This window comes from Quercus lobata, chromosome 4 (genome assembly GCF_001633185.2).
Source record: "Quercus lobata isolate SW786 chromosome 4, ValleyOak3.0 Primary Assembly, whole genome shotgun sequence".
NCBI classification, from domain to species: Eukaryota; Viridiplantae; Streptophyta; class Magnoliopsida; order Fagales; family Fagaceae; genus Quercus; species Quercus lobata.
This window is the reverse complement of record NC_044907.1, coordinates 74,732,321-74,804,409: the sequence shown is the minus strand read 5'-3', so window position 1 is coordinate 74,804,409 and position 72,089 is coordinate 74,732,321. Positions and strand designations below refer to the sequence as shown.

Sequence of the window (72,089 nt, the reverse complement as noted above, 5' to 3'; positions counted from 1 at the left end):
TATTAACGGTTTACCAAAAAATTATTTATACATGAAACATATGTAATTAATAGTATTAGTAAATAATATATCAAATTAGAGAATTTGTAAAAATTACTTATCTAATCAATTAAAGTTTCCTTAGTGTTGGATTTTTTTATCTAAAAAGATTGTAAATTCTAATTAGTTTAAACAAACAAATCTCAAAAAAAGAGTTAACTATATAAAACAATAATTGGTTTACAAATAAATCATTTATTTTAGTCTATTTATAACATAATTTACAGAATTAACAATTTACATGTAATAATACTACAAGTGGTTAAGTGTCACACTCAAAATTTCAAAGATTTCATGTTTATAAAATCAACCATATGGGGTTTTTGTGTACTTTTTCCTCTTTTTTATTTGGTTTTTAGAGTTACAAATGGTGTTAAATTATGTTAGTTTAAACTAATTAGAATTTATAGTCTTCTACATGTATATAATAATAGGTAAAGCAGAGAGAAAATCTAATTAAATTTCAAATATGAATTCAATTAGAATTTAATTTTGTGTCATGTGTCTCATTTTTAGAAATTTGTGCCAACTGAGTTAATTTAGTGTAAAAATTAAATTTTAATTAAAGTTTAATTTTGTGTCATGTGTCTTATAGGGATAAAGGCCCAGAGTCATATATTGAGCCTTGGACTTTGTCCGAGGACGTTGAATAGTTCGAAGAGGAACAAGTGGTTATTAGGAATTCCAATTTAAAGTACCATGAGCAAGGAACGAATGGGAATAGGTCCAAGGAGGAACTCCTCCTTGGATGTGATGAATGCAGTTCAGGTCTGTACTTCAGCAATTAGAGTGACCCTCCAAGAAACTCCAATGATAAGGACGTATCTCATGAACGTACGAGAAAGAAGGAAATCCAAAAATATCTAAGGGAAAGTTGTTACCACCATATTAAATGCATTGCAGCTACTTTTCTAACCGCATTTATATGGAGAAGACCTCTGAACAGTGCCGTCTTAGTTACCGCAACTCACAGAAAGCCAAAGGGGGTGTCCAATGAGACAGGTACTCAAGTAAGGGCTTAGATTGTCAACAAGTATAGGATCAAGATTATTCAAAGGGAGCTACATAAGGTGAGAGATCCTCCATGAGAGGAGATCAGAAAAATAGAAAGAGAACACTGTAGCAATCTAAATTGTTCTTGTATTCAATTGTGACCAATTTATATAAGTGTGACCTCCTCGGACAGTAAAGTCATTCAGGTTTATTTTCTTTGTTCTTGCTTGATCATCTTCTAAACTTATACTAGCCATTATCAAATTTATTAAGGCCTAATTCTTCAACCTACTCTCTACAAATTTATTGTATTGGGCTTATTGGGCCAAGATCTCATACATTTTGGGCTTGGGCTGTAAACCGTGTCGCTACAACCTAAAAAACTCAAATTTATGAGTCATCTATATATATATATATATATATATATAAATAGGTAATGTGGATACCTAAGTCATGCTTGGCAACGTCCTAGGCATGCTTGCAACGTCCTCGGCCGTCCTCGGCATGCCTTGCAACGTCCTCGGCATGCTTTGCAACGTCCTTAGATGATTTAGTTCGCTCTACCTTGCTTGAAGTTAAAAGGGGTTTTGATTAGAATTAAAAAGTGACCTTAGGGTTCTTGATTAGCAAAACCTAAAATATTTAATAAACATATAGTTGACCTTCATCCAATTAACATGGTGTTATTTAATCATTTTCTTAATTTCTTATAATTGTTAATAATTTATTGAGGTGCCAGCATTGTTCTGTATCATATGATTAATAATTCTAATACTTCATAATTAATGTTTTTAAAATTTTATTAGAACACACATGAAAATAATAATAATAATGTTTTAAACCGGACTTATAATACATCATATAACTAGAGTACAATTATAAAAGGGCCAAATCTTTGTAGTTGTAAACTGGGGTTATAAACAGCGAATACTAGACACACACAACCAATATGGGATAAATATCCCTATTTACTCAATTATCCCTATTTACTCAATTTTTTTAAAAAAAAATTCTTAAGATAATTAATTATACTAACCTCCTGGCATGTTTGTCAAAAAAAAAAAAAAAAAAAAAAAACCTCCTGGCATGAACTCAAATGATACATCCTTAAAAACTCATTTCTTTTGTTTTTGTATGCAATCATAATTTTTTTTTTTTTTTTTTTTAGGGGTGGTTTTAAATTAAAACCTCACATTTTTAGATGTTTCAAATTAAACTCTACGCTTTCAAAAATACTTAAAATCAAGTCATACACATATTTATGATTATGTTTTTAATGGAAAATTCTTAAAACAAAATGATGTTATTTGATTATTTCCAGCACATATGTCTGTTATATGTGGAGATTATTTTACTCTAAATCATGTCACATCGTTTTGTTTAAACATTTTTCATTTACGAAATTACTTGTATTGGGATGAATTGAAATGTTTTTAAAAGTGTGTTTATAATTGGAAACTTTTGAAAATGTATGTTTAATTTGAAATCAACTCTAAACTATGAGATTCAGGGTAAAAAAAAGTCGTAAACTATGAGATTTAAAATGCAATTTTTATTTATTTATTTTACTTTAGTGTAAAAATAAAATCCTATTTAAAATCTACAAAGTGTTTGCGTACGCATAAATATACATCTACTAATTAAGTTTACACGCCAGATGAGCTTAGTCATTGTTCTAAGCTCCATTGTTACTGACATCATTGCAGACACAACTCCATTGTCAATTATAATACTATAGATCGAGGACTTATGTTGCATTGGACTTCCCAAGCCACCAACCCAAGTTTGACACACATACCTCAATTATGCAAAGATCTAATCATCTGTAGATATCATTCAAGAAGAAAAGGATTATATTTTTCCACAATACTATAAGTTTCAAATGTAGAATGACAGGTTGGAATTCTTAAGCTGACCCAAACATTTAACAAACTAAATTTGGGTTGTCTTAATGTTGACAGTGGCAATTTATTCAAGATCTATTAGTCCAAGTCAATTAGATAAGCTCGAAGTTTTTAGTAAACATGCATGCAGAAAAGTTTGATGAAGCTGCTTTTGGCTTTTTTTCCAATGGTGCTTAAGAAAAGCAAGGCCTAACATATATATATAAATTATAATCTCACAAGTCACAACTTGTTAATTGTCGATAACTAAACGATGTTTTAATCTTTTGTCTTTTTTTGTGAAGAGCCATAGACTATTTTGGTCGCTTTGAAAATGCTATAAACTGCATGCGGTAACTTTTTAAAAGTGGCTGAAGTTTCTCATCAAACATTGATGGTCTAATAGATCTTGGTCCTAATTAAGTACAAACAAATATGACAATCAGCAACAATGGAATTATTTGGCCAAAAACAAAATAGCTTTTACAGCTTCTTATAATTTAGGGTCGCTATCAATTCGATCCCTCATTTATTAAGAATTACAATTTATGCTATTAAAGATGACCATAGTGTCAATATGGTCCTCTTGTTAAGCTTCGCCATATTTTCGCCATTAATCTGCCCAAAAACAACATCATTATAAATAAATAAAATAAATTAAAATAAAAGAAATGCAAAGAAGAATCCAAAAGTAACAATTTTTTTTAGCCTTTTTCCATCTCAACAAATTATGAATCCCAAAAGGCTCGATGACTGTTAGGTTTTTTTGAGATGATTGTTAGGTGGTCGCGATGAATACTAATTTTTTGTCATATGTCAACTTCACTTGATCGGTCTTTGTTTTTGTTTTTGTTTTTGTTTTGTTTTGTTTTTTTTTTTTTTTTGTGTGTGTGTGTGTAAATCTCGTTATTTTATCACAATCACAATGTATAGTAACTTAAAAAATAAAAATAAAAATTAACATTTCAGTATACCAATCAATGTCATACGTGACTGTCAATCCTTAGAAGCCAATAATACTTCTCTCTCTTAACAATATTGTGGTCTATAATTTAATCTTTGCATTTGTGTGGATATGTCTTGATTCGGACTTTGGATGTTAAATTTTATGGGCTTGTGATCTTGTGTTCTTTTGTTTGTTTTCTACGTTTGTGTTCTTGTATTTAAAATTTTTTGGATTTGTGTTCTTGTAAGCTCAAATTTAAGATGAACTTTATTTGAATTCATGTGTTTTTTTTTTTTTTTTTTTAAATTTAGTTCTGTTTATTTTTGGGTTAAAATTGATAAAGTTTTTTATTAAAAAAATTAGATGTTAACCTAACATTTATTATTACTATTATTATTATATTATAATGATCACAAAGGCACTTTGTGTGCAAGGTCATGTAGGCACCTTCCGTGAGTGAAATGACGATAAGAACTAATTTGAAAAACATACATATATATATATATATATATATAAAAGCACCAAAATAGGAGTTTTAAAAAATATGGATCAAAATAAGAATTGGCCTAAAATATAAGGATGAAAAATATATTTTTACCTTTAGTGTGTGTTTGGCAAAAGTTAAAAAGCCAGCTTAGTGAGCATTTGGATACAGCATCTAGCGTTTGTAGTCTAGGACCCACGACTATAGTAGCATCCATTAAATGCTTAAGATTGAAGAATGCGTCTATCAATGGGTCCCATGCATTGTTTACGGAACCTACAAACCTCTTTGACCGGCAAAATTTTCATTAGAATGTGTCTGTCAGTGGGTTTCATATACTGTTCAGAAGACCCACAAGCCTCCTTTTTAGCAAAATTTTCATTAAAAATGAGTCCAACGATACTATTCACACATTTAAAAATTATTTTGCTATAGTATTTTCAATTTTCAACAATAAGCGATATCCAAACGAATCCTTAGTTTATTATTTAGCTTACTTCTGCTACTATTCATAGGCCTCACTACACTTTTTGGTATTATTCATGGATCTCACTATACTATTTTAGCTAACTTTTACCTTTATTTATAGTATTTTCAACAAAAAATTTTCAGTTTTAACAAAATAAGCAGATCCAAAATAGACCCTTAGGGTGTGTTTGGATACCACTTATTTTGTTGAAAACTGAACATACTGTATCAAAATAATTTTTAAATATGTGAATAGTGCCGTGAGACCCATTTTTAATAAAAGTTCTGGTGAAAAAAGAGGTTTGTTGGTCTCATAAACAGTGCACGGACTTACTGGAAAGCACTGAAACGCGTTTCTCAATGAAAAAAAAAAGCGTGAAACGCTAGATGTGGACTGCATTGTAGCCGTGGGTTCCACCTATGAAAACGTCAAACACCAAAATGCAAGAATAAAAACACTTTCGAAACGGGTATTTAGTATGCATTTGGATATTACTTATTTTTAAATATGTGAATAGTGCCGTGAAACCCATTTTTAATAAAAGTTCTGGTGAAAAAAGAGGTTTGTTGGTCCCATAAACAGTGCACGGACTTACTAGAAAGCACTGAAATGCGTTTCTCAATGAAAAAAAAAAGCGTGAAACGCTAGATGTGGATTGCATTGTAGCCGTGGGTTCCACCTATGAAAACGTCAAACACCAAAATGCAAGAATAAAAACACTTTCGAAACGGGTATTTAGTATGCATTTGGATATTACTTATTTTTCTGAAAACAGAAGATTGAAAACAATAAAAAATGTTTTTTCGATTACTGTTTATTAATGAATATATTGTTTATATGCTTGATTGCACTATTAATATTCTGTAAACAGTACACAAGACACTAAACTTAAAAAAATAAAAATAAAAAAAGGATCAGCCAAACCCAGACTTGGGAAGCGCGTTTTGCGCTTCCCAAACTCACCCTAAGGTTTGCGAATCAAAGTTTGAACATTAGATTTGTGAATTTATTTTTTCCTTTCCCATTGTCAAGGAATAAGCAATTACGTCAAAACAAAAGGTAGGAAAGCCAATGAGGTGACCTTTCTACTTTTTTTTTAAACGGGAGAATTAAGCTATCAACGCAATAAATTATTACTATATATATATATATAAAATAGTTGAGGTGTCAATTTTTCATAGATAAAAAAATAATAAAAAATTTATATAATAACCCATCAAAATTAAAATATTAGTGTTGTAAAAAAGTAGTAATATTTAATTATATTCAATAGAATTTCTCAAATTTACGAGCAATAAAAAAAAGACAGCCAAAATATTCTTATCTCATATTGTTCATCTCTACCTTTGTGAAATTTGTACGGCTTTGCACTGCGGACCACGCGGAAGAACGCAAATTAGACGTAGCAATGCGTGTTCATCTGCTGTAGCGTCTGGCACACGTCATGTGCGCGTAGGCATAGGACACTAGTCTGTACTATTAGAAGGTACACCACAAAATTATATCTTCCCTCTTTTTTTATTTATTTATTTTTTTCTTAGCATAAATTAAAGGTTGTTGGCATCACTTTATTAATCTTGTAGGTTTTGATCCTAACTTGAAAGAAGGTTTATGACCACGTACTTGTAGAAGGGAATTGGTATTCACTTGTGATAAGGGAGTAAATACCAACCTCCCTTTCCCAGTAAAGGCATAAGCCATTAAGGTCATTCATAGTTAGTTGAGTTAAAAATTTAGTTATTTGACATCACAAAAAATTACTTTATTTATTTTATCTATATATATGCTGCAGCAGTAGATATATTTTAGCTTTCAATAAAATAAAATAATATAAATACCCCAATAAAATAATATATCTTACTATCCAAAAAACATCTATAGCACCAACCACAGCCACCTTTACCATTAGCCACAGTCGCCACCACCACCACTAGTCCACAACAGGAAAAAAAAAAAAAAAATCCAAATCTCCAATCTTTTTCCTCAACGTAGACCAAACAAAATCACCAATCACAAACAAAATAAAAAATCACCAATCACAGAGCTAGGATTCGGTGAGGAGGACAGTGTCGGCATGGGTCTGATCAATGGAAGAGAAGTGGGCCTGAGGCGGATGGGCCTGATCGACGAAAGAGAAGTGGGTTTGATTGGCGGCTTGGGACAGCTGGTGGGTCGGTGATGTCGAGCTTTGGTGGCGGTGACGTTGAGGATGAGTCGGGTCGGTGGTGGTGAAAGAGTGAGCTTTAGAGAGTGACATTGAGAGAGTGAGCTTGAGGAGAGAGTTTTAAGAGAGAGCTTCAGATAGATGAGAGTGGCTGAAGAGAGAGGCACGGTGTGAGAACAAAAGAATTATTTTAATCCCGGGTTGAATAAATTTTTTTTTTTTTTTTTGTGTTTTGGTGGAGCTAAAATAGTTATTTAGCTCCACTAGTGCAAGTGCTCTAAGGGTTCGTTTGAGATTTGCTTATTTTGCTGAAACTGAATTTTTTTTTCTCCTGAAAGTACTATAGATAAAAGTAAAAGTTAGTTGAAATAGTACTGTGAGATTCATGAATAGTACCAACAGTTCTGGTTTTGGTGCTATTATACGCAATGAGAAAGGAGAGGCTATGGCAGCCATGGCAGCTAAGGGTCTGGATGTGTTTTGTAGTACAGAAGTTGAACTACTTACTTGTAGGAAAGCGATTGAGTTTGCAGTGGATGCGGATTTCTTAGAATTAGTTATTGAGGGAGATAATAGTTCGGCTATGACAGCTATTTCATCACTGAAGATTGATCAATCCTTGTTAGGGAATGTGGCTGGGGATATTCAACATTTGATTCGTAATTTGCAGTGGGTAAGGATTGATTGTGTTAGAAGAGGGGGAAATTGGGTCGCTCATGTATTAGCCCAATTTGCTAGGAATATTACTGAGGATATGTATTGGATGGAAGATGTTCCTCCAATAGCTAGAGAAGTTTTGTACCAAGATGCTAATTTTGTTGAGTAAATGAATGATATACTTCTGTTTCAAAAAAAAAAACTATTGATAGTCATTTTTATATTTTATTAACTTTTTAAAAAAATTTGTAAGAATATAATTAGGTATAAAATGTAAATTGTCCATGTTTATTTATTTATTATTGTAAAGAACTTTTTTTTTTACTATTCATTTATTATAGACTCTTTGGTTTTGACTTTTTTCCCAATGGTGCTTAATAAAAGCAAGGCCTAACATATATATAAATTATAATCTCACAAGTCACAATTTGTCGATAACTAATCGATGTTTTAATTTTTTGCCATTTTTTGTGAAGAGCCATAGACTATTTTGGTCGCTTTGAAAATGCTATAAACTGCATGTGGTAGCTTTTTAAAAGTGGCTGAAGTTTCTCATCGGACATTGATGGTCTTATAGATCTTGTGTTTAAATTTTTTTGGATTTGTGTTGTTGTAAGCTCAAATTTAAGATGAACTTTATTTGAATTCGTGTGTGTGTGTGTTTTTTTTTTAGTTCTATTTTTTTGGGTTAAAATTGATAAATTTTTTTATAAGGAAAAAAAAAAAAGATGTTTACCTAACATTTTTTTTTATTATTATTATAATGATCACAAAGGCACTTTGTGTGCTAGTTGTACACTCCATATGTCATGTAGGCACCTTCCACGAATGAGATGATGATAGGAACTAATTAAAAAAAATTAAAATATAAGAATCAAAATAAGAGCTTTAAAAAATATGGATCAAAATAAAAATCAGCTGAAAATATAAGGATAAAAAATGTATTTTTGCCTTTAATGTACTTCAAAGTGTGAACATAGATTTGTGAATTTGTTTTTCCTTTCCAATTGTAAAGGAATAAGCAATAAGGTTAGCTTCCGTCAAAACAAAAATTAAAAAAGCCAATGACTTGACTTTTCTATTTTTTTTTTTTTAAATGGGAGAATTAAGCTATCAACGCAATGAATTATATATATATATATATATATATATATAGTTGAAGTGTCAATTTCTCATAGATAAAAAATAAAAATTTATATCATGACCTGCCAAAATTAAAATATTAGTATTGTAAAAAAGTTGTATTATTTAATTATATCCAATAGCATTTCTCAAATTTATGAGCAATAAGAAAAGGACAGCCAAAATATTCTTATCTCCTAATATGGTTTATCTCTCCCTTTGTGAAATTTGTACGGCTTTGTACTGCGGACCCACGCGGAAGAACGCAAATTAGACGTAGCAATGCATGTTCATCTCCTGGAGCGTCTAGCACACGTCATGTGCGCGTAGGCGTGCATAGGACACTAATCTGTACCATTAGAAGGTACCCCACAAAATTATATTATCTTGCCTTCTTCTTCTTCTTACTCTTTTTTTTTTTTTTCCTTCCTCCTTAGCATAGCTGCATAAATTAAAGGTTGCTGGCATCACTCTATTAATCATGTGGGTTTTGACCCTAACTTGAAAGAAGGTTTATGAACATGCATGTTGACGAAAATTGTTAACCAATGTTTAACAATAATTGTTAATTTATGTTTAATGAACGTTGTCATCTTATGTTTTAACAAACGTCGTCAAATTATGTTTAACAAATATTGTCAAATTAGTCGAATTCATCAAACATAATTTTACCCATAAGCCTTTGGGAATATGGGTTTTATTGATGTGAGTTGTACCCATTCAAGATAATGTATCCTTAATTACAATCCCTTGTTTCAAGGGAAGACCTTTTGATTCCAATCATGTCATCTTTATTTATTTGTGTGTTCAAGAGGACATATGTCTTTATTTATTTGTGGCTGCACCTAATAATTTATTTAGGTTGCCTACGTACCCTTGGCGGGGATCAAGCCACTTCGTAGTTCTTAATTTGAGGTTTTAGCTTCAAAGTTTCAAATATGGTTTTGTTCCCATTTTAAATGATGGATCTTTAAGTCAATACTTTGGCTTTTAATTAAGTATTGGGTGAGATAATTGGTTTTAATCTCAAGGATAAGTCGATGACCATATTTTTATGGAAATTGATTCAAGGATAATATTTTGATTGAAGTTTCCAAATTTAATTAATGGAAAGAATGTTCCTTTGAAGCAATAATTATTTTTTATGAACATTAAGAATTACTAACTTTGATCTTGTTTAAAGAATTAATTTGGTAGAGTTAATGCCTTCATTAATTTGATGATGGAGTCAAGAACTTCATTAAAATGGTAGAGTCAAGGACTCCAATTATTTGGTAGAGTCAAGGATTCCAATTTTAAGGGTAGAGTCAAGGACTCCAATTTTGGAGTAGAGTCAAGGACTCCAATTTTAAGGGTAGAGTCAAGGACTCCAATTTTGGGGTAGAGTCAAAGACTCCAATTTTAAGGGTAGAGTCAAGGACTCCAATTTTGGGATAGAGTCAAGGACTCCAATTTTTGGGGTAGAGTCAAGGACTCCAATTTTGGGTAGAGTCAAGGACTCCAATAATGGGATAGAGTTAAGGACTCCAATTTTAATAGAAAAGACATTACAACACAAATTGAGAGAAATTTTATTTGGTAATTTTCAAATAGGATTTAAGAGTCAGGGACTCTTGTATAAAGCTTCACGTATGGAGTTAGGAACTCCTCATGAAACCCAACCCTATTTGTTTTCCCAAACAAAAATTATTTGAAGAAGGTTGAGAGAAAGATTTTGGTAATGAGAGAATTTTTATTTGGTAATGTACAAATAGGAGTTATGAGTCAAGGACTCATATTTAAAGCTTCATGTATAGAGTTAGGAACTCCCCATGAAACCCGATCCTGTTTGCATTACCAAGTAAAAATTCAAGTTTGAGAATGAGGGAGAAAGAGATTTAGAGAAGAAAGGGACTGATGTAAAATCCCATATACGAACCTATGCTGCGTATTTCTCCTCTGTTTGATGTTTCTCTCTCTGTCTATGCCTCTCTTTTTTGTCTTCTCTCTATGCCTTTGCCGTGTGTGTGTGCACTTCTCTCTTTTTGTATCTCAGCTTTCTTTCCTTTTTCTCCTGCCTTTCTTTCCTTTTTTTTTTTTTTTGCTTGCTGAAGGCTCTTTATTTATAGAGAAGTTTGAGAAACTGTTCCCTCTTTTTTTATTACTCAACTGACTGGTTAATGGGCAATTTCATGGACCATTATCTTTTTTACGTGCTCATGCCATCACTCACTTTTCAGCCTTTTGCTTTGTTTTGTTTCCAGAATTTTCTTTTCATAGGTACTAGGCAGTTCACGTGATCTCTTTTTTATTTTGTTTAATTCAATCTTTGCTCCTGTCGTGGCCTCCTTTTCAGCCCTTATCCCTTTTTTAATTGGATAATGGCAGACTAGCTTTCCTTTAGCTCCTTATTTTTCTCTTTTCAATCCTTTCTTATAGGTAATGGCAGGTTAGGTGGCTTTTTAAGCCTCACGTGGACTCCTTTTTTTTTTATGCATACATATATATATATATATATATAATACTTTTTGGTCTCATCATATTATTTAGTGCACATTGTGTAGGTGTATGTACCTATAACACTTTTTTTTTTGGCACACATTTTTTTTAGTTTCAACAATGCAATTGTAGAGGGGAATTGGTATTTGCTTGTGATAAGAGAGTAAATACCAACCTCCCTCTCTAGGCAAAGACAAAAGCTATTAAATGGGCTTTATGATTAGCGAAAAGTCTTGAAGCAACTTTTATGATTGTGGAAAGTGACTCTAAAGACTGTGTTGACTCATTAGCATCTTTTTGCAAAAACGTTCTTTGGAGAATTAGAGGGATTGGCAGTGAAATTTTTAATTTGATTTTGCTTGCCTCTTGCTGTCGTGTTATCTGGGTCTTTAGGGGGGCAAATAAAGCAACTCACTCTTTAGCTAATTGGTCCTTTTTTAACAATGTTTTTGGGTCTTTTGATGTAGGTTTTGGCCCTTCTTATTTTGAGCTTATCATTAAGGATGAGGCTCTTGAATCCTCTGTGTAATTTTGTCATTGTTTGCTGAATAAAATTTCATGTTCATCAAAAAATGAACATGTACCTGCAATCTTTCAAAATTACAGTCAACTCCATTTGGTCATGTAACATTTACCACTTCAATTTTTCTTTTTCTTTTTATCAAAATTTAATTATTTTTGTAAGGGAAAAAAAAAAGACTTTCCCTTATTTCAAATTCAATGTCATGTTAAACCAAATCCTTTATAAAGTATACACTATGAAAATCTACACCATTTGTTCATATTAGTTAAGAACCACTATGAAACAACTTATTTAGTGGGAGGAAAATTTTGATTGGCAACTTTTAAGTTAAATTGACATTATTTTACTATGGCCCCATGAGTGAATTGTCTTCTTCTCGACATTAAAAAAAGATAATAGCAAAATAATATACAGGGAGGAGAGAACGCTACAAAGAGGGAAATTTTTAACAATTCTCAAATTACCACGTCATACTACCAAGCCTATGTAGTACTTTTGAAACAATCAATTACAAGGTGCCATGTGTTACTTAGCGGACTTACTTTTATTCAAAGAATAAAAGAAATTTGCCAAACATCATTGAATATAAATTATAAATAATGTGTAAGAGCTAATAATGTGTTGACACATGTTGATATTTTAATTTTAAGAGATATAAGTAATCTAATTAAATATTGCTATATGTTACTTAAAATTAAGACACTCAAAAAATCATCACCGCACACTCTTATTGCGATAGTCACTCCACAAATATAAGTACTTGTAAGGTGTGGAAGGTAAGAGCCGGGGTTCAAGTCTCCAGGAGGAAGTATCACACACATATACACATAGATTAGGTTAGAGCAGAATTTCTATCTTGTATTAAAAAAAAAAAGACACTCAAAAAATCAAATGTGGTCATGTGTTTGTTGGAGAACAATAATTAAAATCATTCAATTTAAATTATGACATGTGTCGCCAATTAAACCAACCAAGTATCATCGAACCTCCTTAACACCCTGGTAAATAGAAGCACTTATTAGCAAAGTTTTGAATTCCGTGCTACTTTGGCTGGAATTTTTTGTTTTGGTGGGTAGACCGGTGCAACTAAGAGCATTCTCATTAGTTCTCTTATAAAAAATGTCATTTTGACACACCAAAAACCTACTTTATCATTTTAGCACATCATTTTACAATTCACCATTTATCACATCTTCTATTCTTCAATTCTATATATTAAAATAATATATTCCAATATTAAGATAATATTAAAAAAACCAACAATATATAAAAATACAAAATAAAAAAACCAACCACCTCCACTACAACCCACAGCCCACCCCCGCTGCCAGCAACCATCAACGCCCCACCCACATCCCACCCACCACCGTCTCGCACCAAAAATAACACAATAAAACACCAAAACCACCACCACAGAAAAACAAAAACAACAACAAAAAACACAACCCAACCACATCCCACACACCCACCCACTACTGTCGCTAACCCACCCACCCACCTATCACTCCCCACATCCCACCCCAACACTGTCTCACACTAGAACCACCACAGCAGAACACCAAAACCACCACCACAGAAAAACAAAAACAACAACAAAAAACACAAAGATCGGCATCAGGTGGCACGGCGAGGCTGAACGGAAGAGCAAAAAGCCATTCACTGCCGAACCCACCCATCAAATCACTACGAAAAAAAAAAAAAAAAACCCCACAGCAACAAAGATCGACATTAGGTGGTGCGGTGAGGCTGAACAGAAGAGAGAAAAGCCACCCATTGTCGAACCCACCTATCAAATCACTGCCAAAAAAAAAAAAACCCATAGCAACAGAGATCGACATCAGGTGGTCAAGGGTTGAATGGAAGAGAGAAAAGCCACCCCCTCCCAAACCCACCCATCAAATCACTGCCAAAAAAAAAAAAAACCCACAGCAACAGAGATCGCATCAGTGGCACGTGAGGCTGAATGGGAAGAGAGAAAAGCCACCCCTCCCAAACCCACCCATCAAATCACTGCAAAAAAAAAAAAAAAAAAAAAAAAAACCCACAGCAACAGAGATCAGCATCAGGTGGCACGGCGAGGCCAAACATATTAGAGAAAAGCAACAACAATGAGAAGAAAAAAGAGTGAAAGAAGAGATGGGTTGATAGGAATGTTTGAGAAAGAATGAGAGAGGAGAGAAAAAAAAAAAAGGAATAAAGTGATGAGAGAGGAGAGAGAAAGATGAATAAAAAAATAATAAACGGAAATGGCATTTTCATCCATACACTCTCAAAAATGAGAGCGTACTGTAGCATGTCTCATAATTTTGGCACATATAACACACCTAATGATGCTCTGTTTTTGGTGTTTGATGTGCCAAATGCTAAATATTATAGCATTTAACACATTTAGTACACCTGATGGTAATGCTCTAACCCTCTTATTTCATTTCACTTCAAATTCTAGCTTATGCCTAACTAAGCCGTTGTGCTGACCGAAATTTTGCCATTTTGTGTTGATTTAAAAAGCTAGCCTTAGAGTATTAGGGGCTGTTTGGTTTTTTTTTTTTTTTTGTCATCACTCATCACTCATCACTCCTCACTCAATTTCGTCACTCATTACTTAAAATACCCAAAATTTCCCAAATGGCACTCATCAACTCAGTTTTGCCATTACTTTTTGTTTCAAAAAAAAAAAAAAAAAGTCAAGATGTGCGGTTGGGCTTTGTTTAAAAAAAAAAAAAAAAAACCAAAAGTCAAACATTGCGGCTGAACAATGAGAGAGTTGTGAGTTTAATTACGAAAATACCATTGGGAACTGAGTTTTGGAAACTGAAAACACTTAAAATGTGTTTTTAGTTTCCATAACTCATCACTTAAAAATCAAAGAATTGAGTGATGGAAACAAAAACCAAACACACTTCTTGGTCGTGGGTCCCACTATTTTTGAGTTATGAGTGATGGAAACAACAAATCCAAACAGCCCCGTATTATGTGTAAAATTTTCCCTTTATTTTAGCATAAAAGTCTACTTTTTCTATTTTACACAACCAATTTACAAAAACACCCAAATCAAATTATTTATAATACACTCTCTTTAATTTAAACTAGCATGTAACTCCATACAAACACATGGATGCATTTAAAATTAAACAAAATTTTTATTATAAAAATATAAATAATTAGTCAAATTATTATTTAAAAAAAAAACATGTAAAACATGCAGTCATGCATACGTATAGATACATTTAAAATTAAACATAATTTTTATCATAAAATATAGCTAATTAGTCAAATTATTTTTTTAAAGTAAATATAATTAGTCACATATTAAAATTTTTACCTAAATTTAATACTATTTATGATATTTTTTCCTAATTTTTAATAAAATAGAATGTGTGGTGATTTTTATTTTATTTATTTATTGAGAAACATGTGATGATTTTTATTGAATATATGTATTTTTTTTTTAATTTTATAGTTCATTAATATTAGATTCTTAGTATTTTGCACTTATTAACTCACTTGACACAAAAATTAAAAAATTGAAGTAAACACATGGCACATGCTTAAGTGGATAATTATTGTGTAGTCCTCACATAAATTTAGACAGGTGCAAAATTGGATTATAATTTCAAATTCTAATTCAATTTTCTCTAAGTTTTACTTATTAATATATATATATATATATATAGATGACTTATAAATTTGAATTTTTTTTAGTTATATGATTATGTTTTTTTATGGTTTATTATATTAGACTCTTCATTTTCTACACTAAATTAACTAATTTGGTACAAAATTTAAAATTTTAGATTAGATGAGACACGAGACGCAAAATTTAACTCTAATTGAAATTCAATTTTTTCACTAAATTAACTCAATTAGCACAAAATTCTAAAATTTAGATTAGATGAGACACATGAACGCAAAATTATACTCTAGTTGAATTTCAATTTGAAATTTAATTAGATTTTCTTTCTGCTTTACCTATTATTATATATGTAGGGACACATTTTGTAACCCAAGTCCAAGATGTATGGAATCATGACCCAATGAGCCTAGTATAATAAATTTGTAGAGAGTGAGTCGAAGAATTAAGCCCTAATGAATTTAACAATGGCTAGTATGGATTTAAAAGATGATCAAGCAAGAACAAAAAAAATAGAGCTGAATGAATTCACTGCCCAAAGAGGTATTTTGTCATATAAATCAATAACAATTGGGTACAAGTATAATTTTAATTGTTACAGTATTCTTTCTCTACTTTTCTAATCCCTTCCTCAAGGAAGGTCCCTTACATTATATAGTTCCCTTTGGATCATCTTGATCCTACACTTATTGGTCATCTGAGTCTTTACTTGAGTATCTGTCTCATCAGACACCCTCTTTGGCTTTCTGTGAGTTGTGGTGGCCAAGATAGTACTGTTTAGAGGTCTTCTCCACATAAATGCGGCCAGAAAAGTAGCTGCAGTGCATTTAATGCAGTGGTAGTAACTTTCCTTTAGATATTTTTGGGTTTCCCTCATTTTCGTATATTCACAATGCACGTCCCTATCAATGGAGCTTTTTGGAAGGTCATCTTGATTGTTGGAATACATATTTGAGTTGTACTTATCGTATCCGAGGAGTTATTCCTCCTCGGACCGACTTCCCATTCGTATCTTACTCATTAAATCCTGAGCCTGAATCATTCATTACCATTTGTTCCTCCTCGGACTGCTCATGCTCTCGGCTAAGGCCCAAGACCCAATATATAATTTGGGACCTTAACCTTACAATATATATATAGATAATACATTCTAACCTAGTTTATTATTATTTCACACCTATCCATCCACGGCCCCACCACCTTACCACACACTCTAGTAATATTTCTGAACACTCTTTATCTCTCTTTATTTTTCTCCTTCTTCTTCTTTCTTCTTTTTTCTTTTCCTTCTCCTTCTTTCTTTTTTGCATTTTTTCCTTCTTCGACATCTTCTTCTTCTTCTTCTCATTCTCATTCTTCTTTTTCTATTTGAGTTTGATTATGGGCTGTGATTTTGGGTTAGCAATTTGGGTGTTGATTTTGGGCGGATTTTTCCACTACAATGGGCGGTGATATTAGGGCTCTCCACTAGACTATTGTTGCTTCTTCTTCTTCGGCACATTCTTGTTATCTTCTTCTTTTGCAATTTGGGTTTGATTATTTAGATGGGTTTTGATTTTTTTTTTTTTTTTTTTTTTTTTTTTTTTTTGAGGAGAGGGCTTGATGAATTTGGGATCTAGATTTAGATTAAGTTTGAAGAATTTGATAATTTGTTGTTGGATTTAAAGGAAGACATGAGGAGAAAGAGGGTAGAGGAAGAGAGAGATCGGATGAGAGAGGAGAGATAATCAAATGAGAGATGAGAGAGAAAAAAGAAAGAAAGATATAGTAACCATGTAAATATAAACAGTTACTGTAGTAATTTTGGAAATGAAAAGTGATATAGAAGGACTGATATGGGTAGATTTTGAGCAAAAATTTGTGAAATGATACACTTATGCAATTGCTCTTATTTGCTAATTTGCTCGACTCCGTGTATTTGATCTCAATTGATTATGAAGAATGAGTAGGTTCAAATGTTATGAGTTGCTCAATACTTGACTTGTGATGCAGCGAGAAGGTTAGAGAGGCTAAAGTCTAAACTAAAATAAGGTGAAAAAAGGTGAGAGGAGAGAGTTTGAAAATATTATGTGATAATGAAAAGGTAAAAATAAGAGAAAGAAGAGTAGTGTCAGAGGAAAGATGGGGCAGTGAGTCTCGTGGTTTTACGTTTGGAAATTACATTTGCTGTTTCTAATTTATTATTAAAAATGACAATACATTTGAGATTTTATACTAAAAGAAATTGCAATGGTTGCTTTAGATGATTGTTTTGTTTTATCATCTCATATTCATGGTGATTTTGGTGTTTTGTAGGGTGTCTTTAATAATTAGGTTATGTCATTATTTACATTACCTATTCATGGACTCACAATGAGACTTGCCATTTTACACTAGTATTATACAAGGGGACATTGATGTTGACTCACATTTTTTGGGTGTGTCTCAAAATAATCCAATGTCAGTTTCTAATTCTACACCTAAAGTTGAGATTGTCACTATTAATAGAACAAAACAGGGTAGCAACTTTGGTGTAGACGAAGATAATCTCCTAGTATCAACATGACTTAATCCTAGTATTGATGCTGTGCATGGTAATGAGTAAAAACAAGAAACATTTAATGAAAAAAATTTGTCAATACTTCTGTATGCATAGTACCTCTGGCACCACACGTATTCTTATCTCCCTAACAAGTCGATGGGGAGTGATTAATAAAACAAATAGATTTTGTGGGCTAAACTTGAAGCAACGCCTCAAAATGGTACAACCGTACAAACTAAGGTATAAATTATATTGCAATAGTGCCAAAATAGACATTTACCAATAGTTTGAAGATACTAATTATGTTCTATTTATTTTAATTTTTTGTTTAATTTGAAAATGCAAAGGCTATGTATAGAAACACATACAAAAAATATTTTCAATTTAAATATTGTTGGCTCATGTTGAAGAGCCAACTAAAGTGAAGTATGCCTAAAGAAAGATCGAGAATAGTGTTACCTCCAACTATGTATTCAGTACCTATTGCCAAGAGGAATGATGTGACCTTACTTGATGACACTACTGATTTTGAGAGACCAATAGGTAGGAAGGTTGAAAAGGCCAATTGAAAGAAAAAAAGTTAGTAAGAAAGATGTTGGGGAATATTTGGTCAAAACAATGAAATTTATTGAGGAATCACAAGAACAAAAAAAAAAAGTGCTCATATCAAAGCGAAAAAGGGCTCACCTGGAAGAGTTGAGGTATAAGGAGAGAATTTGATTGAAGGAGAAAAGAATTCTGGTGGACTATAAAAGAACTATTATTGAAAAAGAAAATCTTCATATCCAAAAATATGGTAGAGGATGAGAGAATTAAGAAGGTGAATATAAGTGGCTTGTTCAGAGTACAAAAACTTTTTTTTATGTACAACTCCAAGAGGGAATCCTTGCAAGACGGACTTCAATTAGGTTTGGCAGATGTAAATAATGTCTTGGATAGACCTTATTTTATTAGTAGCTTATTTATAAGCATTGATGTATTTTGTTAAGTTAGAAAAGGGTTGATATATTTTGTTATGATGGAAAAATGTTGACACATATAGATGATGTCTTGTTTCGATATTATTTTGGTAGTATCTTAAAGTCCTTAATGTATTTTGTTACTTTAGAAAAAAAGGTCTAGACTCTTATGCTTGATGTACTATCTTCTTGCTCTTTTCTTCTATAATGAAATTCTAAATGTTTCTAGGATTTTACTCTTATATTATATTTCATGCATTAATTACTTTCTTTCCCCTCACCCCCTCCAAAAATAAAACTATAGAATAAGTGTTGCTTATGTTTCTTCCATCTATAATGATAATTGCTTTTCAATGTTGTCTTGAAAGTTGTCTCCATGAGTTGCTCTTTGTTTCGCAAATTTCTTCTTGATAACTAATATAAGGATGAAATAATTAAACAAGTTGTCATGGATTTGATATCACGACATAAACGTCATCACTAATGTTAAGCGTGCGTTTGGAGTACTTTAAGCATGATTTGCAATGGTTTATGGACTGCATAATTTTTTCTATCTTGAAATGTTCTAAGAGATCATGAAAGCGTGCATAATTTTCCATAACTCATAGTTATTAGTAATGTACAATACGTGATAAGTATTGTATCGTATGTAAAAAGTGTTATATTAAAGATACGTATTGTAGGTGCTTATGAATCGCATAGTACGATTGTGTGTATCGTATGTATTGCACGTATCATACAAATCAATTGAATTGGATGACGCATAAAATTTTAACTTTTTAACTAAAATTTTAGCCCAAAAGTTTTTCTAGTTTAGTCCAAAACGTTTTTCCACTTGTTTTTAAACAAATTGGGCTACTTTGGCCCAATACAAAAGCCTTATGATATTTTTTTAATTTATCTTCTTTAATCCTAAAAACTTTGAACCAAAATTAACCCACATGACCACACTTTTTTATTTAGATCTTTTCCTCTGTCTTTCAAGTCTTAACTTTCCCAAAACCTTTTGCCTCTCTCTCTCTCTCTCTATGTTTTCATCTTTTTTGCTTTTAGGATCATCAACGATAAAGAGATTTTTCATCTTTTTCCTTGATTCATTTTTTTTATTAATTCTTTGAACCAGAAAAATTATTATAATTATTTATTGTTACTAACCTATTATATTAGTTAATTTAGTTTAATATAGCCAAGTGGCTTATAAAAAATTTGTTTAGTATAACATAATGTGTATGCATATCAGTGTATGTATATATGTGTTTATATATAAATATTTTATATTTATATATGTATTTTGTAATGTTAATACTGATAACATGAATTCATGATGATTGATGCTTATTGCTTAGAAATTTGTTGTAATTTGTATACATAAAAAGTTGTTGATTGACTAAATATTCACATGTTCTTATTTGTTTTTAGGTATAGAAAAAAAAGGTGATAAGAGGAAGGGAAATAAGGAAAAAGATCCCACTCAGGATCATTGTGTACGTATTGATGATGATAAAACAAGTAGGCTTAAGCTTAAATGAAATTATTGCTCAAATGAATATTGGAGTGGACTTAGAAGAACGAAAAACCACCTAGCATGTACTCATAAGGATGTTAAACCATGCTTGAAGGTGCTAGATGAGGCAAACATCTAAAAAAGAAATGAGCAACTTGATGATGAGTTTGATATTGGCTGTCTTTAAGAAGAAGAATTACAAAAGATTGTTAGTGATAATACAAAAAAGAGAACCATGGATGTGTATTTAAAAAGAAATCAAATCCTAAACAAGTGACTCTACCTTCCTTGATGAAATATCGTATTGCAACTTGTTTGGCTATTTGTAGATTTTTTATTTTATTTTTTTATTCTCATGCAATACATTTTCATTTAGTAAAGAGCCCTTCATTTAAAAAAAATAATGGACTAAGTTGCTAATTATGGTAAGGGATTGAAACTTCTTAATTATCATGGAATAATGGTGACTTTATTGAAAAAAGAGGTGAAAAATATGCACTTCACATTAGATAGGTATAAAAATGAATGGAAAAGAACAAGTTGTACCTTAATGTCAGATAGATGGATGGATAATAGAGAGAGATCTATTACAAAATTCCTTGTTAAAAATTCAAAGGGAACAATTTTTCTTAAATCTATTGACACCTACAATATTTCCAAGAATGTTGAAAACTTATTTCTATTGCTTGATTCTTTGGTGCAAGAAATCAAAGAGGAGAATGTGGTATAAGTAGTGACAAATAGAGCTTCTACTTATGTTTTAGTTGGTGAAAAATTAATGCAAAAAATACGTAAATTTTTTTGGACTCCTTGTGCTTCCTATTGTAGTGATTTAATGCTTCATGACGTTGGTAATTTGCTTGTGCATGCAAATACACTAAAAAAAAGTAAAGAAGATTATTGTTTTTATTTATCATCATATTTGGGTGCTTGATTTGATGAGGAAATATACAAAATGAAGGGAATTGACAAATCAATGTGTCACAAGATTTGCCATGGTTTACTTAACTTTGAAGAGTATATATGAACAAAAAATTGGATTAATATCTATGTTTGCATCTTAGGAATGGGTTGAGTCCCTTGCAAAGAAAAGTGATGGCATTAATGTCCAATTAAATGTCTTGAGTGATTCAAAGTTTTGGCCTACTATTAAATTTTGTTTGAAATGTGCAATCCCTTTAGTAAAAGTTTTAATGCTTGTAGACGCCTAGATGGTGATGCAAAACCAGCAATGTGCTACATATATGAAGCTATGGATAGAGCAAAAGAGCAACTATGGAAAAATTTTAATAATGTGCAAAAAAGATATGGACCTATATTGAGAATTATTGAAATTAGATGGGTGCTTCAACTTCATAGGCCTTTACAAGTAGTAGCATATTATCTCAATCCTAAATAAATCTATTATTTGAATTGTTATATATTTTAATCTTAATATTTATTTTTTGTATGTAGTGATTGAAAGGATGTGTCCTACAATTTTGGAGAGGTGTAGGATTGATCTACAATTGGAGAAATCTGATAAAGCTCAAAATGTCAATGATGAAATGATTTTGTAAGATGATGAAGACAATAACTTCATTGACTTAGGCTATGCAAATGATTTTGATTAGGCAATGATAAAAATGATTAGGAAAAAAAAAATATTTTGACTAATATAATATGTAATGACTTTGAGCTTTAATGAATTTGGATATGGATGCTACAAATATATTTCCATTTGGTTAGCTTGGTCAAATATTATTGCATAAGTGATAATTAAAGTAGACATTATTTGCATATGTTTCAATTTTATAACAAATATACCATATATGTGTGTGTGTGTAATTTTTTTTATAAATTTTATATAGTATTTATGTATCTTACAATACATGATACGATACTATATATGGTACATAAAAATGAAAAAAACGAATCACGATATGATTCACGATTTGACAACACTATAACATGATTGTTGAAGATAAGAGAGATGAAAATGAAGCGGTAGACTTCAATTATGAACAAATTGATGAAGTGGATAATCCTCCTATACAAGTGTCACATGAGCATGCAAATGGATTTATGGCGTTCATCAAAAGTCAAGAACGCATTAGAGACCAAGAAATTCATTCTCAACTCCTATTAGACCTTGTTGATCATTTATGACAATTACAAGGCAAGTCGTAAGAGTTTGAGTGTGTGAGTTATATGTGTGAGCTTTTATTGTAATTTGATATGAGTTATTTATGTGAATTTTTTGTGGACTACATTGGTAGTTTAGTTCAACTAAAACTACAAATTGACAAGGTGAATTTATGTTGCATTTATAATATGTTTGCATTTTGATGAGTTTTAACAGGTTCATAGTTTAGTATATGCTTTATGTAAATATTTTTTGAGAGGTTGAAAGTTTAGTTCAATTGGAGTAGATGTGAGTTTCCATTGCATCTATCATACTATTCAAAGAACATATGAGTTCGTTGAGAAATTTTCAAATGCTCCTAGCATAAGACCCTCATGTCAGTGAGAGAAATGTTTCATATGCTAAGCGCACAAAATACATTCATGGTAGTTGAAGGAAAAAAAAAATTCTAAAAATATGATTGCCACAACAAACATGGATTTCCAAAAATATGATTGTTCAATTAAAAAAAACCTTATTAAAAAAAGTTGGGTTTAAAAAAAATATGCTTGCTACATTTAAATGATCAATTGTAAATACCGTTGGAAAGAAAGAATAAAGAAAAGATAAAGAAAGAATAAAAAAAGGAAAAAAGAAAGAAGATATAAATGAAGTGGTAGAATAATAGAATTTTTGATGTTGGGTATATTGTAAAGTAAGGTGTTAAAATAGATAAAATAGTTTTTTGAGTTACTAAAAGTTAACTTTTTTAGCACCACTGTTGTGAATGCTCTAAGCATGTATAAGTGCAACTTAATTGATTTAGTGTTTTTTCATTATGTCACTTTATTTTAACTAGTCCTTCTCTAATGACAAAAATGTAAACTTTTAGCCAAAAAATTTAAAATTAAACAAGAATGAGAGTTATGCTTATATATTAGTATGACTTTATATTTTGTAGTTTAGTATTTATTTTATTTTATTATTTTTTATGTTACAATGTGAAACTTGCTAATTTATTTGTTTATTAATATAATTGTGTTTTGTATATAAAGGGTTAATTATAATTATAATATTAATTTGTTTTTCTATGCTATATTATTTTGATTTTGTCTAATATAAGTTGTGAAAATATGTTTAAAATTTTAAATTTATTTAGATTAATATGTTAATTATTACTAGTTTATCTAAAATATAACTTAGTTACGGATCTTTAGGTGTTTGATTTTAAGTTTTCTCAATTGAATTCAACCACATAATTGTATTATTGTTAGAAATATTGGCCAAGCCAAACCCGAATAGGATTTGCCCAATAGTGGACCAAGCACAACCCAATGTCAAAAAATTGTGCTCATTACGAAAGAGTAATATATATCTTATTTTCATACTTTTTGGTTATCTATATATAGGGAAACTTTTTGTGCAAATGATAGAATTTTTATCAAAGTGTGGTGTTGTAGATAATGGCACATAGAGAAATATCTTTCCCTCTTTCTTATCAATTTCATCGAAGCATTCAGGTTGTGGATTGTGTTTTGTTTTTTTGTAAAAAAACACTATTGTTCAAGTCTGAATTCATGGAGACATTCTTTTTAAATAGTTATCAATAAAATAAAAATAGTGTCAACATTTTCAATGACAATTACATTAAATCATGTGATTAACTCCATAATGATGAGAGATTTGTTATCGATTGAGATAATTGAACCTGAATTGCGCTTTTTAAGTTTGATTGAAATTTATTTTAGACTTTTAACTGAAGTTCATTTAATTGAGTTATTCAAGTTTCAAATTTATTCAATTCAGGACTTTCGTCTAATCCTATTAAAAATTTGCCGTTAAGTATACACTTAACTAATAGAAAAAGTTTTTTTTTTCTTTTTTTATAAAAAAAATTCACATAAAAAATTTATATTAATTTTATAAATATTTTTTTTATGTGAAAAAAATATTTTTATAATGTCAAATTTTTAATAAAATTGAACAAAATGACTGAATAGAATAGATTTGAAACTTTCAAAATTCAAATAAAGGAAAGTTTTTTTTTTTTTTTTTTTGAGAATAATAAATTTCTTTTAAACTTAAATGATGCAATTTGTGATTTAGTAATTATTATTATTATATATATTATTAAGTACTAATAATAATTCAATATTATGCCATATCCAAAACGGTGACGTCCTATAGGCTATTGCAGAGAAAAGAAAAAGAGACCAATCCAGTATCTGGGAAGGAGACAACAGACACCACGACAGCATGAATACCGTCGCCACTAAGGTTGCTGTAGTTGGAAGTGGAAGTGAGTTTTCAATTCAAAATTCATTCTTTAAAGTTTCCTCTTTTGTCAAAAAAATCCACACTATAATTATTATTATTATAATATGACATAAAAAAATGTGTGTTACTTCGCAGTTTCAGGATCAGTGTGTGCATCAAGTCTTGCCAAGAATGGCGTTTCTGTCACCTTGTTCGAGTCCGCTAGAGGCCCTGGTGGCCGCATGTCCCAAAGAAGGTACCACTTCTTTCTCCAAACCCCATTATCACAATCACTTTTACTTTGATGATTTATTATTCTCCAAAGTTTAATTCCATCATTTAATCATAGCTCTCTTACAAAGCTGTTATCAATCACAAGAAGTAATTCAAAACACCCATTTATTAATTAGTGATAACAATCACATTCAATGAAATTACACGTCGAGTTTGTAAACTTTTTGTAGTAAAATTTTAGTATTATGATTGGTGACACCTTAGTTTGTGAGATGTGTGTGGTAAAATTTGTAATATGACTAGCATCACTCTTCTAGTGCTCTCCCTCGCGTGTGCCGAGACCCCCTTAACGAATGAGGCACATGGGAGGTAGAGTAGGCACCATCTTTGAGCTTAGAACCACTTGTCAATTGTCCCAAAAGGTTAAACTATTAGGAAATGGTGAAATTAATCATATGACCATGATGTTCTAATATAAGGAATAACTGAGTTTGTTCAATTAGGTTAACCTTTAAAACCTTTAAAATCTCTAAATGTTTTGGGTTAGAATTTTGCCTATATCAAAAACCTTTTGGTTGGCTTGATGAAGTATTATGTAAAGGGGGTGTTTAATTTTGCTATGCTTTTAACATTTCCAAATAGAGAAGTTTCTGAAGATGGGAAGGAGCTGGTGTTCGACCATGGAGCTCCATTTTTTACTGTCAACAATGCTGAGGTATTGGGTCTGGTTCGTGAGTGGGAATCAAGAGGTCTTGTTGCTGAGTGGAAACAGAATTTTGGATCTTTTGATTGTAGTTCCAACAAATTTTTCGACATGGAACAGGTTTGCTACTATTTCTTCTCTGTTAGTCCCTAAACTTTATCCCATAAAGGAGCTAATTTAGTTGTGAAGTTTAAGTGATCGCTTTTAGTCTTTCTGTCATCTTAGGATAAAATCTGACATGTTCGGGACTAAAAGCAATCAGTTTATTAGGGATTAAAAGTGATTACTTTAAACCTCATGGCATAAAAATGATCCCATTTCAATTTTTTAGGTACTAAAAGCAATCAATTTAAACTTTAGGAAATAAAATTGCTCATGGGCTAAAGATTAAGGACCGATAGTGTATTCAGGCTTCTCTTCTATGTTAGTGTTATCTATGTTCAGTTGTGCTATATATATTTTTTTCACCCATCAAAGGTTAGGATATGTTGAAACTGGTTATCATTGCTTTCTATGCTTCTCCCACAAATTATATTTGTGATTAATTGATTGATAAGATTTTATTTTTGTTTGTTTGGCATGGTAGCTCAATTTGTGCCCTAATTCTGTTAGTTTGGCTTTGTGGGTATTTGTGCTCCTACTTTTAGTTTTGCTTGTGCTGCATACCACAGCCTTTCCCACAGCCTTTCAGCCTGCTTTTAAGTTAGGACATTGATGTTGTCAAGTTAAATATATGGTTTTTCTATCTCACTAGTTCTTTTATTGAATTGGAGTTCTTTAGTTTAAATTGTATAGTTTATTGTGCGCAGATGTGCATAATAGTATATGTACACATAAGTATCACAAAAAGCAAATAGATTAATATGAAATTGATATCTATTTTTTTTTGTTTTAATGAGTAGAAATTGATAGTTGTTGAAGATTACTCTTTCTAAAACAATGTTTCAAGTAACATTTTAATTATATCCTCCCTTTTCATGGATATTCAAACAGAGGTATCTGATATCCCAAAGCATTAACTGAGACATATTTTCAGTTAATCTTACCTTTACTAGATTAACCTTTACCATACCTTGACTCTGATGTTTATAAAACTGCAATTTTTACATGAGATTCTTCTTTCTTCTTCACTTCGTAGTAACTCTTAAGTCTTAACCCTATCTATGAGATATCTAACCTCCATCTGAGATTTTAGGGGAAAAAGTTTTTTGTATGTAAACTTAGTGTACTTTTTCCCCTTTCTTTCTTTGAAAGATGTTTGTGTATATAAATAGTTCAGACACATGCAGAAATTGAATGCATGAAATAACATAAGCCATATAGCAATTCCTATCGAGCAACTATTTCTCTGATTATCAATTTTATTTAGGAAGGATTAACCAAAAGATATGTGGGTGTGCCAGGCATGAACTCTATATGTAAAGCATTATGCCAAGAGTCTGGTATGTATTAACTCTACTTCTTCTCTTTTGAAATGTTTATTATTTAGTATCAAATGTACAATAAATATTGCTCATTTCTTGTCTTACTTTTCTTCAGGAGTGGAAAGGAAGTTTGGGGTGGGTGTTGGAAGGATGGACTGGTTAGAGAGTGAGAATTTATGGTCTTTGACTGGTTTGGATGGACAAAATCTTGGTCACTTTCAGGGGGTGGTTGCTTCAGACAAAAACATAGTTTCTCCAAGGTTTACAAGTGTAACAGGACGACCACCGCCTCTTGGTATGATGTCTCCTTGACACTCCCTTTTTTTTTTTTTTTTGGGACAAACGATGTCTCTCTAACACTTGGTTTGCTTTATACAAATGATTTCTAGTTGCGTCCAGGCTTGAGCACCCTTTTTTCTTTCTAGCGCACGCCCGCGCATGTGTGTGTTTGTAAAATTCCATTGTGATTAACGATCAAGGTCCTTATAGATTATTAGCAATGATGTTTGATGATTTTGGTGGTCATGAAACATAAAACTTATGGTAGGGTCCTGAACCCCACAACAATACATACTGGTGACTGTAGACACCTCATTTTGTACACGTTGCACCCACAGTGACCATTTAATTTGTAACTTTTCTTGTAAGAAATTTGACTGAAAAGATGAAGGAAGGAGAACCTGTTTGATATAAGCCAGTCCTCGTTAATTTTTTCTAGGAGTTCTATGCTATCTAGTGTTGCTGCCTCTTGTTTGGGAAGCTTCTCCTTTGTGGCTACTGGTCATGCTTTGCAGGGAAGCCTTCAGTAAATCTAATCAGCATGGGTTCTAATGTAATCTTGATCTCACAGATCAGTCTTGGATTCCTTTTATTATGATTTCAAACATTGTGGGTTACATGATAGACTGGAGTTCAGAATTAGACACGACACAGCTACCATGCAAGTGCATGTAATGGGTGTGTTAAGTATGGATGCAGTAGAGTCTGTAGAGATCAGCAAGCTAGATTATTCACAAATTAATTTTCAACATTAAATTAAGGCTAATCATTTTAAAAACTAAGTAGGAAATTCGATCAGTAATCCAAACGGATAAACTGCAATCAAGTAGCGGCATTCACAGAACTCTTTTGGAAGTCAAAAACTTCCACTCGTTAAGGTAAGCTCAATAATTAATTAATGAGGACTGGCTACTTTAAGGATTTTGTGCTAATTTGATTTTTTTTTTTTTTGGTTTTTGGGGGGGTGGGGGGACTCAAGGGGTGATCAAAGAAATGATTTTGACATGTGTGAGAAGTTGGAAGAAATATTTTTGGACTAAACACTTTATTCTGTAAACCTAATTTTAAGGAATTTTAAGCCCTTAAGTTCCCTACATCTGGTGTTAGTATTCATTAGATAGTTTCAATTAGAGAACTAATCAACTGAGTTTTTGGGCATGTAATCATCTGGAGTGGGCTTGATACAGTTAGGATTTTCATGCAATTCCTTCTCGTACTAAATTGTGAAGCCTCAAAATAAAATTGTAGTAGATAAGCTGGGTTATGCCAAGTAGGGTTAAAAGCTATAAGCTAGCATTAGATAATGAAGCTAAATATTTTGTTGCATTCACAGTAAGTCATTTCCTATAATGATATCATTTGTCAGATAAAATCCTTAAAAACAATGGTGGAAGATAAAATAGAATTGTTTTGTCTAGGTGATGTTGAATTTTTTTGTTTTTGTTTTTCCAACTAAATATTCTGTGATGAGCAGAAAATAAGTTTAATCTTATAAGTTTTTTCTTTCTTTTCTTAGTTCCCACTGTTCTTGTTGGTTTTCATGTTAGACTCTTTGGTAAAGTATAACTGCATAAAAATAACGGCATATTGTGTTGAATTGGCACCTCTCCATGCACAAAGTACTTGGGGGTTTAGGGAGGAAAGGGTTCGAGTTGCGGGTTGGCAGCATATTGTAATTATCTCTTAAAAAAAAAAAAAAAAAAAAAAAGAAACTGCGTAAGTTCATCCTAACTTGTGTTGCTTACGCAGATTTGAATTTGGTTCCTGAGTTGGCAGCAAAGTTGCAAGATATTCCTGTTATCCCATGTTTTGCTCTCATGCTAGCATTTGCGGAGCCTCTTTCTGCAGTAAGATATTAGTTATGCAACTTTAAGTTCCTTATTCTCTGCATATTTTTCTGATTCATCAACATTTACATGGCTCATTTGATTTATGCTTCTTTCCTTTTTCCTTTGGGAAATTTAATATTTTGAGAGATTTAGTTGAGGGTGACCATGGTGTCTCATTGATTTTTATTTCATGAATTCAGATACCCATAAAAGGCTTCACAATGATAAATTCTGAAGTACTAAGCTGGGCTCATTGTGACAGTAGCAAGCCAGGGCGTTCTGCTGCTAGGTATATGCTTATATGTTACATTCTTAACAGATTCATGGAAATAAATGATCAAGTTTTAGGAGATGTGTTATTGATTGTTTTTACTTTCTTGCACACTTTCTGCACAGTGAACGGTGGGTATTGCATTCAACAATGGAGTATGCAAATAGTGTAATTGCTCAAACGGGTCTTCAAAAGCTCTCAGAAGCAACACTGAAAAAAGTAGCTGAAGAAATTTTCCATGAATTTCAGAGCACTGGACTTAGTATTTCTCAACCCTTCTTCAAGAAAGCTCATAGATGGTCAGTATATAGATTAGAATTCAAAGGTTGACTGCTGATTGTCAGGTCACAAACATACATACCAATATTAATCATAGGACTGGAAGTTTCAATCTCAGTACACTCTCAATAATGTCATTATTGGTAAATTAGTGTTGTAAAAAGAGTGTCCAGTCCACCAAGTAGTCTCTTTTCCATAAAATTATTATTACCTATAAAAAAAAGTGTCCAGGATCAATTTCAAAATCACACTCTATCTTTAGGCTGAACTGAACCACCCAAAAAATAAACCTGTCTCCACCTGGAGATTCGTTGTGATAGCAAAATTAAGTCTTTCTTAAATGGTGTATTCATCTTTCTCCAGATATAGAATCTTTTCCTTGTCTTAACTTCTTGTTGAATTTAAGCCCTACAAAGTACTTGGCAGATATTTTCCAGCCTGAAACTGCATGTAAAATTTATTCTGTAAACTCTCAGAACTTGATGGGGTTGCATTTTGATTTGAGAATTCTAGGGAGGGATTTGAATTTCAGTGTAGATTTTAAGTTGCTTGTATATATAAGATTATAAGGTTTGAAATGCTTCCAATCTTCTATGCGTACAATAGTTCTCTATATGTGCATCTGGTGCTCTCTCAATTGCTTGTTCCAATTTTCCTTTTCCATTCTTGTGTTTTCTGCTTGTTTTGAAATGAAATTTCCTTCGCCTTCGTATAGATTTTGTTAATTTTAATGAAATCTATGGATGAACAAGAGTCTTTTCAGTCTTGTTAGTAGCATTATTGCATATATTGCTCAAAGGATATCATTATAGACAAAACTTCTCACACTCTTACAATCAGTTCTTCCCTTTGGGTTACATCCCTAGACATTAATTTGTTGTAGAAGCCTAATTAAAATAAACCGAGTATCATTTTCAAAATTCAAATCCATCTTAGAAGTCCTACATCCAATTACCACATGAAGAGTGGCATATTGTTCAGAATTTCTTTTGAAACTAGAGAAGTCTTACTAGAAGTAGGTGATGCAATAGATTCAGGACTATTGATATTGTGAGCTGAAGAACCCAAGGGGTAGCACAATCAGTTGGGGGACCATGTCTCATGAATTATATATATTGTGAGCTGAAGGTTATCTTTCTGTTGAAATCAGATTTATAGATGAGCATGGCTTGACAATTCTTAAAATTGTGCCTTGGTCTATCCTAGTGTATGTGAAGTATACTTTTTCTTTTCCAATAATCTGAAACCTGAACAGTCATGGTGACATACCTGTTCCCTTGGCTTACTAGTGGTTAGAGTTGATAAATTCTCATTTATTTGATAGAACACATTCTAGCCTCCTCACTCCTGGCATTGGATGTCCACTACACTGATAGAAGATAATTTTTTATAAGGATTTGAACATTTTAAACTTAAATTGTGCCAAGAGCCTTGTAGTTCAACTAGCACTTCTTAGTGTTTCCAATGGAGACGTCCAAGGTTCAAATCCCCTTACCCCATTTATTGAATTTTTTTGGTCTTTTTTTGTTTTTGTTTTTGTTTTTTTTTTTTGTTAATGGATAACATCAATTGTGGACTACCTAGCAAACAAACAAGACATGCAGTGCTGCCATTAATGTTCAAATTGCATTCCATCTTCACGACTATTTCACTAAAGAAATTTGCTGGAATTGTTCTAGTTAGCTTCCCTTCATGAATCTCCCCATTTGACTATAAATGATATTTTCAGGTAGAACTGAAATTAGTGTGCCCTTATGTGAGGTAAGGGTATCCATTAACTGAAAACTGCCTGACTTGTCTTCTTCCTCTGCAGTTGCGTTTTTAAGAACTTAAAATGCAATTGGACTGTGGCAAACCATAGGCTAGCTCACTTCGGCTTTTCTCCTTAGGTTATTGAGATTTTCATTTGCTCTTTCTGGAAGAGGCTAGTGCCTGGATTCCAGTTGAGATTTTGGAGGTTAGTTGGGTGCAGTTATTTCTTTAAAAAATTTTCAAATGTAAGGATAGGCTTCAGGTTATTAGATAATTGAACCTATATTCAATAGAGATAAAGAAGGAAACAGTTGAATGTTGTCTGGTTTCCCATAGTTCCCAAAGTAGCATATAATGTTCAACTGCAATTTTCCATGTGTTTACGAACTCAGTACAGTTGATGATTCAGAATTATAATAACACTTTCCCTTTACTGGGAGTATATAGAAAAGAATCTCACATACCTTGGATCACTTTCCCTTTACTGGGAGTATATAGAAAAGAATCTCACATGCCTTGGATCTTTTCAAAACAATTGTTTGCAGATTATCTGTTGCCACATCTAGTTTAGTGACTAAAAACTGGCTGGAATTTTTTAGCTTCCCACTTGTCATATTAGGCATTTGATGGTTCTTTTTTGGGGTTGGATGGAAGGGTTAGAGTTTGTGACTGTTTTTGGATTATTATCTAGCAAATGACTTGGGAACCATTTCATTTGTATTCTATATCCTTCTATGTTATCTATGTGAAAATTTCTAGTTTTTTGTGTTTGTTGTTATTGTATCATGTTGTGGGCATAAAGATCATTTGAATACATGTAGCTGTGCTGCTGAGTATCTCTGACACTTTTGATACTCTTGTAGGGGGAGCGCATTTCCTGCTACAAGCATAGCTAAAGAGGAGAAATGCCTTTGGGAGAAGAACAAGAGGCTGGCTATTGCTGGAGATTTTTGTGTTAGTCCAAATATTGAAGGTGCCATAGTAAGTGGCATTGCTGCAGCATCCAAACTTACCGAGATGCTTAGCTGTTTATAAGCACAGTATCATCATTTAGCCAAGTACCATGCTTACTGTCATCTGGGTTATTTAAATTTTAGGTGTATTTGCAATTTGGTTTCGGCTTTAGTGGGAAAATAATTTTGAGAAACTTTAATACATGATTATATTTCATGAATTTGGTGTTCAGTGTGGTCTGCAGAGAATAATTTTTTTCTGAATTTTTTTTTTTTTTTTGTTTGTTTGTTTGTATAACAAATGTTCTGATATTCATGATTGCAGATTGTAACAATGTACTTATCGTTGCTACATTACTTTAGCCTGTTGTATATGGTTGAGGAACTTAGTAGCTTCTCTCTTTCTTTTTTCTTCTCCTTCCCCTTTCACACCCCTAAACCCTTAGTCAACAACACTTGTGCCCTTAGCATGGGCGCACGATTCTAATATCATTTGACCATTAGATATAGAGCTTTCCAACTGCAAGGATTAACTGGGGGAGAAGACAGCTCTGATAATTTATGTAGTATTACTCTCTGCGGTTCAGGGTTTAGACCATTAGTTGAACCTTTGCTGACAGCAGAGGCTTCTGCTATGATTGCAGACGAGGCATTGGTGCAAAAGGCATTCTTAACAGTTTCTGCAAGCCATGCCAGTGTCAATTTAAGCCAGCACTCCTGTAGTTTCTATCATGGAATCTAGTCAGCCAGTGTCAATTTAAGCCAGAACTCCTGTAGTTTCTATCATGGAATCTAGTCAGTTGGTAGGAAAAGAAATTGCATAAGTGTCAATAATGAGACTATGCACCGAAAATTAATGTGCTAATAATCAAAGATTTTGCTGTTTTGGTACTAACTGGTTCTGTTCTTTTTCTCTTTTTGAAAGTATCACTCTACTTTGTTAAAAAATTCTACACTAAATTTTCTATAGTTTGAAACAAAATCTAAAAGTAACATAGCTTTTTTTCAAACAGACTAGTCTAATTTTCCTTTTTCTTACAATGAAAGCAACCAATCTTGATGGTTCATATTACCAACTCATATATATTTGTAACTTTAGTAGTACTAAAACATGATTGTCCGGCTTACATTTGATTCAAACCATCAGCTCTTTATTTTAATATTTGGAAGAACGAAAAATGGTTCAGATCCAAAAGAAAACTAGTGCTAAGTACCTATGCCTATCTTACAAATACAAACTTAGTTATTATGCCCAAATTAGGACAAGCTGCAAAAAGATGTAGCCAATTTTGTTCATGTATTATCTCTACAACATCAGAAATTTGCATTAATAAGAACTTTCAAGATTTATCTTTAGGCATGCATTTGAAAAGGAGAAAAGAGGGAGGGAGGGAGGGATGGGGAAGGAAGAAAAGAGAGAAAAGCTTAGGCAACCAAATTTTAACAAGTTATGAATATCATTCTTTTTTTTAAAAGAAAAGAAAAAAAAAAAAAAAGAGTGAGTTTGGCACTAAGGAATTCTAAATATTAACTTTTATATAAAGATTTTGGAAGTGATTCATTGAATATTTTGAATCTCTAGTACCATTGGAAAGAAAAATGAAACAAATAGACACACATATATAGTTTAATAAGTTTCATATATCTTGAAGAAAAAGGTCGTAACCAGTGTATAAAACTCCTACTTTTATGGGTATAGGAGAATTTTGTAAATCTTGAAAGATTTTATTATTATGTAATGTATATAAGCCAAATAATACTCCAGCTTCTCGTCTCTTCATTCCGAATAAAATAGCCCATAGGATTTATTTTCAGTTGGCAATTTTCCTTGCATCTCCCATAGACTATCATTTGATCATATATTTTGTGCCACATGTGAATCGTATCAGTATTCCCCCAGCAGGTCCAAGAAGGGTTTTGTATTATCCCAATTGTGGCATTTTGGAGTGGTGCTACAGTTTTGTTGACAAGGTTAGAATTAGTATCATCATCACCATGGCAAGTAACCTGAAACCTTGAGTCTAGTAAATTTGTTATAACCAGCTTGTGGGCTGTGCCAGATTGTAGTTCTGCAATCAGCTGGAGCATCAGAATTGTTGCAATGGCTAATCTCAAGTTCAACATGACTGCAATTAATTGTCTATCAACAAGCCACTTTGCTTTGTTTTACAGCACTTTCATGGATAATGCAAGTTACTTTTCCTTTGGGTATAGCAAATATAACTTACGCATGGGAGTTTCATGAAAGTGCAATCTCTTTTTGATGCGTTATCTATCAAGTTGTTTAATAATACTAATGAAAGTAATAACATATATATATGGTGATGGTAGTGATAGTATACGTACCGATAATAATGATAGTGATTTATAACTCAATTTTCATTTTTGAAAAATCTTTTTGGGTTTAAATAAGGACGAAATGAAATAGGTGGATGGAATATAGCTCATGTTTTTCCGAATGATGTTGGTATTTACAAGTTCGCATCTCCTAATATAAACCAACTTTTTTTTTTTTTTTGAGTAATATAAACCAACTTAATTAAATCTTTTTTACCAAAAAAAAATACTTGTTTAAATCTTAATTATAAATCGTTATTTATAAGTTAAATGCAACGTATTTTCATCAAATCTTATAAAATTTTCTATTTTTTTTTAAAATGCAAAGTAAAATAATTATTAGCGGAGTAAACAAGCATGTGAGTCCTAAACCTATCTTAATGATATATTTGGCTTGAGTCTAATGTCTAGTAACACGAATACAACACATGTTCAAAAATATTTATGTCAATCTCATATCCAATTCAGTGCGCTGGAGCACTTTTTTTTGAGAAGGTGCACTGGAGCACTTGAGGGAAGCTTTTTGTTCTATTTTGAACAACTTGGACCATTGATGATGCTGCACTATAAGACTCCTGATATTTTTTTAGTATTTAATAAGAGGGAATGTCAAGAATCTTGTAGCTAAGTGACATGCTCTTCCTTTTAGTATTTCCTTTTAGTATTTAACTAGTTACTAACCCGTGTTATGCACAGGAACCTACCTATTTGTGAGGTAGACTAAAATAATTTTATAAAATCTTAAATTGATTAAGATAGAGAGATAGAGTTTCACTTCTTGTTAAGTTTGGACTAAAAAAAAAAATTGTTTAAAAAAAATGATAATAATGTGGCAAGCTCTAGAGAGAGGTCAATAAAAAGTCAAAAGTTTCGGTTATATATATATATATATATATATCTCAGGAAAAATGTTAAGAATCTTGTAGTTGAGTGGCATTACTTATTTTCTTTTATAAAGGAAATTGGGTTTCAAATCCTTATCTTCAAATTAAAAGATAATTTGATTACACCTTGAGGAGACAATAATTTTTTTTTCCTACCTAAAAAATTGATAATAATTAACAAGTAATAGTTATCACAATGAATGGGAATCTTGGGTATTTTGTTCCCTCAAGAATTCATCCCCATCCGATGGGCTCACTCCACGTGTCATCACGACTCATGGGAAAATATGGGTGAGGATCTATATGCCTCACAAAGAACTGGTTAAAACAGCAGAGGATTTTGATAATGTTTTGCAATATCATATCCACATTTCAGCCACACAAGCACTGCCACGTGTCATATTTGGCAATCACTCCCTGCACTATTATTATCAAGAGGAATACAATATTATCCTAAAGACCAAACCACACAATTGTTGAAGGCAAAAATGGCAGCATCAGTTATGGCTTCAGTGAGTCTAAAACCATCTCCTTTCACTGTTGAGAAGTCAGCAGTGAGAGGGTTTCCCTCTCTTGCTAGGACTTCTTCACTCAAAGTTCAGGCCAGTGGCGGCAAGAAGATCAAGACTGATACGCCTTATGGTATCATATGTACCATTTGCATGATGAGTTCGATCTTTCCAACAATATGTAGCAATTTCATTACGTAATTAACTAAATATTTACACATGCATGCATGGCATACACACAAGTGTGATCTATATATATGGCTCACCAGCTAGCATGTGATTTTAGTTAGTTATTCTAGCTGCTAGTTTCATTGAGTTCTGAAAAATTAATGATAGACATGCATGGTTATGAAATATGTAAGAAAGTTGAAGATTTGTTCTGAAAAATATATAATGTTTATAGGAACTGGGGGTGGCATGAAATTGAGGGATGGCCTTGATGCATCTGGGAGGAAGGGCAAGGTTGGTGTTTAATCTTTACTGCTTAATTTGTTGGCATATGTTTAAAATTTTCTTTCTTTTTTCACAGGAAGTAGCTTTTGTTTTATTGGGTTCTCGCAAATGATCACATGGTTCTCTAATAAGTCATGTACCTTTTAGATTTGTCATTTAATTAAATATCTCTTACTAGTCCAAAAATTGATAAATTATCGATTATCCTAATAAAACTTAAACGCTCCTTAACTAGATAGAATTCAAACTCAGGACAACCTATTTTGGTACTATGCTACTAATGGTCTTAAAAGCTTAAACTATTATAAATTGTGAAATTAATCATTTTAAGTATTATTTTAACAACAATAAAAAAAAAATCTTTTAATTTTATTTTAAATATAAACTTTTGGACCTGTATAAACTTATAAAAGTTATGCAGTTGACCTTATATCTAAGTGTATTTAGAAATCAAGATAATTTTCGTCCAAATGGATATAAACTGCATTGACTACCATTTCAGACCTATACATGGGTTTGTATGTGTGAGTAATTTGTGAACCGTGTTATCTTGGAAGAACATATTGATCTTTAATTAATTACCTCTTTAATTATCTTACTTTTCTTGACAATACTCCTAAGTCTTAACCTTTGAACTTTATTCAGGGAAAGGGAGTATATCAATTTGTAGACAAGTATGGCGCTAATGTTGATGGGTACAGGTAATATTTCAAGTTCTTTAATTCTTTTGTCATGTATTTTTCTTATTAATTATGGTTCTGGCTGAAAAAGAAAAGTGATTGTACCTTACTTAAAGAGGAATTTATAGAGTTAATTATACTGAAAATCAGTGAAGTTGGATAGATAGCTCACAAATTAGACATCTTTGGGAAGGAATTCTAACAAGAAAAAGTAAGGGAAAAAGGTGAGGTAGATGAATGAGATATAATACTAATAACTGGTCAATTAAGTATTAAGGTCTGTTTGTGAGATTGTTGAAATTAGTCTTCATTTGGGTAAAAATGTTTCTTAGAAATTTTTTTGTATTTAAATGGAATAGTTTTTCATTTCATGCTAGTCCTACTTTGTCATTTGCTGTTGTGTCTTGTGTGTAGGGCTTTTACCAAGCTTTTGAGCAATAGAATTTTCTCACTCATTAAGACCACCCCCAAAAAAGAAGAAGAAAAAAAAAGAATCATCTCATCAGCTCCACAATTGTCATGGTTTTACCATTAGTCCATAAGAACTAATTGCAAAACATGCCTTGGATGCAGGAGAACATGGGATATTGAATATTGAAACTGCAGCTTATGAGTTAAACCTGTTGACTAGATTAGAACTGTTTAGCATCTTACTGATTGGTTGATAAGAAAATAGAGAAAGAGAAACAAGAGCTAGCAAGTTGTCATTGAAATAACAAACTTTGATTATTCCCTTTCAAGTTAGTTTTAATCTAATTGAACTAGGAGCTCCTCCTGCAAACTTCACTATAAATTCTGCAGAGTTGCTAGATTCTCTCCCAATGATTCTTAGCAAAGGAATCAACGAGTCAGCAATATGAGAAAAATGTTTTCCTTTGCATTTTGTTGGTTTGGTTCCATCAAGAAAAGAAAGTTGGTTTACTTCACATCTTGTGCTGATAATTATGATAAATTTATCTTTAGGACATTTTTTTGGGGGTGAATAGAAGAATTCTTCAATCTGAATATTCTTAAACAATGAAAATCTACTAATATTTAACTCAATGCAATTATGTTCCTGATTTCATTCTATGATTGATATGCAGTCCTATCTACGACACCAACGATTGGGCCCCAAGTGGTGATGTCTATGTGGGAGGTAAGAAAATGTAGTACTACTAAATTTTGATTTTGAAGCTTTAATTCAGACTTTGGAAGAATAGTATTACATTGTTTCTTCTCTTTTCATTTCTTTTAAGGGTTTTCTTGTTACTTATTAGTGGGGTAAACTTAGTAGCATGAAACAAATATGAAATTGCAGGTACTACCGGCTTGGCCATATGGGCTGTTACCCTCGCTGCCCTTCTTGCTGGGGGTGCACTCCTTGTCTACAGCACTAGCGCTTTGTCTCAGTAGAATGCATTACTATCATCTGTGCTCTACTATATATAGCCTGTTCCTAGTAATTGTCCCCAAGAACATCAAAGAAATACTAGAGCTCAACCTTATGTGTAATATTTTCATGGATTTGAATTCATGTTTGTAGCATACTTTAATGTGAATTATTATTGAACTATTCCTCTTCTTTTTGGATATCATGTTAAAGAAGGAATTATGTTCATCAACGTGTTAATAATTTTTCTCACAATATGTAGGTCCCATATAGTTGTGGAATCCACATATTATGAAAGAGATGATGCATGTCCTATGTATAAAATAATTAATGATTATGTTAAGGCGATTAATACAATGGTCCATTAAACTAAGAACCAGGGGTGACTCCACATTGTGTCCAAGGTGGTCACAGGGCAATCTTGACTTGGAAAAAAAAAATATTATATATAAATTTTATAACTTTTTTATCCTTAAAAAAGATTTGTGACCACGCTAAATTTTTTTAGGCCCAACATAATAAACTTTGGACAAAGTTTGGTAATAAACTTGATTATAGTCTTGTAAACTAAGATTACAGATCGACTAAATATTTTTTTATTGGATGTAAATTTTGACAAATCCACTATTAGATTACATTTTTTTTTTCTTATATCCTCCATACTTGCAAAATTTCAAGAAGATCAAAGATCAATAGCTATATTATTAATCAAATGTTTAAATTTTAAAGTTTTGTATTCTAAAATTATACATAAAAAAATAAGTTTATAGATTGAATAGTAAATAACTTTTGATTGATATGAATTTTGACTAGTGTTTTAGGAACATAAAAAACATGAAATTAAATGATTAGATTTCCAAATATGTATACATGTTAATTTGTTTAGTTAAAGTTGTAGTTTTAAGTTATAACTAATTTTGTAGTCAAACTTTGTCTTTAAAGTTTGATCCCTTTAACAATATATTAGGTTTTTACAAACAAAAAGAAAAAGCTCAAGAAAAATTTTATTTAACCAAAATTTTGAAAGAAGTGTAACTGCCAGGATTGATAATGTGATAATTATTGAACATGAAAGAGAATGAGATGATAAAAATAAATTTTTGGTGAAAATTTATTATTTGCTTCAATATATCACAATTCTTTTCTCTATATCAACTTGATTAGATGACTAAAAAGTGCTGTGCATGTGTATTATAAGAAATACCCTAATAGTGAACACACAATAATTTTGAGTAAAATTGGTCGCCTGTGTTTATCTAGTGAAGTTCGTTTTTATGAGTGATCTACATACTGGTGATGTTCATTTTAATGAGCAGCCTATAAAGTTACCATCATATAAATCCCCTCTTTTGTTTCAATCACTGGTAGTAGTTCATTGATAGAAACTTTTATGTAGAACACAATTCTGGAGCACGCATCTTACCAAAGTTTGAACCTACTTTTTGAAGTGACTTTGAATACATCAATAAATGAAAATGGAATAATTTAATTGCTTCTTACCTGTTAGAATATTCAGCATACAAACCCTCCCCTTACCACAACCCCCCACCCCCCCTCCAAAAAAAAGACCCTCTTCTTTTCTTTTCTTTTTCTTTTGTCAATAATACAACAATTAGAGATTCCAATTTCAATTTCCTCCAAAATCAGTGTTCTTTTTCATTTTGGAAGTGGATAGATGGGGAAAAATATCAACTGATCAAACCTAACTGGCTTACAGTTGATGCACATAGGGAAAAGACATTCGTTTCAGCCTTTAACCTCCGTCGCTACCTCTTCCGTCATTCAGTATAGAGAGCATCAGTCATTAGTAGTAGTTGCCCATTCTCATTGTATATCCTCATAAATGTCTTCCTCTTGATGTGGCAATGGCAAGTTCTTCACAAGTGGAGAGCTTACTTGTCCTGTATCTGCCATCTTGGACCGAACAATCTGCAAATGCATTTTCAATTTCATTCCCATAGTCTTTGCAAGTTGCTTATGAAAGTTTGATAAAAAGGAAATTTGAAGAGAGCAAGTTGTCATAATTTCAAGAAAAGGGGTCTATCTTTTCCTCTCAGGGACAAGGATGCATGCACACAAATTGATGCTAAATATCATCATTGTTACTACTAATATTGTTATTTCTAATTATTAATTTGATAATAGGTGGATAACAATTAATATTGTAGAATTATAATATACTAGTAGAGAAACGCATTTCATGTTTAAATATTTTAGTTAGTTGAAGTTTTGGAGAATGCTACATTGCTACTATTGCTTTCTTTTAATTCAATTTATCCAACTTGACATGGGTACTTTGTTATAACTGCAAAAGTATATATACATATCCAACTAAAGTAAAACAAAAAAGAGAACTGTGGCCATTTTTTTTTTTTTTATCTAAGACACTAGTTATATAGTTAAGCATAATCAGCCTTCAGAGTCATGTAATAATTAATGTGAACGATTTCTTCAATAATCATTATTTCCCAGCACTGCATACATTGAACTGATTGGTAACAAGGATTTCACATCATGCGCAATAATTATGCATCAAAATGAAAGATCACAAGAATTGCGGAGCTGTTTATTGATTTGAAAATGTCAGATGCTGGAGGGAAAGAGTTGAGTAAACCCTATTGTTGAAGTAAATTAGTTGGGAAGAAGGGCTTCATTCAGTGAATTGGGTAAATCAAATCCTGTTTAGGCAGAATGGTAAACCCCAGACAAATGAAACAGGTCTATAACCAAAGCAACTGGACATTAAAACAGAAATTGATTAATGTACAGGGAAAGAATAATGCAGCAGACTTAATAAGATTCAGCCAAGTGTAAAGGGCATAAGCATCCAAACCTTTTCTATTTCATCTTGAAGATTGGGGTTGTCTTTCAAGTACTGTAATGCTCGGTCTCTTCCCTGCCCCAACCTTTTTCCAAACGCAAACAACATAAGACAACAATAAACCACGTTAATTATATTTTCTTAGACAAAGCACAAAATTCACTTGTATGAAAGGAAAATAATATTATATGTAATCAAAAGAATTTGAGAAGTTCTTATAAACTTGTAATTGTTCATCTAGAACTGGAGGGAAAGTATAGTGGGAAAATTAAAGGTTGAAGTCCAATCACATGCAGATTCGCAAAAGTCCTGTTTCTTACCTCTAAGAACTCAAGGGATGGTGCACAAAAACTGTGATAGGAGACTGTAGTTCTTAGAGAGCTATCTCAAAGCTAGAGTACATACTTGGCCATAAAAAGGGTTATTTCAACACATCCTACTATGTTTAACAAGCAAATGATTGAAATGGTAATTTGTTAATACTAAACTAACAACTAACATGGATCTAATGACCCATCAGTCTGGCATATATTACCACTCAAATGGTGCTTACTTCTTTAGCTGATAACAAACCACTTAGCCTAGTAAATCAAAATCTTCACAAACAGACAGCCAGCAATTCTGGAGACATTTCTAACTCATAACACCAAAGTAAGAACAGAAAACAGTTGTTGGTCTTCCTGTTCACAGAACAAACATTAAATCTGGTATAGCCTCCCATAAGCTGTGGGGTTGTGCCTCCAATAAGCTTTTATGTTTTAACTAGAAATGCATGATACTTAACAAAAGAAAAATAGTATAACAACAAGCCTTAGTACCAACACTTTGGGGTCGGCTATGGATCCTCACAAATTAAGCCACATATACACTAATCAGGGTGAGCCACATATATCATTTTCAGCCACAATCTAAAGACATGTTCTTTGTCATCTCCTTAATTGACACGTATTTTATTATTGCTATTACTAATGTTGTTGTAGGCCATACTCTACCTTTTCTCATTCCCTCGACTTGAATTAATTCACTTTTCCTCACTAGTCCTTCAATCGTTTTTCTCTGCACATGTCCAAACCATCTCAAGTGACTCTCTTTCATCTTATCATCAATAGGAGATACCCCTATCTTTAAGTGATTTTCCTCATTATGAATCCTTTTTGTCCTCATATTTCCATTTATCTATCTTAGCATTCTCATTTCAACTAAACTCATTTTATGAACATAAAGCTTCTTAATGGCCCAGTATTAAGTACCAAAGAGTATAGTTGATCTTATATCAGTCTTGTAAAAAAATTCATTTAACTTAATAGGTATTGTATGATCACAAAATACTCCTAATGTGTTTCTCCACTTCATCCACCTTGCTCTTATCCTATGATTCACCCTCTTCAATCTCCCTAATCTTACAGCAACCAATGATAATAATGGTCAATAAAATGAAGGGTACAGAAACTGATAATAGCAATACAAGGAGGAGATGTTTAATCAACATATAGAGGTCTATGAACAGGGAAAATATCAGATACAGTGTCCTTGCCCCCTCATTTTCACAAGGGATGGAGGATAAGTTCATGGGTTTATTTATTTATTTATTTTTTTAATTTCATTGAAATAGTACTTCACCCTAATCAAGGATTAAGGCTAAAATGATTTGCAGATTCACAATGGATTTAAAGAGCTATGGTTTAATTCAGGAAAATTTAGGTTGTGATTGCCCTGTTCTAAACTAGCCCTGTCATCACTTTGTAAAGAGAAAATCTTGCTATTATTCTTGAGTTTTTGACTGTAAGAAGTTAAAAAAAAAAATTTTAAAAAAAAACTTTGAAACTTTTCGAAACAGAGAAATGAAAGCCTTGAGAGACAAGCAAATCATTGTGTTATTTAATCATAAATAAAGCCCCTTGATATTCAATATTAACAAGATTACGCAGATTATTTGTTTAGGAAGAAAAAAAAAAATAGTAATCAGATGCATATTGCATAGTAACGTAAGTTTGTTTACTCTTCAGGAACAGAAAGGACCATATAGAAGAGGAGTATGAAGTAATAACACCAGGAACTACAAATGTAAGTCCAAAGACAAACCTGTGGTCCTCATAGCTATACCAAGAGCCCTTCTTTACCACAACATCCATCATCTCAGCACAGTCCAAAATGCAACCCTGCAAAACTAAGGGATGTCAAGAGGAGTGTGACTTGCACCATTTGGGGGGAACAAAGCTTTCATGTTGCATTACTAACCAAATTGCTCACTCCCTCTCCAAAGATAATTTCAAACTCAGCCTGCTTGTATGGCCTTGACACCTAGAAAAATTAGTTGAAATGAGGATCTCTCTACACATGGGAAAGCATCAATCATACGCACAAAATGGTGGTAGATCTAATAATCGAATGATAGGTACAAATTTTGGCAACAATTGTGAAGTAACAATTGAAACAAAACAGTTGATACACCTTAAATACATAGTCAAGCATCATAACAAAAATTACTCATCAAATTAAAAAGTGAAAGCGGTTTAGATAATATCTTTAAAAGGATGTTTACAACTTCAAGGCAGCAGTGGCTTCACTTGGCAAACCCTAGCTTCAGCAAGAGATTCTAATGCAATCAATTGAAAATTATATAAATATTGGGATACTGTAATTGAATGTCACATCCAGTTCTTCCATTCATAGGTCCTTTCAGTCAGACTGGTGTCAAGTGTCAACATAAAGAACAATATTAAAAGTGGTAAAACAATTCATTTTCTTTATATTAACAGCAACAATCCGTTCATATATGTCAAGTGAACATCTTAGAAACATTATATAAGTTTATAAAGGCATAATAAAAATGAAAACTTCGTTTCAGAGCATTAAACAATCCTTGCACAATCTTGATGCCAATGTAATTTACCTTGCTCTTTTGCACTCTTACACGTACCCGAAGCCCAATTTCTTCATCTCCTTTAACCTAAAGTAGAAAAAGACAGATGCATGATGAGGTTTTCACAGAGATAAAACAAAAATTAACAAAGTAATCTCTATCTATGTAGGAATCATCCAAGCAGCTGCTGTGCTTACAGACTTTATCTTCCCAGTAGATCGTATCTCAAGCCGAACAGAGGCAAAGAACTTTAATGCAATTCCTCCACTCGTCACTTCTGGATTTCCATAATACACACCAATCTTACAAAACCCACAAGAATGCAAACATTAGTTACAGAAAGATAGAGAATTTCAGTTTCAATCCAAGAATATTGTAACAGAAATGGAAGGTACAATGAAAAATAATATGTAAGGAAGAGCAAGACTCAATTCTGTCTGTTGGCGATAGGCTCCACCAGGGAAATTAACTACAATCATCCCTCGTGCAGTCTTTAGAAATTAAAAAAAAAAAATATATATATATATATATATATAAACCCTAATTAATCAAAAGTACCTTATATCTTATTTGATTCAAAAAAATGAGAGTACAACCAGCTTTCGAGGCATTTCCTGACATTTTACGCAAAGCCTGGCTCATAAGGCGTGCTTGCAAACCCATTTGCTGCATCCCAATCTCACCCTATGATATAGTGAAGCATACAAGTCAGAAATGGGCAACCTTGTCAATTCAAAATCTAAAAGAGCTTGGGGCCAAGACTAACCTATAAATGAGAGAGAGAGAGAGACAGATGATAACTTACTTCAATCTCGGCCCGTGGAGTGAGAGCTGAGACAGAATCAACACAGATAAGATCTATGGCACCAGATCTGCACATTCGATCTGCGACTGAGATGACATGACAAACTCAAAAAATCAATATATATCAAGCGTAAAGATAAGAATTTCATAAGCACCAGTCCATATTGAATATGGTCAGCGCATCATATGAATTCTTACACAACAACATAGACCAAGAAAAAATATATTACTCTCAAGTGCCATCTCCCCATGATCGGGTTGGCAAACAATCAAATTTTCTACATCCACTCCCAATGCTTTAGAATATGCTGGATCAAAAGCATGCTCTGCATCAACAAGCATTGCATTCCCTCCCAGCCTCTGCATATTTTCATTGAAAAGCTACATGTTGGTCTCATTACAAACAACATTCTAAGTGAAGCTCTAGTTATTGACAGAAGTAAAGATTAAGAAGTGAAGTCCGGAAAGAAGTAATACCTGCACTTCTGCGATTGCATGGAGTGCCAAGGTGGTTTTTCCACTACTTTCTGGCCCAAATATCTGGAAAGAAATATGGCAGATTATATCAGACCTTTCTGGAGCATAAGTTATCCTATCTGATCAGCAAAATGCTAGAGCAGTTCTTTAGAACAAGAAAGCACATCAAAGACCCACTACAAATTATGATAGGAGTGCAGCAGAATTAAGTAGCATGCTCAATTTTCTTTTTATTGCATACGGTGACCAGATTTTAGATGCATATAATACTATAAGTATCGCATACTCTGCAGATGCTCAAATTGTTCAGGACTTCATTGATTCAAGTTGAGCAGTCTATTTGCACGATGGCATAAAGGCATAGTCCTAAACATAAAGGCATATAACAGAATTTTGAAAGTGAACATGTATTGACTAGTCTTATGTATAGTGACAAAATTTATATATAACTAAATGTGCCTACACGATAAGGCACACCCATTATTATTGCGCACAAGTCAATGTTTTAAGATGTGTATTCCATATACTTGTGGCCAAAATTTGAATAAACATGTGCTTATACTTTTCACCCACATGCTCCACTCTCAAACTTTTCCAACTCATAATTTTTTCAGTAATATCCCAACTGCCCAACACATTGCCAATGGTAGGTATTAACAAGTTTTAAATTTCCATTACCAGTCACTGTGATTCCTCATGAATAAGGAAAAAGTGGTATGGGTTTCACATTGAGAGGTTTCAGAGAAGGCAGGGTGGAAAAGGCAGTTTTTGTCAAAGCTTGAAAGGGGCAAAATACCCTAAACCCAAAGCATTTTTTTAAAAATAATAAAAATGTTAAAAAAAAAAAAAAGACGAAAATTAAAGGAGAAACCAGGAGACACACAAATAGAAACACCCCCCCCGGCGCGAAGACATACAAAGAGTTAATACCTCTACAATTCTCCCTCTGGGAAGGCCACCACCTAAGGCAAAGTCTAATGTCAAACAGCCACTGGGAAAGGTTTCACTGCAATGCACAAAATGTTACAAAATCATGCTCAATAATGCTGCTTCCAGAAGCTAAAACATTGTTCAAAATGAAAATTTGGGGGGGGGGGGGGTTTAAATGGTGGTGATAAAGTACATTTTTTTTTATTACAAAGATAAAAATACATACACCAAAGCACCACCAGCACTGCCTAATCTTGTAACACTTCCTTTTCCAAATGAGCTATTTATATCATTCATTGCTGCTTCCAGTGCTTTTTGCTGGAGGAGAAAAAAAAGTAAAAAAATTAGATCTAATCTCTAAGTAACTCAGTAATTCACGATGCCATTTAGCATCCTACAAATACTGCAAGGCTCATGTTCAAACTTTAAAACTACAAGTATTTGTATTAAAAGCAAATAACATAGTCAGGAACTCAAATCAGAACATGTTCAATCATAAAACATAAACTGAAATAAGTACATAGATGAAAAGATTCAAAATCCTTAAAATCAAAACATAAGATAATAAAACATAGGCCATACTAATTATAATTTCATACTGGTGGAACTATATTACACATACTTGACTATGCAGGTTGCACACATGTACTTGTGCAAGTGTTGTATTCATTAGTCCTCAAAAGATTTCCCACCATTTTCAAGTGTCTGCTAGCCAAACTCTTTATGTCATGTCATGTCAAGACAGATACGGCAATGCGAAATTAAGGGTCCAGGTAACAGAGTAACTATCTAGAGGATTATGCAAGAGGGTCCTGATAGTGCCCTCATATCCATCTTCCATCCATTTCATGACAATCATACCAAGGACAATATCCCATCTAACATACGGTTTATGTCATGACTCAGTCCTCACATTGTCTGCAGCAGTCAGATTAGTGTGAATGGTTCACAAACTCCAATTTTTGTAAAAACCAAAATATATAATACATCCAACTTGTTAAACATCCAAAGCAGTAACATAAAAGAATAAATCATTGTATCCACCTAATTATATGGAGTTTTACACTAATGCTAATAAATGTCTTCAAGGATGGAAGAATCATGATTTAGGCACTTACAGACAGTCCAAAACTAGAAGCAAGAAGGTAAATCATGCAAGGACTATGCCATTATAGAGAACTGCCTCTGTGATATTGTAGGATGAGACATGAAGAAGATCAATATGATATATACAAAAGTCAGTTTGTTTCTTGTGTTGCAGATTGATTCATATTGCAAAATTATGAATGTGGAAAAGGCATAAATTTAGTAACCAAAGGCAATTTACTCTTCAATTCAAGAAAATACTGTGCCATTATAGAAAACTGCCTTGTGTGATGAGTGACTTGCTGTCTAAGACTCAGAATGCATTCATTCAAGGGATACAGATTTTAGATTATGTCTTCATGGAAAATGAGTACTTAGATGTTAGAATTGACGGGATTCCAGGGATGTTATGTAAGCTAGATTTAGAACAATCCTATGTCCATGTAAATTAGGATTTCTTATTGTACATGCTGAAGAGATGTGGTTTTGGGGAAAAATGGAGGAAGTAGATTGGTCTTTGCTAATCTAAAGATTTTCCATCGTGGTGAATCATGCATTCCTAGCAGTTTTTCGAAAGCACTAGGAGAGGGGATCCTTTGCCCTCACTCCTCTTTGTTTTTGGAATGGACACTCTTACCAGGTTAGTAGCTAAGGCAATAGAAGGAGTTTATTATCAGCTATATCTGTAAGCCAGAAGAGTATTGACCCATCGAATATTTCTGATTTACTTTTTTTATTTATTTTAAATTCTGACTCTACTCAACTCCTGTACGTAAGATGTATCCTTCTATGCTTTGACGTCGTTTCTGACCTGAAGATTAATTTGGGTAAATTAGAGATATCACTTGTGATAGAGGTGGTGAATCTAGAAGAGCTAGCACCATTCTTGGATATAAGGCATCTCACCTTCCACTGAAATATTTGGGGTTGCCCTTGGGTGTTGCTCGATCTAAATCAAGATCCATTTGGTATGGCATCTTAGAAACAATGGAAAAGAAACTTAGCAAGTTGGAAGAAGATTTATTTATCAAGAGGAGGGCAGATTACGCTAATTAAGAGTGCACTTTCTAGTGATCCCACTTATTTTATGTTTTTGTTCCCTTTACTAGATGGAATTGCAACTCAAATGGATAAAATTCAGAGAGATTTTTTTATAAGATGGTATAGGGGACGAATTAAAATGCCATTTAGCCAATTGAAATATTGTTTGTACTCCTATCAAAAATGGAGGTTTAGGGATTAGGAAGTTGTTGGTTGTTAACCAAGCTTTACTTGGTAAGAGGTTATGGTAGCATGCAGTGGAGAGGGATTTCTGTTGGAAAGATGTAATAGAGCAAAAGTGATGCAGTACAAGCCTTGAAAGAAATTTGTGGGAAAGAAATAAATGAACAAAAACTTAGGAGTTAGCATCAAGCAGGGGAAAAGGGATAGAAAACCTAAGATTCAGCACCTACTGTTGCCTGAAGTCAAAACCAAGCCATTGGAAATTCCAATGAGATTTGATTCATCAAATCAAGCATAACAATACTAAACCTTGGGGGCTTTAAATAGGATTCACAAGCTATATTACTAACCTTCTAACTGAGCAAATAAAATAAATAAAGTCCCAAGCCAAATAGAAAAGGAAATAATTCTTAATCAATTACATATTGCAAATAAAAATTAAATCTTAAAATTATAATAATGTCTAATAAATATCAATTGAGCCCAACTGGTAGCAGCCCTCCATCATCTGGCCATGTGACACAGGCTTGCATCTGGTGTTTGCATAAAAATTATGGGCTCTTGGGGAGGATGGCGCTTGGATGTTGGCAGGAGTGCATATGGAGTAGGCCTATAGAAGAATATCAGAAATGGTTGGACTAATTTTACTAGATATATATCGTTATGAGGTTGGTGATGGCATGATCTTTGGTGTGGGGATGATACCTAGAAAAATAGATTCCTGGAGTTTTTTTCTTTTTGAAGAGCCAAGAATAAAGACACTACTGCAGTAGATTATACAGATTGTTTGAGGGCAGCATTTAATGGAACCCTTTATTTCGGGGTATTTTTGGATGATTTGTATTCTGCCAAGGTAAATAATGGAAGGAAAGATAAGCTGGTTTGGGGTCTTTTGAAGAGTCGGGCCTTTCATGTTAATACTTATAATAAAGCTTTGAGGAATGGGGGCAACAGCACCAATGAACTTTGGATCAAACAACATTTCCTAGGGTTTCCAATGGAGGTGTCTATAGTTTGAATGCCCGTCCACCGTTTAAAACCAAGCGTTGTATATCTGGAATGCACATGATAACAAATAAATTGGATGCCGTAACTATGCAGTCCAAGAATACACCTCTTCTTAAAATGAATAACAATTGTCCCAAAAGCTTAAGCTATTTAGAAATGGTGAATTTAATCCCTTAACCACAATTCTAACACTCCCTCTCACGTGTGGGCCTCAGCTTCGCCTTAATAAGTGAGGCCTGTCACATGGGATTTTTAACATTTTAAATGGGAGGTAGAGTTGAGATAGGGATCAAATTCAGCATCCAGTGCTCTGATGCCATGTTAAATGACTGATTATCCCAAAAGGTTAAGCTATTAGGAAATAGTGAATTTAACCATAATTCTAACAAATACTATAAAAGTTTCCTATCCAATACTATATAACCGCCATTTGGAATAACACAATTTAAAATAAACTCAGCAAAATATTGATTCAGACAAAAAGTTACTGAGAATACACAGAAAGATTGTTAAAGGTAGTGTCTTTTCTACTAAAATACTAAGGTTAGCAAAAACAACAAATGGGTTTTCATCCAAATTCAAAAACAAGAAATGGGTTCATGTAAAATCAACATCTTCAGTTATAAGAGAACCCCAGATAAATATAAACATAGAATTGCATAAAGGGAATGAAACGCAAATGCAAGAACAGCTAAAGAAGAAGAAAAGGAAAGAGGGGGTGAAGTATACCCTGTCGAGAAAGCGGGGGTCAAAGTCATTAGAGAGAGCCCCATTTACTTTGCCATCAAACTCACTACGAATTTTGACATGTTTAAGCTTGGAGGCAGGGGTGAGGGTGCGTGGACGCCATGGTTTTGAGTTCCAAGGGAGGAATAGAGTTGATGATGATGGCCAAGAGAGAGTGTTGGGTTTTAGATTTTGAGGGAAAACCAAATCCATATTCTTTACTAAACTAAAAAATGTAAAAACCTCGCTATCGTTTGCTCTGATTTCAACTTATAAATGTTCTCTCTTGTCACCCTCTACATTTGTCTTTTTTTGGACAGGGAGGGGTTTGTGTTTTTTCATTTTTCCTAAACCCAACCCCTCCTCAACCTACAATTTTTTTTGGCTTTTAAAATTTATTTATTTTTACTCTCTGACATTGTGTTCTAATTCTATGCTTCTACTGTGTCTCTTTGGGATTTTTTTGCTCCCACTTGGGCCTTATGGTATGTTTGGATTGAGTGGAGAGAAGTTGGAGTGAGGTAGTGTAAAGTAGATTTGTTATAAAATTAACTTATTTTTAGTCAAATTTTTTACTCCTCTTTACTTTCCTTCTTTCTCCCTTCCATTCAAATGGGCCCTTAAACATAGTCTAAGGTGCAAATCTATGTCACCCAAAAGGCTATGTTGTGTAAAATTGTTGGGCTGAAATTAATCCTATCCATCTTAAGATTTTTTTTAAAAAAAATATTATATATATAGTGAAAAATATGTTTTGTTGTTCAATTATGATCCTGAAAATGAGTTAAAAAAATTTGTCATTTGACTCGCATGAAAAATCGTTAATATTTTTTATAATTACAAATAATTATACGTACAAATAAAAACCTAAAAAGTGTGAGTTTTTAGTGAAGTTTTTCTTTATGAATTCCTAAAAAAAAAAAAAAATTAAGTGAATTTTCTGTAAATAATTTTTAAAAAAAAAATAAAATTGAGTTTTCAAGAAAGAGTTTCTTTCAAAATAAAAACTTTCAAAAAATATCTTTTGAGTTTTTTTTTAGTAATAATTTTTTTTTCAAATGTTGGCCTGTTTTAGTAGCCCATTTTTGTTTGATATTTTGAGTCTTTCCTTTTGTTGTGTTTTGGGCTTAGGCCCATCCTTGTTTTGTCTAGGAGCATTAAGCCCATCCTTGTTTTGAACAATTTTGACATTCGGTCAACTCTTAATTGACCAAGGGTGTTTTGGTCATTTTGATTTGAAATGACACTTTGAGTGTTTTGATGCCCAAACGAGTCGAACCACAATGTTCTAGATGTTCCCGATGTTCCCTGGTCAAAAAGTAAATTTTTTTGGAATTTTCGGGGTCTAGCACTCAAATTGATGTAGACAAAATACGGTATCAACAAATGGGATAAAGAAAAAGAACCTTGTGATCGGGAATTGAATACCAAAATACATAAATATGTGTAAAAGTCAATACAAATGTGCCAAAAAGAGAAACAAATGTGATGTGATAATTAAATCAATAATAACAAAAAAAGCCATTGCTGAAAAAAAAAATTGTTGAAACAATAAAAAAAATCTATCAGAAAAGAAACAAAATTGAAGAGAGAGAAAGAGTTATGACCTTTTTTGTCATGAACAACAGGAATGGGGGAGAAATGTGGAAATGAAGTAAAAAGAAATTTATAAGAAAATTAAAATGGAAGAGTAAGGTTTGAAGTAGATGAAAGGTTAAAAAGTTTAAAAGACAATAATTGAGAAAATTTAGAAACGGTAGAATTTAAGAAGATGGATAAAATTTAAAAATTTATAAAGGAATCAAATGAAAATTTTAAAAAGACAATGATTGGAGGAGATGAAAGATTGAATGAAGAAGACAATGTTTGAAGAAAATGAAAGATTGATTAAAGTAAAAATTACAAAAATAATAAAGAAGAAATGATGCTAATGACGTAGTTTAAAAAGAGATTAGTAAAATTTATTGTTAAGCTTCCATATTATATATACTATAGATAGATATGTATAGACATTGTTTTTGGTTTTTTATTACTCATTGATTTTATTTTTTAGTTATAAACATCTAAATTAAAGTAGATGAATATGTAAAGACAAAGTTATATATAAAGTTAAAACCTCTCAGATGAATGTGTAAAGTTAAATCTATTTGTATATTTAATATTGTCAACAAAATTTAGGAATAAAAAATAAATAAGAAAAAGAATAATTATATGGCTAATGACGTCGCGGATGAGGTTGTGCAACATGAGTATAACAAAAATAAATGTTACACATAAACTTCTAGATATATATATATTGATTTGACAAATTAAGATTATAGTATGCTTATTAAAATGAAGTCATCTAATAAAGCAAGTATGTGCCTTGCCCGTGCCATCAACACTAGTACTCCTAAAAAAGGTCATCAAACACAATAATATTTGTGTGGGCCAAGGAGAGTTAAAGGAAGTTGGGCCTAGGTTGGAATTTGGGAAGGCCCAACTAGATATTCATATGAAGTACTTGGGCTCAAATAATTTGAAGAAAGAGATAGACTGAAGAAGGAATTGGTCCAAGGAAAGCACCGAAGAAGGAATTGGTTCAAGGAAGGAACTGAGGAAAGAATGGATTGGGGAGGATGGAGAGCTACTGGACCATGCCAAGTATGTTGACTGAGGAAAGTAATGGTAATTAATTTGAATGAAATTAGGAAGAAGCTTTCTAACGAAGCCACCGTCCCCTCCACACTAAATGTTCTGCACCAACCAAGCATGCTGCATTAATGGCTAAATAACACTTGAACAATGTTTCAACAACCTGTTACCTACTTAGCCCAACTTTAAAAGGAGGAAAGAAGAAAGATGGGACAAATATCTTGCCTAAAGAATGATCCATTATACAAGTGAACGGTCAAGATTGAAGCATTAAAGCTATAAATAGAAAAAGATCCCCCATGTACAAGGATCTAGTCCAGAAAAACAGGAGAGAAAAAGATAAACCTATTGTAATATTGAATATAGATTCGCCTTGTATTCTCACCTTAGAACAAACATTCCCCAGACATTCTGAGGAAAGAGAAATAAACAAGAAATTCATATCTTATATAACTTTTGCTGTTTCCTATAATTCTCTACATTGAAATATTGTTTAGACTCAACTGTTGGACCAAAAAATTCACCTCTAACAAATTAATTGTCTCCGACGAAAGCCCAACCCATTAGCCAGGGTCCTCAGTTTTTAACCCATATAATATTAATGCAGTAGAAAGATTGACATACTTCAGTCTTTCATTTGACTATAGTTGGAGAAGAGTTTATTAGAACTTACTAGAAAGAATATAACTTAAATTAGGACCCAGTGGCGGAGTCAAGAAGTTTTATTTGGGGGGCCACAATTAACATAAACCATATATCTAAACAACCAAAAACTCAAGAAGAAGAAAAAAAATTCGCATCATTATCATTATATTTAAAATGCTTTGAAGAATTCATTTTATATTTTATGTTTCTATTTATTTATTTATTTAGATGAAAAAGAATACTATGTCATTGTATTTTGTTTTCCTTATAATTTATAAGTTATCTAAATATTAAATAAAACATAGTTTTTTTTAACAATTTGCTGGCAGCCAAGTATTGTAATTAAATCAATTATAAATTATAGATACGTAGTTAAAAAAATTGAAAATTACATGGAATAAAAAAAAAATTACATTTGGAAAGATATTATTACATTTTACACACCAAAAAAAAAAACCCTAATGCTATTCACAACCTAATACACACACACACACACACACACATATATATATATATATCATCACTCTTGACATATATTATGAGAAGATTATTACTTAATTATTTGTTGACTATGCTTACACTAAAAAGTATTTAGAAATTTAATAATAAATAAAGGGGGCCAAGTTGTATTTTCCCAATTAGCTACTTGTAAATATAATTACATCATATATTAAAAATGATATTTTTCAAAATATTTGGTGGGGCCTAGGCCCCCTCTAGTCCCTTTGATCATCCGCTAGGACCATTACATATTGCTATCATGAATATCGGTTGTTTGACTTGAAGTAATTTTATGCTGATGGCTGAACTAAGCTGCTCTCTCTCTTACTGATATCGTAATATTGGAAGCAACACAAGATTTTCAAGAAGCTAGCCTAAAGGCCCAAACATATGACAGATAGTATATCATGAATCGTCTACTTTGACATTAAAGTTTCTTTTTCTAAGATATTTGTATGCATGGATGGATGTTGAGTCTGTTACTTCTTTTTTTGATAAGTAGATTTTCTAATACTTCTGATTTTTAATTTTTTGTTTTTGATTGATATTACTTTTTTTTTTTGGCTAAACTTTTGATTTGGTATTACTGAATTTTAATATCTAGCTCTTTTTATCCTTGTGTTACTCTTGTATTTACAATGTACTGGGGTTGCTTACCTTTTATTAGTGCCTTTTTATTTCAATTATCATTACATACCAAAAAAGTTCCTTCATGCTTGCCTTCATTTTGCTTTTGAAGATGCATGACTATCAGGTGTTGGAAAAATTTATGTTAGTAAAAATGGAGAAAATTGATTTTGACTTGCAATAGCAAAATTAGATTCTCTACTCTTTTATTTAGTAGCCATACCGGCATCTTTAGTTGTTTAGTTGTTGTAAAGCAAGGTGACTCTTTTTTTCTTTTCTTTTTTTTTTTCCTTGGAAGGTAAGTGCACAACTCATGCACCCACATGAGATTGAACCTCTAAACTATTGTCATTGTTGTTGCAAAATTTCTGTGAATGTTCTATTATGTTATTTGATTATTGCATACACTATACATTATAAATATTGAATGTTATGTTTTGTATTGGATTCGTATGCACTATACTGTTTTTCTGAATTTGTGTCATGATCTTGCTTTAGTGTTGGAACAATTTGGAATGATGTTTATTTGAAAATTGGTATTAAATTAAATATGATTTCATCATAGTTTGACCTCAATAAATTAATCGAAGTCCATGTTTGTTGGTTTTATTCAACTACAAATTTGTATGTATTTTATTTATTATATTTTAATATATCTTTTCGAGACTTAATTGTAATTTGGGATAGATGTACTTGAGCTTTGTTGGGGGCCTTTTTTTCGTTGCCCACATGATATTTGGGAAGTCAAGATCGAGACTCGACTTTGGGCTTGGAATATGGCCCAAAGGCTATCGGTAAAGTGTCAAAAGCTCATTTTGCTCAAGGTCCAAGTTGCATCCAACAAAGATTATAATAAGACTCCAAAATACCTCCTGCAAAGATAAGCTAGCATAAAGGATGGCCCACCACAACAAGTGCTTAAATAATAGTCAGCAGTAAATAAGAGACACGTCCAGCGGTAGATGCCTGGAAAATTGATAAATGAATTTGCATAGTAAAAATTATGCATTTCCTCCATAGTCAGTTAATATAAAAATGGGTCTATTATAACAAGTACATAAGAGGAAAAATGGTCCAGCAGTGAATATAACAGACCTCCAACGGTAACGTTTAATAAGCTAATCAATGTGTTTACATAATAAAAATCATACATTTTGCTTATTATTATTAAGTCAACAAGAGGGAAAACCTCCATAGTATCCAAGACATTATGGCCTTCATTACAATAGCAATAAACAAGGATTAAAGGCTTCATAATTACAAGTAAAAAAGGAAAAGTTAGGATGGAATGAAGGGTGAGAAAGAGTGTCCATCTAGTAGAGCAAATGTCTAAACAAGATCTCTACGTGCCATACCATGCCCATAATGACGAATATATGTGTATAGTAAGTGGTGGGAGTGACTTTATGGAAAGTATGAGTGAATATATGGAAAAGAGATGAAGTGGTGTTAAGCCATTTTTGGGTATGGTGTAAAGATGGGTTGTTTATGATTATTTTAAGGTGCTAGAATTTTCTAAGAAGATGGAATGTGATGTTTATGGGTAAGTGTATATGAGCATTTATGGACTAAAGGCTAGTGTTTGAACTAAGGGACTGACTTATGGGTTGAAATAGCATGATTGATGAGGAATTTTATGATAAGATTGTTGTTTTCTGAGATTTGGCTCAAAATATTGAGACTTGCTTTTTGGGTGTTTTGCTTATTTGGGTAATGCAGTTGAAGGCTAAGATGCTCCTAATCTAGGCATTAAATGCTGAGATTTGGAGATTAATTTTGTCCAATAGGATTAAAGCAAGTATGAGGACTAGAGATTTTGCTTGCTGCCACTAGGGTCAGAGCTCAAGAGGGTTGGTTGACACTCCAAGCCAGGTGTCAACCATTGATGCCTTTGCTGGAAGCTTTTGCTGGACACCCCATTATGCCCTCCAAACCACTTTTCCCTAATTTTCCCCTTTTGGGATTCATGGGCTTGGTTCATGAACCAATAATATACATTTTTAGTAATAAAATAAACTATTTAGTTGATAATTTCACGAGCTTAGAAGTCTTGATTATGGCTTCCTTGAGTTGTGACCAAAACTTGGGGAAGAAGGGTATTTATTGCCTATTAACTTTTAGGTGTTAGCCTAGCCTCTGGTACTATTCACGTCAAAGTTTGCAGTGGCGTAGAGGTTGATGGGACAGGTTGCCAACTCTTAATTTGGTTTGGGAGTTTGGTTGCTTCTTGAGATACTTTAGAACGAAAGGCAGAATTGAAAGGAGTTCTTTAGCTGGGTCGGTTTGCACACATGAGCTGTTTTGGCTGAGATTTTATGTTGGGCTTGGTCATGAGGATTGAGTATTTTGGTGGGCCTTTAAAATGTGGTTCTCTCCACTTGGGTCTATCCTTTTACTTTCTCTTTGTGAACCCTACAAAATGGACAAAGCTACCACATATTGCCATTGATTTTTATTCCACATGGGCTTTAGTTGTTTGTAAAAATGAAATGTATTCATGAGCTTTAATAAATATTTATGATAAGTTTTGGGTATTAATTTCCATGAGTTTTAAATAACAATTTGAATGGTTTCTCATAATTTTTGCTATAGATTATTTTGTAAATGATATTTTCTTTGGGGCTTTTAAATAATGACCTCCAATATTTCTTGTGAACAATATTTACCATGGGTTTTAAATAGAGGCAATATCCATGGGTTTCAAATAAAATATGGTAACAATCACTATAGTAGAATAATGTGATATTCTTATGGGTTTTTCTATAGATAATCATAATAAGGTGAATAATTATCATGAGTTTTGGAAATAGATATTAAGAATGTATAAGATAAATAGTGACCATGGGTTCTTATATAAATTCCATGGGTTTATAATATGGTATAAATAAACAAATGTCATGGGTTTAAGATAATCATAACTTTCCATGGGCTTTTATAAGATGATTGCCATGGGTTGAGAATAGATAATTGCCATAAATTCCATGAGCTTGTAATATTATAATAATAGATTTAAGAACTTAAAGTATTGTTCATTATTGGACTTTTAAGTGAAATAATTATGATATAGTATTTTGTCAAGTATTAATAACCTTGGGCTTTTGATAAAATAATGCTAAATAGTTAGCTTGGGCTTTTAATAGTGCCAACGTAAATTGGGTTTTTGATATTGTCAATAAGAATTGGACTTCAAATATGGTCAATGAGAATTGGACTTTAAATATGGCCAATGAGAATTGGGCTTTGATATTGCCAATGAGAATTGGGCTTTTGATGATGTTGTCAATGAAAATTGGGTTTTTGATATTGTCAATGAGAATTGGGCTATTGATGATGTTGCCAATATGAATTAGGTTTTTAATAAATAAATTGACATGGGTTTAAACCATGGGCTTTGATTATGGATTTAAATTCCATTGATAAAATTGTTTTGCCATGGACTTGAATCATGGGCTTTTCAAATATTATCAAACATAAATATTCTTGGACTTTAAATAGAATAGGATGTGTGTATTGGGCTCATAGGGCCAGTTTTGGGCTTAACTAAATAATAATAATAAAATTTGATAATATATGAGTTTTTTGGGATAGTTTATATCATGACCCAATTTAGATAATAAGATATAAAATATTTGTGATTAACATAATAATAGGGCAAAAAATATTTGTGAAAGCCCAATAATAGGTGGTACTTAAATAAAATTAGGTGTAAAAAAAAAATGTACCCTAACGAGCTTCATCTTCTTCTTTGGAAAGCTGCATCCTTAGTGATCTCATGACGTCAAGTTGCCTAGCTAGCCTGCGAGATACACATGGCAGAATGTCAAGATCAGAGTGCTAACTGAGAAAGTTGTGACCCTAAGCAACGACAAGGTCGAGAGTTGCATGATTTTTGTACTCTGTGTGCCCCCCCCCCCCCCTTGCTAAATTTTTTTTCCTTAAGGGGTTTAGTCGCATATTGGGTCCTTGGCGACGTGACTCTTGTGTGCCTGTGTATCTAGAGTGGGGTGTGTGTCCCTTTTTCTTATTTTTATTTTAGGAGTTGCCACCAACCATTGGTTTTGTATTAGGTGTCACCTAGATGTCTAATTTTATTTTAAGTTACCTAATTAACTAAACCAATTTTTAAAGATTCATTAATTAAGGTAAACCAAAAGTTTTTGAACCAAAGATCTCGGACTCGGAAATTTGGTTACATGTGAGGAAGGTGTTAGGCACCCCACAACGCCTATCCAAAGAAAGTGCCTCATTTTAATATATTTCAAACATTAACTTTTATGAAAAAATAGAATACTTGACATTTTAATTTTTTTTAAAGGTTTTTGCGCGTGCACACACACACACACTCATTTTAATATATTTCAAACATTAACTTTTATGAAAAAATAGAATACTGGACATTTTAATTTTTTTTTAAAGGTTTTTGCACACACACACACACATATATACATGTGAGTAAATATTTACATATACCTATCATGTGAATATTAACTCCAACGAAATATATACAATCAAGACATCTGAGATATATACATAAGTAACATGTGAGAAAGCATACAAGTATACTTTACAATAGCATGTGAGTATTTATTTATTATATAACTATCATGTGAGTACTAAATACTATATACACACAAACTTTTCTCAAAAAAAAAAAAAAAAAAATATACACACAAACAAGTCTCAACATTTATAAAAAAAAAAAAAAAATAGAGAGGGTTGGAAGAGTAGCACCTTGTTGTCATTCACCATTTTCTCATTTTAATTATGCAAAAAGATGACAAAGAAAATTCATTAGTACCAAGAAATGTTAGGGACAATATAATCTTATAGGGTGTTCAAAGACTCAAGAGAATGAACCTTAAACACAAATCCTTAAACTACTACCATTTTAAGAAAAGGCTAGATAACGTTAACTTTTATTATCTTAGAAAAGCACACATTTTTTTAGAAGAGAATTTTTTTGAAAAATTTGTGGGAAAAGCATGCACCTTTTTTAAAGAAAGCATTTTTTGAAAACATACTTTTGCATATAGAAAAACACTTTTGAAAACATTTTATTTTTGAAAAAAACATTGAAAAAATTTATTTTATTTTTTAGGTTTTGGGTTTCCCCTCTTTGAAAAACAGATTTTTTTTAAAAATATTTCGGAAAACGTTTTTAGAAAACAGGTTTTTTATTTTGGAAAACAGTTATATATTTTTTGAAAAAAGTTTTTAGAAAACATATTTTTTATATTGAAAACAGTTTTTTAGAAAACAGATTTTTATTTTGAGAAGAGTTTTTAGAAAATAGTTATATTTAGAAAACAGTTTTTGAAGAAGCAGATTTTTTTCTCAAAAACAAAAAAGACAGTGTTATATATATATGTGTGTGTGTGTGTAGGGATTGGATTCGAGCACTTCTTCTATTGGATGAGTGGACCCAAGCCCAACTAGCCCAATACAATAAATTTATAGAGAATGGGTTTAAGAACTAAGTCTTAGTCAGGATTACAACAACTAAACACGGTTATGTATGGATTGAATAACAAGGATATAGACTAAAGTATGAAATTCTGTCCTCGGGCACTTCGTTCGAGAAACTTAGTGTTCTTTTTCTTTCTTCAATGCTAGGTTACAAAAGTTTTCAAGATCATGCAAATTGCTACTGTCCTCCCCTTTCTTTTTTTCTCCGCCCCCTTTCTTGGAGAATTTCTCGCATTATATATCCCCCTACAATCGATTTTGGCCCTCCATCTGTTGACCATGCATGTCACTACTCGAGTGTTTGTCCCATCAGCCATCTTCCCAAACCTTTAGTGAGTTGTAGCAACTAAGACCGCACTGTTTAGGGGTCATTTCCTCATTAATGTGGCCAGAACGTTAGTTGTGAGCATTTAATGCAGAGGTGACAGTTTCTCCTTGAACTGTTCCTACACCATGCCCCCATGGCTGTCCTACAGTACTTGTCCTTTTTCTTGGGACGCTTTGGGAGGTTGTCATTGATGACGGACTGTTCTTCCCTACTAGGATCTGGATTGGCCAAGGACACGATTGTCCTCGGCGATGTTTCTGGGTCATTTGGGCCTTCTTTATTCGTCCTCAGCCAATTCTTCCTCCTCGGCATGAGCCTTGGGCTTAGTATGAGGTGGGCCGGGGTTGTCAAATTCTTTGACCCCACAATATATATATATATATATATATTTTTTTTTTTTAAAGTTTTGTAAAACAGATTTTTAAAAAATATATATTTTGAAAACCCTTTTTTTTAAGGAGAGGAAAAAGCATTAAAAAAAGGTTTTTGTTTTGAAAATTTTTAAGAAGAACAAAGGAAAAACATTTTAAAAGGACCTTCTTTTTTTTGAAAATGACTTCATTTTTAAAGAAAGAGGTGGGAAAAGATCTTTGAAGAAAAGCATTTTCTTAGAAGTGCGTAGGGGAAATGTTTTACCCAAGCATATTTATTTTATGGCAACTTTAATAATGAGAAATGTAAAAGAACAACAATAATAAAGTGCAGAAAATAAATTGCAAGGAAAATAAAGTGCAGAAATTTAAATGACATAAAAGTAAAGTGCAAAAAATTAAATGACAAGAAAGTAAAGTGCTGAAATATTGTAAAGGTTGATTAAAAAAATGTTTTTTCTCTCTCTCTCTCTCTCTTAAATAGTTTTTAATCTCTTTTGAGCCTTATGGATTCTTCATCATTAAGAAATCAGAGTTCTAAGCCATCACATTTTTATGAGACATACCCATATTGTACTCTAATGGAAGTTTAAAAACCATTTAAAAAAGATAGTAGAAAATCTTTTTTATTATTTAGGTGTCTAGATATAGTGTATATATATATATAGACCTATATATATATATGTGCAATAAAATAAAGGAAGAGAGGGGACGTGCAAGAAATAAAATAGGATGACATAAAATAAAAGGGAATGGGGATTGCTTGAAAGTAAATGGAAAAACATAAAATAAAAGAGGATGGGGATTGTTTGATAGTAAATGGGTTGAAAGTAAATGGGACAACATAAAATAAAAGAGGATGGAGGTTGCTTGAAAGTAAATGAGATGACATAAAATAAAAGTATTAATAATAAAATCCCTAGATGCCTAGGTGGGATGAGATTTCTTCCCCCTAAGGGTACTTCGCATACATAGCCTAAGAGGTGGTCCAATACCCATCTAGGAAAACAGACATAACAATATAAACCAACAACAATAATATGAACATTGAAATAAAAAGATAGATATATAGACAATATATACAAGAGCATAGAAAATAAAGCAAATATGAACAAGAAGCAAGATAAAAGAAAGATTTTATACATATGGAGAATGATGATTAGAAGGTAATAAAAAGGGTGGGATGGGTGTAGCTATTAAGAAATTAACCCATCCCTATACCCTTACCCACAAAAATTACAACAAAAATGGATGGAGATTTTTTGTGTGGGTTTCCTAGAGAGAGAGAGAGAGAGAGAGAGAGAGAGAAACATTTTTTTTTTTTGAATTTCTAAAGGTATTTTTCCACAATTTTCTTACTATTTTCTTAATTTTCCTCACTTTTTTTCTCTCTATTTCACTATTTTATCTACCTATTTCTTCCTATTTTTCTCCATGATTTTTCTCAAAAATTGGAAGGGGGGGTATTTATAGCATTAATGTATCAAGATACACTAGTGCTAGCCGCCCATGGCAAGGGCCGGACAAAATACAGTATCGACACTCTGTTCTCTACATATTGCATGGCTAGTGTATTTCTGCTAGCTCATGCACACAGTTGTGAGGTGTGGAAAATGGTTCTAATAAGGGTCTCAACAAATTCTAGTTGATAAGATAGACATCCAAGAGAGGCCATAGCAATTGTAAGAATAGAGAGAACTTTTGCTTTGAGCAAAAACACACTCTATCATTTCTTTTCCATCTCTTGCAATCTTTGATTGAGATTTTGCATTCCCTCATCTCACCCATACACACAAACCTTTTGAGTGAGTGAAGGTTTATGAAAACTTGAGAAGCCACATTCAAATCCAATTCATTTTGGTGGTGTTTCCATTGGTACTTCAATGGAGGTTCTCTAGTAAGCTAGAGAGAAAAGGGACTCAGAGCAGTTGATTGCTAGTTAGAGCTTGGAGGGCTCAAGTACATATAGGCTTTTAGGCTTAGAGGGTTCATAGTATCCTTATGTACTGCAATTATCTTGTCTAGTGGAGATTTTCGACGCGTGGTCGGGGAGAGATTTTTCCGCTTGGTGTTACGAGTTTTCCTCTTCCTGAACACTTCTTGGCGTTTGGTTTGGTTTGCTTGCTTTTCCCTTTATTTCCATTTTATTTCTATTTTGTTGTGCATTGCAGTATAGCTTTAGTTTTATCAAAATTGGTTAAATCACTTACACTTGGACTAATATCATTTGTTTTGTGTAAAAGTGATTAAGCCATAAAAAACATGGTTTAGGGTTCTAAATACTTGCTAGGGTTGCTATAGCATCTCTCATAAGTTTAATCATTTTATAAAATACTATGGACTATTGTGATTTTACAATATCACACGTTATCATGATTTTAGGGATATTCATTAGGCTTTCCTTTCTGTACATATGTCGTAAGACCTAACCATGTTAACTTTGTTTTTTGTTTTCTATTTTTCTCTCCTTCACTCTCAAATCTCAATCCCAATATCAACACCACCATGCACCCTTGGTGCGATGGTCACTTCATAAGAATAAGTGCTTGTGGGGTGTGGGGGGCAATGGCCAAGGTTCAAGTCTCTAGAAAGGAGATTCACACACATATACACTTAGATTCTGTTAGAGTAAAATTTCTATTTTGTATAAAATAAAATAAAAATCCCAAAATCAACAGCACTTCTATATGGTAATAGAGCAAGACCCTTTTCTAATTCCCCAAAAGTCGCCAACTCGCTCATGCGCCTTCTATAAATCTCTTTCTATTCTTGTGAAACTTTCCTCTCAATTATCTTCCAGTCAACAATGTAGCTCTCCTATGGTGGTTGGTGTCAACATCTTCAAACAATGTAGCTATCTAGGGTGTCAATTCGAGTTAGCGTATCGGGTTCGTGTCGTGTCGAGGTAGGGGTATTAGACTAAATGGCTCAACCCTAACCCGACCCATTTAATAATCGTGTTAGGATCCTTCAACCCTAACCCGACCTGTTAATAAGGCGGGTTGACCTGACCCAACCCATTTGACACGTTTAATAAACAAATCGTGTTGGGTTGACACGAATGTAACACAACCCATTTCAACCTGCATAATATTAAATATAACATCTATCTATAAATTTTTTTTTTACATCCCAAAAACCAGTGCATGCACTTTAAGTCTTCGACCCACATTCAAAATAATATAGTTCAATAAAAAAATAACATTCATCTAAAAATAAGTTCTTTACACTCCAAAAGAAACGCAACTCTTCAACCCAAATTCAAAATAACATAGTTTAACAAAAATAAAATAACATAGTTCAACAAAAATATAATATTCTTGGAACTCGCCAAATGCTAAGTATCAATATTGAAAGAATTTGAGCAAATAGTAGACTAATCCTGACTATGACCACGATTATCATCCATAGATTTTTTGTTGATGTCCAAGTTCATAACATCTTCCACAAGCTCATCCAATTTCATTTATACAAGTTCTATGCCCAAAAAAAAAAAAAAGTATTAGTAGTTACAAAATATGATCATGCCTCAACAGTTTTACAAGAACTAAGTAATAATAATGTAAGAGTAATAATAACTAATGAAACAAATAAGATTACCTTTCTCATTTGTAATTACTTACTTTTCTTTTTAAATTTAAAATATATGTTGGATATAAAAGGTATTTGAAAAATCTAAAATAAAATAATTATTTATTTGTTATACGAGTTAAACGGGTTGTGTTAAGTGGGTCATTTTGGGTTTGACACAAATAAATTGACGTGTCAAACGTGTCTATTGCGGGTTACGCGGGTTGACCCGCTTATGACACGTTTCTTATCATGTCGCTTTCGGGTCAACCCGTTTATGACCCAAACCCATTAAGACCCAACCCTAACCCGAAAAAAACCATGTTGGGTTCGTGTCGTGTTCGCGGGTTGGGTCGAACATTGACACCCCTATAGCTATCCCCTCTAGTCATTATTTCTTTGCCAATGTCCTCCGGCTATTGGTGTAGCCATTGTTCAATCGTAGTAGTCATCCTTTGGCCACTAACACAGTCATCCTCTAGCCATAGCAGGCATTATGGTCTCCATTCATTGCCAATTAACCATTGTCATTCCCAGTCACTAGCAATAGTCTCATGCATTCTAGTTCCCATCAAGCTTGGTCTTTACATATCCAAATCGGTCAGCCATGCCATATTTTCCTTTACAAGCTTAAATTCCAAATTCAAGGTCTTATCAAATTTCCACCTAGAGTCTAGAAAGCATGGGTGTGGCTCCAGGGCTACCCCACCTGCACCCAACATGCACCGATGCGGTGTGCAATGTTGTTGAATGCACATTCGTGCCATGTCGTTTTTTTTTTTTTTTTTTTTTTTTTTTTTTTTTTTTTTTTTTGGATTCACGTTGATTCTGACCGATATGGCCTGATTCCGGCCGAAACGGGCCGCCACCATGTCGTCATCCTCCATTCTTCTGCTTTATGTGCCCTTGTAAAAATTAAAAAAAAAAAAAGAAAAGAAAAAAAAGAAGAGATAAGGTCAACATTGCTTCATGTGCACTTACTGGTGAAGGCAGTAAACTGAGCTCTTGAAACTGTGACAGAGAGAGCAAGGGAGAAAGTTGTGTACTGTGGATAGATTTTTGAATAGGTGTATTGGTATAAGGACTTGAAAAGTCAAAAAGATAGAAAAGGTTGGAATCTGTGAAAACAATATAATACAGGTTTTGATTATTTGATTTTATCACCTTTACCCATCACATTTTATTATTCTTTAATATTTTGATTTTATCATCTCATTACTTTTTTTTTTTGAAGGAAAATAATTTAATATTATAAATATGTTATTGGACTAAAATTGGGCTTTTGTAAACATTATAATAATATAAATAAATATGCTTTTAAATTTATTAAAATATGTTTACCATTACTCTTAAATTAGTATATGTTTACCATTATATAAAAAAATGCTTAGCAATATATGGAAAATATAAATAAAAATATTTTTAATAATTATTTAATCGCCACACCCACACCCTACTTTTTAAAAAATTGCCGAATCCCGAATCTGCATCCAAATCCGAATTCGCACCATGCTTCATAGCCTAGAGTTACTCAAAGCACACACCCAGAAAAAAAAAAAAAAAAAAAAAAAACCCACCTTGAATTTAAGTGGTTGTATGAACTCAATATAGGCTATATCATGATTTTGTAAAATAACATGAGTTATTATGGTTTTGCAATACTATCGTGTTGGAAATATTAGGAGGTGTTTGAGTTACAAAACTCTTAGCTTAGTATATCCATTATCAGAATATACATATATGCAACTACTATATAAGGACTTTTTGTTATAAACATAAACTATTAGGCCAAACCATAAAAGTTCCAGTCCTACCATTCTACTTTATCTTTCTCTGTATTAATCTCTATAGTATCAATCACAACAATAATTTAAACAGGTAATATGTTAAATTTATTTGTTTTTAGAGAAAATAATCTCCAACAAACACGGAAACCAAACAATTCCTTAAGAAATCGAGTCAGCGAATCATGCGGTGAGATCATGGGGATTTAGTCTCTTCTCTCATTGCTATTGTCTTTTCTTCTTAGTTCTGTGAAGGAAATTGACAGTGATTTAAAATCTATAAACAAGGTCGAACCCTTTAATTGTTTTCTTCTGTTTGGCAATACATGACAAGCCAAATGCCTTAAATCTATATTTAATTTTTAACCAAAAAAAAAAAAAAATTTAAAGAATAAAAATCAAAGTAAGAGGAAAATGTTCCAAATGTCACTTCATTCCCATTCCAACATTTTCTTTCTGTTTTCACACATTGGGTTATATTATAAAAATACACACACACATATATTTATAAAATATAAACTAAAATATTTACAAAATGTTTGTCATGTGGTTGGATAGAACCTGCAACTGTGTGCCACAGGTGATGACTAAGTACGACGCATAAAGATAATGACATTATAGATAAATAAAACCCATTTATGTGCTTATTGAATTGAATTGATAATAAGCCAAAACAATATTATTGAAGCAAATCAAAGTTTTGTTTCTGGATTTAATTTTATCCTATTGAAGATTGTAGGGTAAGGTTGGTAACACCTCTACTAGTTCATACTAATTCCTTGGCTTGGCGACACTATCTTATATGTCGTGCATGAAGCCTCCAAGTCATACATGCATCACTTGTCTAACATATTTTGACTATAATTCCTTCTAATTTTCACCCATCACCCTTTTGTGTGGATTTATATTTTAGGCACTGATCAAATTAATAAACTATACTTTTCATGAATTACCTTGTTTGTTTGTGGAGTTTATTATTGCCTCAATGTAATATTAATGTTGCTGTGTCGTTGACCTGGAAATAATCGTATATAATTCTGAATTCATGAACCAAATGCCGACATAATTTCATTTATATTATCCCTATAGATAGACTTTGGATATTACTAAAAACTTATAATAATCAAGAATTAATCATTTTTTTAATGAACCAATTAAACAATTAGGAAATCCTTGATGGATTAAAACCAAAATTTCCATCTTTCTGAGGAGGAGAAGTACCACTAAATTATAAGGTTGTTGATTTTGGAAGAATCCTTAATTCAATAGTTACTACAAGAAATTCATATTTTTATGTAGAAAAAATTAGTGAATGAGGAAAAAATTCTTTCTTGATTAGATGGAAGTGAACTACAAATGACTCTTATGATTAAAAATAAACAAATGGACTTCTAGGAAGAGATGGAGGAGATGGAAGTGTACCCCAAACCTTACAAGATGCATCTCAGGTTGCAAGGATGAAAATAAACTTAGATATACCAAGTTCCATGTTTGAATCAGAACTTTGGTTCTTCCTAGCTAGGGTTTGAGTATATAGGAGAAGGCCACCTTCTCCAATCTTCTATATTGCACTATGCATTACAAATCAGCTTCCCCAAACCCTTGGCCCTTATGGCTTTAATAAACATGAAATTTCATAATATATATTTAACCCAATAAATTTAAAATTGATGCCATCAAGAAGTCAATTAATCAAACGGGAGGAGATACGTGATAATTCATAGGAACATACACATGTATTTAATCACATGATTTATTAAATTATTTAAACAAATCACATAATCATTTAATAAATCATGTGACTACAAAAGTACACATAGGTGCTCATTTGAGTTGGCATATATAGTGGGTTGGAGAAACCTTACTCCAAACTGGTTCCAAAGCGGTTAAGAGAAAAATACCATCCCTATAGTTGCATAATGCTAACAATGGAAACTTATATATATATTAATACTCGCTACAATCTCTTTACAACAATGCTGGAAGCCAAAAATCAGTAATGGCTCCAAATGTTGGGCATGCCCACTTCAGATAAGTAGCTCTCAGAACTTCCTTCTCCTAAGCTTGGTGACCCTTTCATTTTAGGATTGCTATCCATGCTGCTGAGTTGACTCAGAACAGCCTTTAGTACCTTGTTGTCACAAGAGAAAGGGTCTAAATAAGTACCAATATTGTTTGGTATTCCCTTAAAAGTGGTTTCAGTGTTAATCTTGGTGGTGGGTAGGTTTGGTTCCATGTTGGTCATGTGTGTGAAATATGGGCTGGGTTGGTTTTGGTTAAAAATGGAGAAGCAGGGCACTTGCTCAAACTCATCTGCATGGGTTTTAGGTTGGTCAAAATTGATGTAAGAGTCCATTAATGCTGGGAGAGTTGAAGAGCCCGTGTCATCATAGCAATTTCCCATGCTAGGTTTGGCAGCAACTTCTCTATTTTTGTAGAACACCCTACACAACACCCAATCCTCCTGTGCATACCAACAAAAAATGTGTAACATTAATATGCTGAAGCTTTTAGACTCATGAAAGAAGAGACCAAAATTTAGGAACATAGTTTTATCTTCTTCTTCTTTTTCTTTAAGAACATATCAATTCAATTTTGTGATTCATTGGTGGATGCAAATACATAGTTGAATTTAATTAATTAACTTAAAGATTAAGATACAAGATGTACTTAGATTTTGTCCCAAACCAAACAAAACAAAAAATTGACCCAATTAAATGAAGATTGAAACAAGAGTAGATGGTGATGCATGTTATAATTAATAGGTTTTCAGAACACATTGTCTCATATGGAATGAATGAAGCAGACAAATGAGGAAGAATTGTGGATGTATATACAACAAGTAGTTGGTTGGCCTATATCCCCTAGTTGATTTGTAAAGTCAATTTTATATATTCTTGACTTGGATTTCATTACCGTCAGCTAACTTGTTAATTATATTTATCTCCACTAGCCATTGATTGAAAATCAAAGTTATATGCACTAGACCAAGAACAATAAACTAGCATATAGACTTACATCATATGCTTAAATATAATAATAAGAAGGATTTTCTTAGGTCAGCTACCCATTATGATTTAAATATTTACATACTAATTAATCGGTGCAAATAAGACAAATAAGGTTTCGGAATAGAGAAAAAATTTTCTAATAAAGTCAAGGATTTCAATATTTCATATCAGGAAAAAATGTTTGTAAACTACAACTTGCCCCGTGACTTCTGGAAAAACTAGAAAAAAATTATGTACGAAAAAAGGGTAGACATGTCATTCAGAAGTGATAGTTTGTCAAAAATTTGACCTACAAGTTTTTGCAATTAAAAATTGAAACCGTTAAGGGCACTATCAATTTATTTTATTATAAATTATTTGTAAATTGACATAATAACAGCTTATGTGATTAGAGTCACACATAATATGTAAAAATCGACATCTTAGTTTTTTTAAAATTTATGTAATAAAATTTGTAATTTTATAACATCACTCTTGAAAATCACACTATCATTCATTTACCCTGTTATTTTTCTTCTAGTGTGAGACTGACAGTAAACAAAATATGTAATATTAAAACACAAATACATTCATAAGTCTAAAATTAAACTACTCAAGCTTTTTAAAAGTGGCCATATACATTTTTTTTTCTCCTTTTCTTTTTTTCGCAAATAAAATAGAGAAAATCAACCAGAGGGAGAACATATTGAATGGTACCTTGGGAGATGAAATCTTAGGAGGACCAAGTGGTCCTTCAAGCCTGAATTCATGCATGACCCACTCAGTTTTTCTTCCTTTGGGTGCTCTTCCTTGATAGAACACCAAAGTTTTTCTCATCCCAACAAGGGAACCCTTGCGAACGACTGACCTGTCCTTCCCTGTGGCTTTCCAGTAGCCTGAGGCAGTAGCTCTGTTTGTTCTCAACCCAGTTGCATATTTTCTATCACGCTGAGTGTAGAAGTACCAGTCTTTTCCTCCCACACAAGCCGTTTCTACCAAATCCATAAAAATATATAGTGACATTGTTAATAGACTTGTCATGATCCAATCAATTTCTTTATGACCAAAAGCAACAAGATTATAATCAGTCACTTCCAACAAGAACAGCAAAATCAGTAGATTTCTTTTTCTTTTTCTTTTTTAAACTTTCTAGCAAACTGTGGCTTTCATGTCTCCACCATTAACCATAGTGCTGAAAATTATATATTAATTTCCTTTCAATTCCTAATTTTATATCTCCAGCCCCTTTGAGATAACTTAATTTACTTAAATGAAAGACTTTGTTGTTGTTATTGTTGTATTTGACTTAAACACTAAAGGTCTGTTTGGATACCGCTTATTGCTTAAAACTGAAAACAGTGTAGCAAAATAATTTTTAAATGTATGTATAGTAGCATGAAACCCAATTAAGTGTTTTTTTTTCTTCTAAATAAAGTACTTATAGGTTCCATGAATAGTGCACGGCTGTTCACGGGACCCATGAAAAAACGCTAGACGCAGCTGAAAATTCAGTTTCAACTCTATCCAAAAGTAAGCTAAGTTAGGTAAAAGGGGACTATTCAACCTTTTTTTTTTCTTTTTTAATTTTTTCTTTTTTAATTTTAAAAGTTGTACATAAGTTTGATTTCATATCCCTTAAAAAAGTTGAATTTGAAGGCATGTAACACTACAAAATTATTATTATTATTATCATTGTTTGAAGTTATATTAATTATATTCATGTATTAAATTGGCATGGACCAAAAATTCAAATTAATCTGGAGATGTTACTATCAAATGTTCCATCACATAAAAATTTAAAAGGATTACAATAATTAGCACGTTGCAAGGCACAATATGGCATCAACAGTATCATCTGTGGCAATTAGCTAACAATTATCCAATTATTAAGCGGTTGAGTAGTCATTATCTACCCCATAAATAGAGAATTATGAACGTAATACTGGTAATAAGCCAAGTCAAAGAAAAGTTGCTTGTCTTATACGCATATGGCATATGTGAGTGATTAAGTTTAATTAATATTATTGTGTAGCTGAAAACATTTGTCACACTGTGACTTAGAAGAAGAACTAAATGTTTGAAAACTAAGGAGATTCCAATAGTTGAGAGATGATAGTGACAAGCCTTATTGGATTTGGTAAGAGCAAGAAAGAAAAATTCACTTCCTTCCAATCCGAATTACAAGTATCTACACGCGTATGGTTGCAATGTATTGTAAAAACAATAAGGGATTTGATGACTTTGTGCTTGTATTATTGTTTCAATCAGTGTCACCACTTTTAGTTGAGACAGTTCCAAGATTGTCAACTTCTTCAAAAAGCTACGAATAGGAAATTTTTTGGTTTATTTTGGAAAAACTAGATAGGGCATTGATGATGATGAGTGAGTTTGCTCTAGAGATATTTGAGATTCTATTGGCCTTCAAAGGAGTGCTCACATATCTACCTAGGAGATTGGTCAAAAAAGACACTGTTTTGAATGACTTTTCTTTGTGCCATGGTAAACTAATTAAACTTAAGTACTTAGTCAATTCTCTAATCAT

At 32.4% G+C, this 72,089-nt stretch overlaps 4 protein-coding genes across 6 annotated transcripts in view; 2 read left to right on the top strand and 2 right to left on the bottom strand.

Moving 5' to 3' along the window:
* Positions 1-24,627: 24,627 nt before the first annotated feature.
* Positions 24,628-32,689, top strand: LOC115987808 (renalase). Of its 2 annotated transcripts, none has more exons than XM_031111418.1 (9): positions 24,628-24,776; positions 24,890-24,989; positions 25,610-25,790; positions 27,040-27,112; positions 27,210-27,389; positions 29,123-29,220; positions 29,403-29,491; positions 29,599-29,772; positions 32,368-32,689. In XM_031111418.1, the coding sequence occupies exons 1-9, from the start codon at positions 24,734-24,736 to the stop codon at positions 32,537-32,539; spliced, it is 1,110 nt and encodes a 369-aa protein (XP_030967278.1). In that variant the 5' UTR covers positions 24,628-24,733; the 3' UTR covers positions 32,540-32,689. The 2 variants fall into 2 exon arrangements, with proteins under 2 accessions (XP_030967278.1, XP_030967279.1); XM_031111419.1 differs by having other exon boundaries at positions 24,684-24,776; positions 25,615-25,790.
* A 3,342-nt stretch (positions 32,690-36,031) lies between these two features.
* On the top strand, positions 36,032-38,920 carry LOC115986521 (photosystem II 10 kDa polypeptide, chloroplastic). The gene is made up of 5 exons (XM_031109635.1): positions 36,032-36,320; positions 36,591-36,649; positions 37,286-37,341; positions 38,406-38,458; positions 38,621-38,920. The coding sequence occupies exons 1-5, from the start codon at positions 36,167-36,169 to the stop codon at positions 38,713-38,715; spliced, it is 417 nt and encodes a 138-aa protein (XP_030965495.1). The 5' UTR covers positions 36,032-36,166; the 3' UTR covers positions 38,716-38,920.
* Positions 38,921-40,296: 1,376 nt separating this feature from the next.
* LOC115987119 (DNA repair protein recA homolog 1, chloroplastic) lies at positions 40,297-50,958 on the bottom strand. 2 transcript variants are annotated; one of them, XM_031110590.1, is made up of 14 exons: positions 50,635-50,707; positions 47,210-47,505; positions 46,814-46,905; positions 46,588-46,663; positions 45,658-45,720; positions 45,411-45,540; positions 45,182-45,267; positions 44,935-45,060; positions 44,574-44,678; positions 44,407-44,463; positions 43,752-43,814; positions 43,596-43,672; positions 41,526-41,598; positions 40,297-40,621 (listed from the first exon to the last, which is right to left on the bottom strand). In XM_031110590.1, the coding sequence occupies exons 2-14, from the start codon at positions 47,255-47,257 to the stop codon at positions 40,517-40,519; spliced, it is 1,101 nt and encodes a 366-aa protein (XP_030966450.1). In that variant the 5' UTR covers positions 47,258-47,505; positions 50,635-50,707; the 3' UTR covers positions 40,297-40,516. The 2 variants fall into 2 exon arrangements, with proteins under 2 accessions (XP_030966450.1, XP_030966449.1); XM_031110589.1 differs by lacking the exon at positions 47,210-47,505 and having other exon boundaries at positions 50,635-50,958.
* Positions 50,959-68,292: 17,334 nt separating this feature from the next.
* Positions 68,293-72,089, bottom strand: part of LOC115983280 (NAC domain-containing protein 21/22-like) — a 5,653-nt gene continuing 1,856 nt past the window's right edge. Inside the window, exons 2-3 of the mRNA XM_031105929.1 lie at positions 70,265-70,539; positions 68,293-69,021 (exon numbers count right to left, since the gene is read on the bottom strand). Coding sequence (XP_030961789.1) covers positions 68,551-69,021; positions 70,265-70,539 — 746 coding nt within the window. The 3' untranslated portion in view covers positions 68,293-68,550. The remainder of the gene's footprint in view (positions 69,022-70,264; positions 70,540-72,089) is intronic.

Bases quoted from the DNA above. Each gene is read 5' to 3' on its own strand.
- LOC115987119 (XM_031110589.1), bottom strand. From the start codon at position 50,844: ATGGATTTGGTTTTCCCTCAAAATCTAAAACCCAACACTCTCTCTTGG. The intron at 45,268-45,410 runs GTAATATATTTT...ATGTCATCTCAG, and splicing joins TGGGGAGATGGCACTTGAGA to TCGCAGATCGAATGTGCAGA. The intron at 43,815-44,406 runs GTAAATTACATT...TAATTTTTCTAG, and splicing joins TAAGAGTGCAAAAGAGCAAG to GTGTCAAGGCCATACAAGCA.
- LOC115986521 (XM_031109635.1), top strand. From the start codon at position 36,167: ATGGCAGCATCAGTTATGGCTTCAGTGAGTCTAAAACCATCTCCTTTC. The intron at 36,321-36,590 runs GTATCATATGTA...TAATGTTTATAG, and splicing joins CAAGACTGATACGCCTTATG to GAACTGGGGGTGGCATGAAA. The intron at 36,650-37,285 runs GTTGGTGTTTAA...AACTTTATTCAG, and splicing joins CATCTGGGAGGAAGGGCAAG to GGAAAGGGAGTATATCAATT.
- LOC115987808 (XM_031111418.1), top strand. From the start codon at position 24,734: ATGAATACCGTCGCCACTAAGGTTGCTGTAGTTGGAAGTGGAA. The intron at 24,777-24,889 runs GTGAGTTTTCAA...GTTACTTCGCAG, and splicing joins TGCTGTAGTTGGAAGTGGAA to TTTCAGGATCAGTGTGTGCA. The intron at 29,221-29,402 runs GTAAGATATTAG...TCATGAATTCAG, and splicing joins TTGCGGAGCCTCTTTCTGCA to ATACCCATAAAAGGCTTCAC.